Here is a 72,089-nt window from a genome sequence, read left to right as displayed (position 1 = left end):
AATAAGTAAATAAATAAATAAATAAATAAATAAAATCTTTAAAGAAAAGAATTATTAATGATAACAGGGTAATAACTATAAGGAATAAAAAGAATGCTAAAGAATGTCCTAGTGTGGAGAAAAGTACCCAAGGAAAAAATAAACTTGGAAGGGGTCCCCTCTCCCAGAGCTGGGACTCAAACCTGGTTGGAGGAGTGGTTTCAGCCCACTAGATGGTGACCAAGTTGCTGGGTGGCCCTTGGCCGGAGCTGGTCTTTAGACACTGGACAAGTAGGGAACACCCCCCTGGAGGGCAGGAGGGCTGAGCCTGGCCAGGAAATCATGGCCAGGACTGGCAAGCAGGAAACAACCTCTGGGGTATGTGTGGGCGAGGCTGGCAAGCCACTCTAAGGTGCAGGAAAATGAAGGCTGGAGGACGGGACTGTGCAGGGATTTAGGGCATCAGGAAACCCATTTTCCAGCGGAGAATCTTGAAGCCTAACGTCAGGGTGGTTGCAGCTAAGTGGTCGCTGGGCTGCAATGGGGCTAAGGGCTTGCCCTAACGTGCATTAACGGTATATTAGTTTACTAGAGTTGCTGTAACAAAGCACCAAACTGGGTGGCTTAAACTGACAGGAATTTATTTCCTCATAGTTCTGAAGGCTAGAAGTCCAAGGAAAAGGTGTTGTCAGGGTTGATTTCTTCTGAGACATTTCTCCTTGGCTTGTAGATGGTTTCTTCTGATGTCTTCACATGGTCTTCCCTCTGTGTGAGCTCTTCTTCTTATAAGGACACTGGTTATATTGGGTTAGGGCCCATCCTAATGACGTCATTTAAACTTAATCATCCTTCGAAAAGACCCTATTTCCAATACATTCACATTCTAAGGTACTGGGGGTTAGGACATCAACAGAAGAATTTTGGGGGTTCACAATTCAGTTCTTAACACTCAGGAAGGAGCATTATTGGATGTCCCCAGCATATGCTGCTGACGGCCACATGTAGAAGCAAGAAGCAAATAGAAACATGCCTGAACCAGGAAGAGGAGCCCTTCCTCCTGCAGGGTCCCTCCAGCGCCCTCTACTGACAAAGCTTCATATCATGCTCATTACCAAGGAGAAATGCTTACAGGGTCCACCTCCATTATTGCAGAGCCGGTAATGAAGACTGAATTTAGAGCTGAGAGGCAAAAATTAATAATTAGCACACTGGTTATTCATTTCTGGGAGCTTCCTGATATTCTCTTGATAAGTTATCTGCCTAGATTGACTAGTTTGCAAGTAGTCACACTGACACATTTGCTTTAGCTTCCCAATTTTCTTTTAACAGTAGTCGTGCGTATCTTCAAGTTATCGTTTTGAAAGTGAGAGACCAAATTTTTCCCAGTATTTTATAATTTTGATAAGTGTTAATTAAAATTATCTGAATTTATAATGTGGCCTGGTTATGGACTATGGAAAGAAGACCAGAAATCTGCCCTTCCGGTTGCTCCTTATATCTGATTCATCCCTGGTTCAAGGTTGATACTCTTGCTGTTCCTTCTCCTGGAACATTGTTGCTCCAGTTACTTTTTTTTTAAAGATTTTATTTATTTATTTGAGAAAGTGAATGAGAGAGAGAGAAAGAGAGAGCACAAGCAAGGGGAGGGAGAGGCAGACTCCTCACTGAGCAGAGAGCCCAACATGGGGCTCAATCCCAGGACCCTGAGATCATGACCCGAGCCGAAGGCAGACGCTTAACTGACTGAGCCACCCAGGTGCCCCTGTTGCTCCAGTTATTACACAGCTTCCCCCATCACATCATGGAAGCCTCTGTCCAACTGTGATTCAGAATGGTTTCCCCGGCATCTATCAAACATCCTCCCTTCCCCGTAACTCTTTCCCTTTATCAAGCTTTGTTTTTCTTCATAATAACTTACCACTATGTTAGATTATATTATTTTAAATAGTATATTTATTTATTTAGCTATGCACATTTATTTACCTACTCACTTCTTTATTTCTTATTAAAATGCCAGCTTTAGGAAGGTAGGTCTCAGAAAAAGGTAGTTCTTCTGGAACGTAAATCCATACGCAGATTTACAGCAATAGAAGTTTAGCTCCTAACTGAATTAGCACAGCAACAATGTGTTTGCATTTTGGCTCCTCTCACCCCAACTTGATGAAAATGAGTTTCATTCACTTTGTGGGTGGTATAATTAACGTAACCTTAAAATTTACTTTTGTGTGTGTGTATGTGTGTGATGTACAGTTCTGAGTTTTAACAAATGCATACAACTTTATAAAATCACCGAAATCAAGATATAGAACAGTTTCATGACATCCCAAATTCCCTCGTGCTCTTTTGTATTCAACTCTTCTCCTGACCTCCAGTTTCTGGCAACCACTGCTTGGTCTTCTGTCCCCATAGTTTTGCCTTTTCCAGGAATCCTCCAGTACATTGCTTTTGGAACCTGGCTTCCTTCACTTAGCATTTGAGATCCATGCATGTGGCTGCATGTATCATTAGTTTGTTCCTTTTTATTGATGAGTAATATTCCATTTCATATTTATATATGTACACACCCACCCCACACACCAGTTTGCTAACTCTTCACCAATTGAAGAACATTTGGTTTTTTCCAGTTTGGACTGATTATGTATCAAGCTACTGTAAACATTCATGTGCAGGTTTTTGTGTGAACCAAGTTTTATCTTCTCTATTATGTAGGTGTGAGATTGCTGGGTCATATGGTAATGCATTTTGTCTTTCCACCAGCGTTCTCACTACTGCTTTTTATAATGTAGCATGGCTATGGAAATATGATCAGAAATTTGACCTTTTTGTTCTGCTTGATCTGTCCCTATTGTAAGGCTTTACACTGTGGTTCCTTCTTTCTCGAACATATTTACATGTATTACTATAACTTTCATTGACATTGACTTCAGAGGAGGGCCCGTCTACACAGATGAGAAAGACCAGCCAGAAAGGAAAGGAAGAAAACCAGAAACATGAATGGGGAAAGATTACAAAACCATATACCTTTTTCCTACATTCTTCTGCATATCCTGAGACCTCAACAATTTTCAATGAATAATTAATTAGTTTGTGCTAAAAACTTTATTTGTAACGTTTTCAAGTGAATTTAAGATATTTATGGAGTGTTTATCTTTAGTACTAAAATACTGATGATCACAGACATAAACTCACTCTTGATTCTAAAGTGTTAATGTTGGGGCGCCTGCGTGGCTCAGTCGTTAAGTGTCCACCTTTGGCTCAGGTCATGATCCCAGAGTCCTGGATTCAAGCCCGGGTATCGAGCCCCCATGTCGGGCTCCCTCCTCTGCGAGAAGCCTGCTTCTCCCTCCCCCCACCGCTTGTGTTCCCTCTCTCGCTGTGTCTCTATCAAATAAATAAATAAAATCTTTAAAAAAAAATGAAGTGTTAATGTTGTACTTATCTCTCTTGGAGGAAATAACATAAAGGGAAAGCAATTTGTGTTTATGAGGCATTCCCGAAACAGGACCTGACCTTGGATCCCAGTAATTCTCTTCACAGATAGTGTCATATTTCTACTGACTAAGTATAAAGGAAGTAAGGGTCATGATAATTTACTTTTGTTACAATGCTCAATGTAGCCTAAGGAAAAAAATTAATAAATTTAATTTTGGGGGCACCTGGGCAGCTCAGTGGGTTAAGCGTCTGCCTTCGGCTCAGGTCATGATCCCGGAGTCCTGGGATAGAGCCTGGTGTTTGGGCTCCCTGCTCAGTGGGGATCCTGCTTCTCCCTCTTCCCCCCCCCATTTGTGCTCTCTCAAATAAATAAATAAAATCTTAAAAAAATAGCACCTTAAAATCAGCTGTCTCTTAAGTGAGTAGCTCCTCCTAGATGGCTTTGAGAAAACGAGAGTTTGGAGAGGAAAACCGGTGCTGAAAATGCCTGCAAAGGAAGACAACATTTAATGAGCACATACTGTGCTGTTAAAAGCTCTCCATATATGATTCATTCAACAAGTATTTAGGGAGCGCTTACTCTGGGCTAGGCACTCTTCCAGACGTTGGAGATAAAGTATTGATCAAGGCAGAAAACATCTCTGCCCTCATGGAGCTTAGATTCTAGCTGATGAGGACAGACAATGAAGAAGTAAAACTTACTATGGAGGAAGAGAAAGCAGACAAAGAGAAAAAGGCATTTGTCTCTGGACAAATGTGAGAGAGGGAAGACAAGGCTGCGCTGGGGTGGTGCTCTTTGGGCAAAGATAGCAGGAGATGCGGGCAGCCCGGACGGACCCTGGGGGAGGCCTTCCAGGAACTACCGTGAGGCCGGTGAAGGCTGGAGCTGCGTGGCAAGGGAGAGGGTGGTGGGAGAGTCAGCAGGTGACAGGTGGCTGGGGCAGGCGGCGCCAGGGGGCCATGCTTGGGACTTTGGCTTGACACTGACAGAACTGGAAGCCCCTGACAGGTTCTGAGCTGAGGCATGGCAGGTGCTGGCTTATGTCTTAACAGGGTCACCCTGGCTCTTGGGGTGAGAATGGAATGAGAGGGGAAGGGAAGAGCGGGGAGAGCAGTTAGGAAGCAGTAATCCGGGGAGAGAGGGTGGTACTTGGACTAGGGTGGTACAGTGGAGGTAGTAAGAAAAGGTGGGGTTCTGGGGCGCCTGGGTGGCACAGATGGTTAAGCGTCTGCCTTCAGCTCAGGTCATGATCCCGGGGTCCTGGGATCGAGCCCCACATCGGGCTCCTGGCTCAGCTGCTACTACTGTTGTAACCTAAACATTCACTCTCGATGATTCAGTACTTGCTGAATAAACAGTTCACTACATTTTCCTGTGCTTATTTATCCGGGCCTGGCACACGTAAGTGCTCTGTCAGCTGCATAATCACCACCATTATCACCATTATGCAATTTAGTGTTTGGTGCCACCCACAATCCACATACACAAAGTTGCTGCCTCCCCCACACCCCACTATCCACAAGAGCCACTTAATCAAGTGAAATATATTTTAGGTTAATATCACTAATTTCTGAAGAGAAAAAAAACAACAAAGGAAGTGTAGGTAGCACTTGCTATATAATTTTATAAACAGTGGCCAGAAAAAGCCTCTGAGAAGGTAACATTTAGGAAAAGACCTGCTGTGGAGGACTGACATAATTCAAGGACAGCATTCCAGGCAAGGGGAAGTGTACATGCAAAGGCCCTGGGGCAGAAGTCCACCAGCCTGCTGAGCAGCAGTGAGGAAGCCAGTGGGGCTAGAGAGGGGTGTGGGAAAGTAGCTGCAGATGAAGCCACATCACGAAGGGTCTGGCAGGTTGACAGGACTTTTAGTCTTTACTGGGCAACCTGGGAGATCCTGGAGGGTTCTGAGTAGAGGAATAACAGAACCTCACACAGATTTTTAAGGAAATCACTCTGGCTGCTGTGTTGAGAACATTCTGAAGGGGGCAAGGGAAGAAACTGTTAGGACACTTGAACCAACATGCCATTATCCTATATATCACAATCTGAGAAGATAAAAAAAAAAGATATCAACAAAAATTAAAATAGTCCCTGGGACTCTGTTGATCGGTTTGCTTTCAGAGCAATTCAACTCAACCCACAACCTCTGGTCACCATGCCTGTACACAGAGACTGGAGGTGTGAAGTAAATGTCCAGGACTGGTAACAACAGAAGTACGTATGGATACAATAGACAAAAATTTTTATTTACTTATTTAAATTCTCCTAAGACACAAAAAACAGACTGGTTTCCTCAAGTACAGCTTTTGGTAGTGAGTAAAGGTGACAACAAAGAACAATAAACCCCAACTTTCTACAGCAGCTTTTATTTTTCCCTAAAAATAAAGTCCGTTTTCCTACCATCATTCATTTAGATGAGATACAAATCAGGTGTCTTTTAAAGTGCCCAAACTCATACCATTCCCATAACTGCAGATGGGCATCATCCTGAGCAGAAGACTCAAGGTCGCTCAAATCCTAAAGAGTTCCTGGTTTCTGAGACTAGGGAAGGATTTTGCTAGTAAATACTTGAACTAAATCCAGGCAAATATGGTCTACGTCTTCATCTTCTGGTTCTTAATTCATTAACATATTGCAAGACTGCTGCTTCAAATCTAATTATGTTGTAAAAAGACCTGAGAGTGTTTTGCCAAAGTTTGTTTTATTTTTTGTTTTTAAGATTTTATTGCCAAAGTTTGTTTTAAAGATTCCTAGATCAACATCATTTGCTAATTTTCTATTCTACTACCTATACTTTTCTTTGCTTCATCTGTTTTCTTTTCCTTCCACAAATTCCCAAGGACAATCCCTAACAAAACTATTAGTCCTAGTGTTCGGTTGGAGGTAAATTTATCCCAACAATCCTCAGGTCTGTGGATGTCTAGAGTGTAGATCTGTAAGAGAAGATCATAATGCTGCATTAGAACTTAGTATAAACTTTTCGGCATCATAAATAAACACATCAGTACAGAGAAGACAACAGCACTTTGTTACAGGATTTTAAGAATGGGAAGCCCTTAATGTACCCCAAACTGTTTCCCAGGGAAGAAAAATCTACCATATCTCTCATTGGGTATCATCCAAGCCATGTCCTAAAGCCTTCCACTTGAGGGGTGCATGAATGCTCTGAGAGGCAACCCATGCTATTTTTCCTTCTATTTAGAAAGCTCCAAACCAGTTATTATTGACTGTTCTAAAATCTGCCTCCTACAACTCCTACCCTCCAGTTCTAGCTTTATTCCTTGCAGGAGTGTTTCTCAACAGGGGGACAAGTCACCTTTGGGAAGGACAACTCCCTACTGTGCAGGGCTATCTAGTGCATTGAAAGATATTTACCATACCTGGCCCCACTCACTAAATGGCTACGGTGACCCCTCCCCAGTTTATTTATGATAACCAAATATACCCCCATGCATGTGTAATTCTTCCCATCCCCACACAGAGAAGGGGATCTGGCAACCTAGATCTACTGTTAGTGACCTAGAACAAACATATTCCTTTTTCTCCGTAGTAGTCCTGCAAACGTATCAAGAAAGTCCCATGTCCCTGTCTTAGTCATTCCTAGGCTTATTAAGCATTAGCATCCCTCATTTTCCCAACTATTCTTTATTATATGGTCTGCGGACTTAAAATCATCATGATTTCCGGGGCGCCTGGGTGGCTCAGTCATTTAAGCCGCTGCCTTTGGCTCAGGTCATGATCCCAGGGTCCTGGGATCGAGCCCCACATCGGGCTCTCTGCTCCGCAGGAAGCCTGTTCCTCCCTCTCCCACTCCCCCTGCTTGTGTTCCCTCTCTCGCTGTGTCTCTCTCTGTCAAATAAATAAAAATAAAATCTTAAAAAAAAAATCATGATTTCTTTTTTTTCCAAACCTTAGAAGGCTATTCCATCTTAAAATATTGTGACAAGCACTAGAGAGAAGACCACAAATGCCATTTAGAATTATAAGGTGGCCTCCAAATATTTCTTACGGTATTTATAATTTTCCTCGTAATTTCTGCCTTCCTCCACTAATATCCAAGTGCTTTATTAAATATGGATACACATCCATTATCCTGATCAGACAATCAATGGATGGTAACAACCCCCACAGAGCTGAGTTATGAGTAAGAGAGGATGCTACGAAATTCTGAGGAGGAAAATGGTGAAATCTAGAGAATCCTGGAGAATCACCAATTCCTGTCTTTTAGCTTTCCTCGTGAGGAAAACAATGAAGGTGATACGGCATGGGGTTTACCTTATGGACATTGGATTTTAGTTTCCTTCATACTGCTATGCAAGTCTTGCTTACACTGATAAGTAATTTGCAATAGTCTGTATACAACAGATCACCTACATACAGGCTAACATCTTTTTGGATCTGTTTGAAGAAAATAAAAGTAACGCTGATACAAAACTAGAGTCCATGTACAAGCTAGCTATTTCATTAAGATTAGATTTAGTTCATTCATTTTACAAAAGTCACTAATGTAGATTCACAATATAAGCTTGTGGGTGCTGGCTGGATATCTTAAAATGACAGTTTCCCTCTATCTAGGCAGAACTCTGACAAGTTAGCACTTCTTGTCTTATCTGGCCTTGGTTGCTAATGCCAGGGGAACCCAAACTTATGAATGATTAGTTTGCTAACTACCATATCCATCACTGAAGCCCGCATAGTAAAAATATGGTTATGTTGATCAGTTTGTTTTCAGAGCAATTCAACTCAACCCACAACCTTCAGACACTGCTGAAATTTTCCAGACATGAATCAGAAGAAATTCCAGAAACATCAGAGGGAAAAAAAATAAATCTAGGTTTAATTTTAGACTATTTCTCTAAAATAGTACAGCTAGCTTTTTTAGATGACATGTTGGGAGAGGGGAGGGGATGGTTCAAGGTAGAATAAGCCAAGTAGTTGTTTTAAGAAGTACCCTGCTTGGTAAACACAGAGGTTGTTTTGTTTAAATAATTTTTACAAATTTATACCAAGGAAAAAGGAGGGGAAAAAGAAAGAAAAAGGTCCAACCTGGTGTGCCAGATGGGCTCCTACAGCAGCTAGAGCAGTGTAGTAGGGGGCGGTCTGACCGCTGTTCACGCCCACCAGGCTCAGAGCCCCCAGCATCGCCACACTGAAGCCACTGAGCCACCGCTTGGTGTTGTCACGGAAACGTAGCGCCGTGGACTTAAGACCAATCAGAGCATCATCTCTTTTGTCCTAACACCAGAAAGCAGTAAGAAACTGTCCGGTTTTTATTGACATGCTATAAAATTCACCATTTGGATTGTACAACCATCACCACTACGTAATCCCAGAAGAAAGTGTCTTTCAAAGGACATAAGCTGTGGAAGCTGACAGTAACTCAGAGACACAGGCTGACTGGCAATGAATGCGCAGGATGAATCGAAGTTAAGTGTCACTGCTAAGATTATCTTCCAGCTCCATTTCCACATGTCGTTGTATTTCTTATAACCCTATTAATGACTCTTAACAACACACTGACTACATTTGAAGTAAAACTCAAGTCTAATTAGAGTTCTCAAATCTCAACAATTTCCCATACATTTTAGTTTCAATGTTGCTAAAATCACAGATGTAGAAAAATGCTCAACTGCCACCTAACCACATCCATTCACGTTTCATTTCTAGCTCAATTTATTCCATGCCTCTCCCATCAAATCCTTTCTGTATAAAGTAGAGCTAGTTTTTGGTGGTACACTCACATCTAGCTGACTGATCTCCTCCAGCAATTTAATTTCTAAGCATTTCCACATACTGTTGTAAATATGGTCATGTGTTATCAGAGGCTACATGCTGAACTCTGCACCTACCAGCAGGCAGATAGCTATCTGATAGGCTATCTTCTGGGCACCAAATCCAAATAATGAATGTGGGGTTAGTGTATGTTTTTCCTCTCATACTGTAAGCTCAGAGGGGAGTCTGCTTCTCTCCCTCTCCCTTTGCCTCCCCAACCCTGTACTCTTTCTCTCAAATAATCTTTAAAAGACAAAACAACAACAGTAACAAAAGTATTGATATGCCTGGCATATAAATACTGCTTAAGTGCTTGGAAATAAGAATTAATCTCTTTAGTAAACATATATACACATGAAACAAAAATATTTTGTTGGTGCCAAGGAAGCGTGAATGATTTTCTTTTCAGAAAAAAATACTTTCCCTTTAATGTGGTTCATAAAGTTCTTAAATGGCAACAATAACTAAACCAAAGTTAAGAAAAGAAGATATTTTTTTTTACCTGGTGGGCATAGATAGTATCATATATTAGAGTCCACATAATTCCAGAAAAATAAAGAGGCAGGCAAACAGATGGATCACAGGAGCCCTTGACAGCAGACCATCCAAGTAATGCTCCCCAATTAAAAGTCAGCCCTACAAATGGTAAGACAGAGAGGACAAGTCTAAATGCACTTTAGACTCCCAAAAAGAGGAGGGGGCATTAGCACGTAATAAGTGCTTCTATGCATAGGCCCTGTGCACTGTTTTCTACTATGTCTCTTCCTGAAATTCTCTCAGCTCTCCATGGTGGTGACTACCTACATTGCATAAAAAAGGAGATAGGCTCAGAGAGGTGAATGGGAAATTAAAATAACACATGTAACAGAATCATATCACCCTGATAAACAGAAGGTTTCGTGAGAACAACATTTACCCTACCTAGTATGGTGCCTGGCGCAGTCATCGAGTAGTAGAAGCTGGGGTTTCAACTTAGACCTACCTGAATCAAAACCCTGTGTTATTTCCTTTATGACTTGACTTCCCCCATAAGCTACAGAAACAAGAGTATAGGCTGGTACACTTATTTATTCTGTAAGCCCATCTTCTCTGCAGACTATGAACAAACATCTACATGTGAACAGCTCCTAAATCTGCTTGTGCAACCAGATCACTTCCCTACACTTGAGACTAGACACTGGACTGTCTGCTGGACATCTCTACCTGCAAGTCCCTCAGGTACCTCATACTCAGTGGGTCCCACATGTCTCTTCTCAGAAACCCCTTTTCTTCTTTTATTCACTAAAAAAAAATAGCTCAAACAACTAGAATAGTTCTAGGAATATTCTAGCTTATTCTAGGAGTAGGTATTTTTGCAATAGATTCTGATTTCCCTACCTCTCTACCTTTGGCTCTCTCTGCCAAAAAATATTTATGGAATACCCATGATATACCAAGTGCTATGCTAGACACTGGGCCACCCACATGCAAAGAGAGCTTTATCTGTTAGGCATTTACAATTTACAACTGCTGGGACAGACACAGCCCTCAGCATCTTCTCTTTTAGTTACTGCCGGTGAAATGAGTAAGCGCCACACCAGAGCACTGTGGGAGCCGGAGGCAAGACTGGCTCACTTTCTCCTCACAGAGATGGGCCATCTAAGCTTTCACATACTAACCCTGGTTCTGTTGCCTGACTGTGCTCTCTACCCCACTCCCCCAAGTCCTCAGGGCATCCAGGTTGGTGACCTAAAGAGAAGGGCAGGGTCCAATCAGTTAATTTTTTCTTCACGACATACCTTGATTTTTTTTTTTAAAGATTTTATTTATTTTTTGACAGAGAGAGAGACAGCGAGAGAGGGAACACAAGCAGGGGGAGTGGGAGAGGGAGAAGCAGGCTTCCCGCCGAGCAAGGAGCCCGATGCGGGGCTCGATCCCAGGACCCTGGGATCATGACCCGAGCTGAAGGCAGACGCTTAACGACTGAGCCACCCAGGTGCCCCAACATACCTTGATTTTTAAAAGAGCATTTCAGAAAATAATAATGATGAGAATCTTAGTAAGTATGCAAAATTTCTCAACCAATAAAAATGGCTAATTGCCCTCCCTTAAAATATGAAAATCTATTCTTGGTTTAGAAAATTTCATGACTGACTTGACATTTTCTCTCTGCCACATCATACACATACACACATACACACAAAAGTACAAGTCTGAGGGTACTGAAGGAAATACCTGTAGTTATTTCAAGCTCACCTAGGGCTAGTTGAGGCCAGTATGTAATTCTTTTCATTAGCGGGTAGGTGATGACAAGAAGCAGGGATGCTGCTCCCAGAGCTATACTGAAATCAAGAAAAGCCACTGAAGATTAGTATCACCATCTCTTAGAAATCACTAAAGACAACAATAGTAGTAATACTAACTGGAAAATGACTTATCTTCAGTTATCTTTTTTGTTATATAAAATTATTTTCCCAGACTTTAATTAGGGTAAAAGATGATTAGAAAATATTTTAAGTGTTACAAAACAACCGAACAAAACAATAATACATATACTGCTTCCGTGTATTAGGTGCTGTTCTGCTTTACATAGGTTAACTCATTATAACCTTCACCTCAAACCTAAGAGGTAGACAGTTTTATTCCACTTGCATTTTGCAGATGGGAGGAAACTAAAGCACAAAGAGATGAAGTAATTTGTTGACTGTCATCCAGCCAGTCAGTAGCAGGGCCAGGATTCAAACCTAAGGCAGGATGGCTCTAGAGTCCCACTTAATACCCACCATATGCCACTGCCTCTCTGTTTTTTCCAACATTAAGACAGCTAGTAAATGGAGATGTCCCAACAGGATTAGAGTCAGGATCCGCCCCCCCAACCCCGATATGCACATGGGTGTTACTTCCCTAGGAGAGGATAAAGCATCTATAAAAGGATGACAGTGTAAGGTGTTCTTAGGTATCTCACAGCTCACCTAACACCGTCCTTCCAGGAAAAACCTTCTAAACGCATTTTCATGTGATGCTATCAGGCCAAAGTTTGTAATTAAGTCTAGTCTCTATAAAATGACACTTTTTTGTTTTTCCTCATTTATATATTTTATAAGTAGCCATCTGATGCACAGAAGTTTAACTTTGTCTCTATTAGAGATCTAGGAATGAATCCTTCCACTTTTGCCCTCTGTCATCGATTATGAGCGTGACTCTGGGGAAGACCTGGTTAATCTTTTTGCAAAATGAGTATAATCACTTCTATCTAATTTAGAGACACTGTCAGGATAAATAAAATTATACATTAAGGGTATACACACACATCCATGTATGCATCTGGAAAAGCTATCAAAGTGCCATGTGTTTCTTAGGAAACACATAATGGAAGTATAACGGTGGTTCAGAATAAATTAAATGCTGATCTTCTCATTCCTTTGGCTGAAAGCATTCTTGATTTTACGACATGTGGTGATTTCTTTATACTAGCTAACTTACAGATGCTCCATAAGGAGCCAATAAACAATTTTGTGATAAATTATTTCAATTTTATCTATTCCTACTTTCTCCATTTCAAAAGAGAGATTTTATACGTGATTCTGAAAAACACATTTACTATACCTGTAGTAATTCAGACACAGAAGAACACCCAGTGCCAAGGTCAGTTGTCCTCCGAGGAAAATAAAGGATCGAAAAATTGAAATGTCTCCAGCTGCTATTGGGCGATTCACTGTTCTTATAACCTTAATACATAAAAACACATACCTTAGCCTCATGTAATGGTTCAATCATGGATGTAAACATGTAATCAAGAGAATGGCCCAAGGCAGGCACTAAGGCAAAAATATGAATAAAAAGTGAAATCAACATTGGAAACACTGTCAAAAATCAAAACTTCATATTTAAAACAGAGCTTTGAAAGCACTAAAAATTCCCACCACTCATTCCCCTTTCTTTCCATCTCCCATCTCCATCTCCGAACACACAAAATGAAGCAACTTCCTTATCTGGCTAGTTAGCTACCCAGCTTATTAGCAAGTATATGTTTAATTTCTACAGAGAAAAGAGAGACAATAATAATGGTAATTCTCAGGAAAGAGGAAATTGCAGTGAATGTTTTGATTACAGGAAGCACTGCAATCAGCAATCAAATGTAAAGAAAGAAAGAAGACAGATTACCTGGGTTTGAAAACGGGAGTGCTTTTGCCAGGCTATTTAAGGATGGATCTATAGTCTAATATTAATTGTACCCAAATATAAAGGGCAGACTCAATGTAAGAATATGAACAGACAGAGCTATTATGTGGACAAATAAGATAAATTAGTTGTTATTTTCCTGTCTAAAGATCATGAAATGTGATTATTCTAAACTGAAGCATAAAAAAGCATAACCAAAATTTTCAACATTGTTAGAAGAACTCAGGATCTGGGATCCAAGAGCCCAGCACGTGAATACAGTTCCATCACCTAGCAGCTGTGTGAATTTTGGCAAATTACTTAACCTCTCTTGGACTTATGTTACTTACCTGTTAAAAGAAAAACAGAAAGAGAGAGGGAGAAGAAGAGAAAGAGGCAACAAGAACACTACCTCATAGAGTAAATGCAGTGTATAAAGCATACAGGTATGCAACATATGTTAAAACTATTAATATAACATATTTCCATTTTGATTTTGATTTATATCAAGGGTTAGCAAACTATGGCCTATGGGCCAAATCTAGCCTACTGCCTATTTTTATATGGCCTGTGAGCTAATAAGAATAGTTTTTACTTTTTTAGGCAATTGAAAATCAGTTTTAAAAAAAAGGGTATTGTATTATGACACATGAAAATAATATGAAACTCAAGTTTCAGTGTCCATAAATAAAATTCTATTGAAACAGAGATATACCCATTTGTTAATATATTGTATATGGCTGCTTTCATGCTCCAACAGAATCAAATAGTTGCAACAAAGATGGTATGGCCCACAAAGACTAAAATATTTACTATCTGTTCCTATTATAGAAAAAATTTGCTGACCCATTTTATAGCATGCTTCACTGTGCAATAAAACAGTTTGTCAAAAACTATAATGACTCACCTTGGTTAGAGTGCCAGACTTGATCTTTTATTTTTGATTTGGTCCCTATAGTTTTAGTTGGAAATATATTTATGTCCTATATTTGTTTTAGAACATTATGATTATTCCAGCTAGTACGCGAGTGCTTACAATGTGCTACTATTCTAAGAGCTATGTGTGCATCACACCATTGAATCCTCATAACAACCCTGACTTTTAGCCACTCACAAATTCTTGCCATCTGTTTTAGCAGAGGCTTGGTAACTTTCCAAGGTCATGGACAGTGGGCAGCACAATCTATCTAGTACCCCTGACCACACTACTAACCACAGATTACACCATCCCTTCGGTAGTGATAATTACCTGGCTAAATTCAAAAGCTGAAAATAAATAAGTACTCCATCAAAAGACTAAAAATGATATAATATGATGATCAAAACATATTCTATGTGGTTTTTAATGAAACCATTTGCTCATAGCTTATAAAACTAAATCACTGGGGCGCCTGGGTGGCTGTCAGTTAAGCATCTGACTCTGGCTCAGGTCATGATCTCAGGGTCCTGGGATGGAGCCCTGCATCAGGCTCCCTGCTCAGTGGGGAGTCTGCTTGTCCCTCTTCCTCTGCCCCTCCCCCGCTCGTTCTCTCTCTCTCTCTGAAATGTTCTCTCTCTCTCTGAAATAAGTATTTTTTAAAAATAAAATAAAACTAAATCATTAATACCTGTATGTTGAGATTATTTCAATGGTTATGGACCTAATGCTTATCACATGGTTGGTAGATTATACACATCAACAGAACACACTTAACTCATATCCGAATAACAATTTACTTATCATTTAATATATTAGCAATTTACTTATAATCTAACATACTAAGCAAAACCCTGAGCCACAAACATATCCTTAGTGATATACAGTCTTTAAGAAACTGTGAGATATGCATTACAACTTGGCCAAGCTTTTTAACTCATCCTTTAAAATACAAAAACCTGTTCTGTTTCTTTACACTAATAATGAACTATCTGAAAGAGAAATTAAGAAAACAATCTCGGGGCGCCTGGGTGGCTCAGTCGTTAAGCATCTGCCTTTGGCTCAGGTCATGATCCCAGGGTCCTGGGATTGAGCCCCGTATCGGGCCCTTGCTCAGCTGAGAGCCTGCTTTTCCCTCTCCCACTCCCCCTGCTTGTGTTCCCTCTCTAGCTATCTCTCTCTGTGTGTCAAATAAAGAAAATCTTTAAAAAAAAAAAAAAAAAAAATCTCATTTACAACTGCAGTAAAGAATAAAATACCTAGAGGGCGCCTGGGTGGCTCAGTTGGTTAAGCGACTGCCTTCGGCTCAGGTCATGATCCTGGAGTCCCGGGATCGAGTCCCGCATCGGGCTCCCTGCTCAGCGGGGAGTCTGCTTCTCCCTCCAACCCTCCTCCCTCTCGTGCTCTCTGTCTCTCATTCTCTCTCACAAATAAATAAAAAAATAAAATCTTTAAAAAAAAAAAAAAAAGAATAAAATACCTAGAGACAAATTTAACCAAGGGGGTGAAAGACCTGTATATTGAAAACTACAAGACATTAATGAAAGAAATTAAAGACACAAATATATGGAAAGATATTTCATGCTCATGCATTGAAAGAATTCATATTGCTAAAATGTCCATACCTCTCAAAGCAATATATAGATTCAATGCAATCCCATCAAAACTCCAATGGCATTTTTCACAGAAATAGATGTCCCTAAAATTTGTATGGAACCACAGAAGACTGCAAGTAGCCAAAGCAATCTTGAGAAAGAACAAAGCTGGAAGCATCACACTTCCTGATTTCAAACTATACTACAAAGCTACAGTAATTAAAACAGAATGATTTTGGCATAAAAACAGACATATAGATTAATGAAACAGAACAGAGAGCCCAGAAATAAACCCACACATTTACGGTCGACTGATTTATGACAAAGGAGCCAAAACTATAGAACAGTCTCTTCAATAAATGGTGCTGGGAAAACTGGACAGCTATATGAAAAAAGAATAAATCTGGATTCCTATCTTACAGTATACACAAAATTAACTCAAAATGGTTTAAAGACTTGCACATAAGACCTAAAGCCATAAAACTCTTAGAAGAAAACATAGCAATAAGCCCCTTAACACAGGTCTTGGCAATGATTTTTTTGGATCTGACACCAAAAGTAAAAGCGACAAAAGCAAAAATAAAGTGGGACTGCATCAATCTAAAAAGCTTCTGCACAGCAATGGGAACCATCAACAAAATGAAAATCAACCTACTGAATGGGGGAAAATATTTGCAAATCATATATCTAATAAGGGGTTAATATCCAAATATATAAAGAACTCATATAACTAAAAAACAAACAGAAAACAAAACCCAAAAATCTGAATAAAAAATGGGCAAAAGACATGAATAGACGTTTTTCCAAGAAGACATATAGATGGCCAACAGATGCAAGAAAAGATGCTCAAGATCACTAATCATCAGAGAAATGCAAACAAAACCACAATGAGGTATCATCTCACACCTATTAGAACGGCTATTATCAAAAAACAAGAAGTACGTTTTGGTGAGGATGTGGAGAAAAGGGAACTCCTGTGCATTATTAGTGGAACATAAATTGTTGCAACCACTGTGGAAAACAGTACAGTGGTTCCTCAAAAAATTAAAGATAGAACTACTGTACGATCCAGAATTCCACATCTGGGTATCTATCCAAGGAAAATGAATATATTAATTCGAAAAGATGTATGTGCCCCCATGTTCAGTATTATTTACAATAGCCAAGATATGGAAACAATCTAAGTGTCCATTGATGGATGAATGGATAAAAAAAAACAAAAAACAAAACTGTGGTACACACACACATATACACAAAATGGAATAATACTATTCAGCCGTTAAAAAAATCTTCCCGTTTTGCAACAACATGGATCAATCTCAAGGGCATTATGCTCAGTGAAATAAGTCAGATAGAAAGACAAATACTGTATGATCTCTCTTACATATGGAATCTAAAACAAACAAAACAAAACAAAAACTCAAGCTTATAAAAAAAAAGAGAACAGGCTGGTGGTTGCCAGAGGCAGGGGCTGGGGAGGAGCTGCGTGGGAGAAATGGGTGAACTGATTTTTTTTTTCTTCCATTTAAATAAATGGAACAAAAACTAAAAAGAAATTAGATTTTAAAAAGAGAGAGGCACATAACATTTTAAGTCATGTTAGCAAAACCTCCTCAATAGCTATAAAACACTCATTTAAGAGCTTTGTTATATGTGTATATAGAATCTGGACTCTTCTAATCAGAAAAATGTCATAGGGGAGATAAAAGGTATCTAATCAATAACCTTTTACCTAAGGAGAAAAAGAATCACTTAAGGGAAAACTAAAATGGTCAGATTTTGTTAATTAAAAGTTGGTTGGTTTGAATACATTATTATTTTTTTTTAATTAATTTATTTTTTTTTTAATATGTATTAGAGAGAGAGACAGCGAGAGAAGGAACACAAGCGGGGGGAGTGGGAGAGGGAGAAGCAGGCCTCCCACGGAACAGGGAGCCCGAAGTGGGGCTCGATCCCAGGACCCTGGGACCATGACCTGAGCCGAAGGCAGACGCTTAACGACTGAGCCACCCAGGCGCCCCTATTTTTTTAATTAACCTTTTTCTTTTGAGATAATTGTAGATTCACATGCAGTTTTTAAAAAACATCTTTGCATTTTAAAAAATATAAAGATCCCACGTACCCTTTATCCAGTTCCCCCCAAGAGTAACATCTGCAAAACTTTACAGTTCAATAAAATATTACAACCAGGATTTTGACATCAGCTGGTCTAAACATGTTCAAGAATTATTTTGAAGTGATATATACCAGAAGCCTCAATCATATGATTATGCAGAATTATGAACCCCAAATCAAGAAAGTATGCATCTCCCGGCATGAATCGACTTATCCCAACTGGGTCAGTGGGGTAGAGAGATGTGTTCAGCATCAGTTCCTGCCACCTGCCACAATCCTATCTTGCAGCGACACACAAACCACAGCCCTGCGGTTGTTAAGCTTTATACTTTATCTCCCAGCCACGCCTCGTTATCTGCTGTTCCCTCTGCCCAGAGCCACCTTCACTCTCCAGCCCATGCTTTTCTTGCCATTTTATTCTGACACAGTTCATAGGTCACCCCCCTGGAAAGTTCTCTCTGCTCCCTTCGGCTGAGATAGGGGATCTTCAGTAAGTTGCCCTGTGGACACCACTCTCATAACAGTACTGCTGGAGTGTAACTATAAAACCGTGACGTCAGGAATACTGTCTTTCATCCATGAAATCTCTGAAAGCCTATCACTATGTCTCACACACAGCAAGTATTCAATAAATATTTTTTTTAATTAAAAAAGGCATTGTGATACTGTTCTTATAAACTAAAAATCATTACAGGTGTGTCTTGCTAAAGGAAAATTTAGATCAGTATGAAAGGCAAACAAGGATGATTATTATTCACTTTATATACATGTATATAAGATTATTTATTTTATATAATTCACCATGGGTTTCTTTTAAATTGAAAGTTTACTTGATTATTTACTCAAGCATTTAATGAATGATCTCATACTTTTTTATGGGAGAGTCGCTAGGATAAAAGGCAAACAAGATGGATGCTTCCCTTGAGAAAATAACTGTTGAGGAAGAAGTAATTATACACATGCATTAGAATATGCATAGAAAAGGGGCGCCTGGGTGGTTCAGATGGTTAAGCATCTGCCTTCGGCTCGGGTCATGATCCCAGGGTCCTGGGATCAAGCCCCACGTCCGGCTCCTGGCTCAGCGGGGAGCCTGCTTCTTTCTCTGCCTCTCCCCCCGCTCGTGCTCTCTCTCTCTCTCTGTATCCCTGTGTCTTGAGTGAATAAATAAAATCTTTAAAAAAAAAAAAAGAATACACATAGAAAATAATGCAGAGAAACATAATGCATCAAACTGTTAAGTGAAGCTTCTCTGGAGGTTTGGAAGAGGAGATAAGAAAGACTTGCACTTTCCATACTTTCTATTTCTGTACTGTCTGAATTTTTCAGATTAAACAAGTACTATTTTTCTAAGGAGAAAAAAAAAAGAACAAAAATTACATTTTTTAAAGAAACAATTATAGCAAATGCTAATAGGGGCTTCCTTGGCTTATTTTAATTAAGATTTGATTTATAGAAGAATAGTTACAACTCCAGTATATATCTCAAAGGAAAGAGCGACCGTTCTTTTGGATGCGCAAAGGTTCAGGATGAACTTCTCATTTTGCTCCTAACATCCTTCCCTTGGCCTTCTAAGTTCTAATTCATTCTGTAAGAATGAAGTACACGCCCCACCTGCAGGGCTGCTCTCGTGTGGGGAAAGGAAAGGAGGAGCGCTGCACAGTGCAATACCAGCTACTCAACTGAAAAACGGCACTTCTCATGCTGTATCTCAGTGAGTCCACTAAATGATCCTTTGCCACCTGTGGACTTCAAAAGTGATGCCACCATGTCACTCTGCTGAATTGAGAGGAGCCTCCCTATTCCTTTTCAGGAAGAAACTACCTTTTTATCATAGTCCCGGTCCCACATGTCATTAATAGTACAGCCTGCTCCGCGCATCAGAACAGCTCCAGTGCCAAAGAGGGATAACATGTACCAATCTGGAAAACAACCTGGTTCAGCTGCTAGCCCAATGCTCCAAGTACACGGCAGATACAGCAGCCAGGTGCCTAAGCAAAAATACAAAGACAAAAAAGGTACACATTCGAGTTAGTTAACTGTCTTCCTTTGTTCAAACACTATATCCCAAAGAAGTAAAGAACACAAAATCAAAAACACATGACAAAACTGGGAAAATAAATGAACAACTCATATCTTTGGCCCAATACGTAGGGTTCCCAGAAACTGAGAAGAGATCAATAGTCCAACGGAAAAACAGACCAAAAAGATTACAGAAGTTCACACAAAAAGAAATACAAATGACTCTTATTTATATGAAAGATCAACTTTCAGAATAACACATCAAAATTACATTGAGGTAACATTTTTCACATGTCAGACTGAGTCTGACAACACACCCTGGGGAGTCAGATACTCACACATTTCTCATGAGGTTACAAAGCAGTCCACCCCTATAGAGGGCAACCAAACTATTTTTACTGTGCATATGCACCCCCAAACACCAAATACATACACTTGAATATCAGTATATTCATAGGCCATGTCAGGGAGGATACAGTAGAAACTGATACTTGCCTCTGGGGACGGGAACTGGGTGGCTGGGAGACAGGGGAGAAAGACTTAGTTTTCACTCTACACCTTTGCACTTTCTGAATTTTGTATCATATGCATATATTACCTGCTAAAAAAAAGTTAGCAAAACTTTCTTCTATTGTTAGTACAATAAAAGAAAAATGGTCTTGCAGGAAGGAGGTCATTAACCTACTGTTTTTTAAATATTTTGCAGCTCCATGCTCAGGTGGCATTAGTTCTTGGTACTTAGCCCCTAAACTAGATGAAATTAAGCTCAAACCAAATAGATTGTACAGAAAAGAGATTTCACATGTAAACTTTGATATTCTACTTTCAAAAGAAAGTCTTTCAACAAGTGTTTGGATATGGTGCCTATTACGATAAATTCTGATCTTTACTTCCCAATTTAGATACATCAGAGAAAAAGGAGATGTGGCTAAATAAAGATGAGATCTTATACAAAAATGGCCAATTGACAAAGTGCCTATAATCATATTTAAACTTTGTAAGTTTAAGCTTTATTCATTTACAGGTATTTTTAAAGCACATACAGGAACTGAGAATACAACAGTGACTAAGGGAGAGAGGCTTATAAATAAAAAGGAAGAAACACGGTTAAACAATAATAAAATAGATCAATTCAAAAACAGGGCAAATACAGGGTCCTACAAAGGCATAAAACAGTGCCACCCAAGTCACTGGGGGAGGGACCACGGAGGACAGAGCAGAAAAGACAAGGAGAGGCTGAAAACAAGAAAGGGCCAGTTCAGGCTTGAATTCAGATTCAGGTTGTCCTGAACAGACTCCTATTTGATGTGTCCCATAGAAAACTAAAGCAACAACAGCTAACATTTACTGAAATGTTAGCTACTATTCTAAATGCTTTACACACACAGACTCATTTAATCCTCCACCACACCCTTACAGAGTGGGCACCAGTACTGTTCCTATTTTACAGATGAGGAAGCAAACGCCCAGAGAGGTCAAGTGTTTAACTACTTCCTTTTTCCTGGGTCTACCAGTATAGCTCAGAGGGACAGAGTGACCCTGCCCTGACAGGAACAAAAGAACACCACTTCAAAGGCATGATTTTCCTGGTGCAATTAGAACTGAAGGGTCTATTTAAAAAAAGAATTCTAGACAGAAAAGATGTGTAGTCACCTACAGCATTTTTGCGTTAGCAACAAAATTTCCTTCGCCATCAGTCTACATTACAGGTACTATATTCACTTACCTATAGGAATCTGTACGGCACTCCCATAGATGAGGGGGGCTTCCTATAATGAAGGGGAAAGTCAGACATTCGGTTTGATGTCTGCCACTAAGAAATGGAGTGATGCTAGACACTAAAGTATATTAAACTTTAAGGTTCAGTCTTCTTCACATATAAATGAGGGGAAAGACGATCTACCTCAGAACTGCTATTAGCAAAGGATACTGGTGATGATGCAAAAACAGTAAGAGCAAACATGTACCTGTTACTATGTCCCAGGTGCTGTCACTGAACACTTTTGATTCTCATTACAAATCTACGAGATAGGTAGTTTTTATGATACCCACTTAACAAATACAAAAACTGAAGCACAGAGGAAGTAATTTGCCCAAGATCACAAAGGCAAAAAGTGGCAGAGTTCAAATTTAAACTCACGTAGCCTGGCTCTCATCTGTCTAAGGCCAATACTATCACTCAGTATACCTAAATTTCTACATACACTTAAGTTCTTATTGCTCCTTTGCGCTCCTGATTTGCAGCCACAGTTCTTGCCTCTCTTCCCTTTGGTACTTTCATTATTCTCTCTTCCGTGAAGAAGGATGCAGAAGTAACGAGGATGCAAACAGGTTTCAGAAAGAAATGTCTATTGTAGAAAAAGGAAAAATGCTCTGAGAGATGAAATAAATTGAACAAGTTCTGAGAGGAGGTGGTGGGCAGACCAAAAAACCTGTGAAAATGGAACCTAAGATTCTTTTAATTACATATTATCTTCAAGACAACATAATCACCCATAAATGCAGTAAAACAAAAATTACACCACCAATTTAGTGTAAAGAGTGCCACCTGCTGAAGCTTTCTGAAATACCGTAGTCTGTGACACATCTGAAAGAAGTTGTAATCCATTCTGAAAAACAATGAATTCCACTTTGGCTTACAAAAACAAGATCCAACTTCAACAAAGTAAAACAATGAACGTAAAATTGCCCCATGAAAGAATAATTTAAATAAAGAAATACCAAACCTGCAATTCTACTGTCAATTTATTGTCCCTGGCATATAGTAGGGGCTCAAAAAATGTTTGTTGAATGAATTGTAACATAGTACTATTAGTAAATTGTCTAAAAAACCCCGCAATCATCATCTTATTTAGAACTAAGGCAGGCAGGCTGGTATCCTCTTAACATACGTAACTACTAACCCAGTTTTCTTCAATTCCCACTTCTCGAGTACTAATGCCTAACATTTCTTGAGCACTTATTATGGCAGGCACTGTTCTAAGGACTTCACACACATATGTATAAATGAGTTCTCCTGACAACCTTATAAAGTCAGTACTATTAGTATCTTCATTGTATGGATGAGAAATGAAGAGGTCTGGTTCCAGAGCTTTATTCATAACCTCTTGGTAGCTAGCCTCTCATTATGTGGTGGGGTGGTTTAGCCACTAATGTAAAAGCCAGAGGTTTGTGGAAATGGGAATAATGGCAGCTGCTCATCTGCCCTGGATGTTTTTAGGCCTATGCTGTTGCTGCGTGACACAGACACCAAAACAGGATTATAGTTACGCTTCAGATGAGAACTGGGCTTGGAAATGTATGCCTATCAACTTTTATCTGGCCCCAAAATGCAAGGGGTCGTGAAGCCAGGACTGCGCTTTTAATTTGCTTTTATACTTTAATAGCTAATTGTTTTAACACTAGTGCTCTGATCCCAAATAAGTGGTGCATAAACCTAGAATACCATAAGCAAGACCTAATTTGGGGTCTTGGCTGGGCAGAGGTGGAGTGACTGTATCTAGGCATCCAAATGGATTTCCATGCATTGCCACGGCAAATGCCATCACCTAGGTTCCTGGAGTTCAGGCTCCGCCCCTCCCTTCCCACTGTCCATCCTTCTTCGGTCTTATCCAGCCTTGCCTCTCAGTGTTTTCTACACCCACCGGCCATTCCAGATCAGCTCACATCCTTGGCGTTTCACCTCTCCACCCTTGAGTCTTTGCAAAAACATCTCTCCCACCCATCAAGATTTCTTCTCTCTTCTACAAAATCTACCTGTTCTTTGAGATCCAATTTGTTCTTGACACTTTCTAGCAATGGAGATCCATGGTAACTACTCTTTTAACTGTAGCACTTGCCATCTGTACCACTAACATTTGATCTACTTTCCTAGCTCACCCAATAATTTGTCTTTTTCAACTAGACTAGGGGTTCCTTGGAAGCAGGGAGTTTCCAGAGATCTTTCTGTCCCTGAGACTAGGCGATGTGGTAGGAATTCGTCTGATACTACTGCCAGGCTCTACAGTAGGCACTAGATAGAAATGTCCCATATATGGTTCACCCGGTCTGGCTCTGCTTTCCTCAACGTCATTAGTTTTAGTTCTTTGCTTTGGGAGCCTTACAGAATTATGGGAAGGATCTAACAATGAATGTGGAAGTGCTTCAATACTGTAAATAAAGGGACACGAGAACGGAATTTCCGCTCGATGCACTGTTTAAACGAGGACTGTGGAATGAGCCAACTTTTTGCTCGCCGGGAGCACTCCGGATTCAGGGGGATGGAAAGCCGGACGGCCACTTCGGAGTCCGGATGTCCGGGTGTCCGGAGAGTACCGGGCGCCTTCGTTTCCATTACGCCCGCAGCCTCCCCGACCTGCGGCGCCGAGCACTTCGGCCCGTCCGCCCGCACTCACCAATGGGCTTGTCCAACCGCATGAGGCGCAAGTAGGGCTGCAGAGGGCGCGGCGCCGAATTCACCACCGCCGCGGCCGACAGGCTGAGCCGACTCCTGCGCGGTCCCGGCCCCGCAGAAGGCTGCCAGTGCCCCGCGCGGGGCGCGCCACACGCACGCGCCAGGGCCAGGGCGCGGGAGTCCCCCCGCCATGAGTGCGTCAGGACCTGCAAGCCCCGCGCGACGGCCGCGCCGCGAGCGCCCAGCATGGCGCTTGGGAGGGCGTGGCCCCGCACCGGCCTGAGGTCATTCCCTGGCGTCAGGTCGCGGCAGGCTTGCGCAGTGACGTCAGTGAGTGACGGTCCACGTCCACCGGCTCTGAGTGGCGATGTGGTCCGAGTGTTTCTAGTAACGGCGAGGGAGCGTTATCGTGGTCCCTTTAACCTTGGGGGCGGCGTTCCCCGAGATACTTAGCGTTAAGAGGAATTCCTATTATCAGCTTTCCCAATAAATGAACAAGGATAGTGTTGACTCACTTGGAACAGTTATACCAGGAAAAAAAGGAAACCTCGTAAAACCTACCAAAATACTGATTTGCGGGCAGGTGTTCCCTTTTTAAAGCGGAAAGGGCACCAAGCGCCAAATATAAGAATGTAAATTAAAACCGTGCTCAGAGTTAAGGGACATTCATTCATTACACAAGTGAAAACCTTAAATTTGACAGTCAGTTCAGAGGAGTTTGTGTAATCAAGAGGCAGTGAGCTTGTGGGATGGTAAGAGCCTGCAGCTAGAACATCTGGTCGTGCTCTTAATTATAGACAATTCTTGGATAGCGCTGTCCGCCAGGCGCTGTTAACAGGCGCTATGCATGTATTATCCCATTTAACCACTTAGTAACCGTAGGTAAGTCACTCATCTGCATTGTAGTATTCTAGAGAATTGAGTTAGTCTTTAAGCTCTTTTCCTTAAAACCAGAACAGTGAATCTGTGCTATCTTGAGTCTCCAGTGGTGGCGAGGAGGGGGCAGTCCTTAATAATTCTACAAAACTAGCTCACCGCTTGTTCGCTGATTGTAGACGGAGGGATCAAGGCATTGGGAAATTTTGCTATATAATTGCCTTGCCCTTTGGAAAGATGGGTTTCTGTATATCAAAGCATATCAAGGATCTAGATTGTCCCCAAAGTGGAATATATCTATATCATGTGATCCTTAGTTATATTTCTTGGAAGCCTTTCAGTGTATATTTATGTAGAGTTGAGGGGAAAATCCCACCTTTTCCTTTCCTTTTTATTTTTAAAGATTTTATTTATTTATTTCAGAGAAAGAGAGGAAGGGAGAGTGAGCAAGCGGGGGGGGGGGGGGGGGGGGGGAGGAGGGAGAAGCAGACTCCCTGCTGAGCAGAGAGCCTTGGGATCATGACCTGAGCTGAAGGCAGACACTTAACTGACTGAGGCACCCAGGTGCCCCTTCCTTTCCTTTTCATCATTTTTAGAAGATTTAAATTTGGAGTGAGAATGCTGTGCATTGTCCTGTCTCTGATGAAAGGAAGTCCGGGGAGATACAGAGAAAACTGAAACTTTCAGAGCGGACAGCCCTTCCTCTGCAGCTTGGTGCAAAAGTGCTCTTCCCAGACATGATCTGCAATTGTCACCATCAATGAGAGTGCCCTTGTCTGGAGCTAGGCTTCTAGCTTCCTTGGTGGGCTCATTACTTTAGAGCAATCATTAGACCTGTCATCAGAGCAGTTTTTGTGTTTGTTGGAGAAAGAGCCCTAGAGCTGGATTGGGGTGGGGAGTGGGGGGAATTGGGGTGGGGGGGAAGGGATGAAGGTGAAAGTTGAGTTTCTGAGTTAAGTATTTTCTTTGATTACACTCTACCACTGAACGTTACATGAGAGAGCAGTAACTTTCCATTACTACTGCCGTGGCATTTGGAGCTGTAGACATAGTCCTTCAACTATATACAATTTTTCTCTCCTTAAACACTAGTAGAACTTTGCTTTTTTCTGTTTTACAGAATTTAAGTAATTTTCCTTTGTATTATACTAATTTTATATTCTCATTTTGATTGTAAACTCCTTAGAGTTAGATATTTAACAAAATATGTATTGAATTCTTGTTTCATGAAAGCACTGTACTTAGCATAGGGCATGTCAAGGGGGAAAAGTCCTATTGTCAAGGAGCACACAGACTAGAGGGGAAAACAGTGTTCGATACTAGGTGACAATGCTGTGTTCTCTAGACCCAGGGCACTGTGGGAGCACTCTGGGGGAACATCTTGCTGAGCTTGGCGTGGTGAGGCCAAGAAAGTCTTCCAGAAGAAGTGATGTGTGGTCTGAGATCTGAAGCTCAGGTCCAAAGTAACTAAGCCAAGATAGGATAGGAAGAGGAGAGGGATGGAGGCAGGATGTGCTAGTCTAAGAGCACATACAAAGTTCTGCAGAGTAGGGAAATAGATCTTCCCGAATTTCTCGGTGCTCCTATAAAAAGCACTAACCTCCTGGCATACTGAGATGTATATAGTATAACGATAGAGAATGTTTGCCTTCACTTCCCCTAGAAGTATTTTATCTTTTATATACCAAGAAGATCAGATATATCCATTTGTTTAGTGAATTGCTCTGATCCAGAAGGATAATAAAATTTTTTATCTCCCTGAAAGGGACACGTGGTTATAGCCCAAACTAGGCTCCTAGGTTAAGTTCTGTGTTGTTTCCCCAACAATTTCCAGTTCTCCTATTCTCTGAAACCACCTATGTGTCCTACAATTCAATTCAATTCTGTAACTCATTGGACGGAGTTAGTGCAGACCCCATAAGTTAAGTTCCCCAAGACTTAAGCTCAGTCCCCCAAGACTACCTCTACCTCACATGCCAAGTAACAAATGGAGTCTTCAGTCTAACTGCACTTCTGCCGTATGGATTACAGATTTAGGCATTCCTGTGATCCTCCCTCAGATTTGATAATGATCTAGAATGAGTCCCAGAACTCAAGGAAGCACTACATTTATGATTGCAGTTTATCGTAAAAGATACAAGTTAACAGCCAGATGAAGAGGTACATAGGGCGAGGTTCAGAAGGGTCCAACACACAGACGGGACCCTGTGGAGTCAGAGTAAACCATCGCCCTGCCACATCAACATGTTCAACAACCAGGAAGCACTCTGAATCTTGTTGTTCAAGAGTTTTTATCAAGGCTTCATTGTATAGGCACTATTGATTAAATCATTGGCCATTGGTTATTGAACTTCATCTCCAGCCTCCCTGAGTCTCCTGGGGCTCTTTCCTAGGTCTCTAGCTTGCTGGTCTACTCTGCAGATGTTGGACTTGTCAGCCTCCCTACCTATGTGAGCCAATGTCTTAAAATAAATCATATCTATATATTTATATTTATATATAAATTCTCCTATAGAATCTCCTGGTTTTATTTCTCTAGAGAATCCTGCCTGATACAGGAGCATAGTACCTAGTAGATGGTGAATAAATGCATTCACTCCACAAATATTTGTTCAAATGATGAGTCAACCAGAACATTTCACTTGTGGTAATCCTTCCGCCCCACCCCACCCCACCCCAACCCTGCCTCCATGCTTTCACTTTCCATGGTTTCACTTACCCGAGGTCAGTCATCATCCAGAAGCAGATGATCTTCCTTCTGATATATCAACAGGTCAATAGGAACCTAATGCTACATCACAATGCCTACATAATTTACTTCACTTCATCTCATCATGCAGGCATTTTATCATCTCATAAGAAGGGTGAGTACAGTACAATAAGATACTTTGAGAGAGAGAGGGAGACCACATTCACATAATTTTTATTATAGTATATTGTTATAATTGTTCTATTTTATTATTAGTTATTATTCTTAACTCATTATCAGTTATAAACTAAACTTTATCATAGTATGTGTGCATAGAAAAAACATAGCATATTTAGGGCTTGGTACTACCTGTGGTTTTAGGCATCCACTGGGGGTCTCGGCAACTACCTCCTGTGGGTAAGAGAAGGCTAATGTAAGTGTATCCTTCAATAGATTTACATATTTTAAGTACTTCTGTACTCATCATAATATTTGATCCTTAGAACAATTTTTACTTCTCTGCTGTTTCCTCTGATTTGGGGGGTGAGTCCTAAAGAAGGTATTTTAGATTAAAAAAAATCATTTGGGGCACCAGGGTGGCTCAGTCAGTTAAGAATCTGCCTTTGGCTCAGATCATGATCCCAGGGTCCTGGGATAGAGTCCCAGGTTGGGCTTGCTGCTCAGTGGGGAGTTGGCTTCTCCCTCTCCCTCTGCACTTCCCCTCTCTCCTGCTCAAATAAATAAAATCTTAAAAAATAATTAAAAAATAATTTGACTCCACATGGGATGTTAAAGTTGCAAAAGTGGGGCAACCCTGTTGGGACCCCTCTCGCTCTTGAGAGCTTTTTCTGTATCTTCACTTAATAAACTTCTATCTCTTTTACTCACTCTCCGTTGTCCGCGAGATTCATTCTTCAACTTCGTGAGACAAGAACCTAGCTCTCCTGCTTCAAAATGAATGAATACTGCTGTGTTTTAATAAAGTATTATGGCCCATAGGCAATAGTCCGCTGACCTCTGAATAAAGTATATATATTTAAGAATAAGATCATTAGCAGTCTATCTCAATTTGGCAACCAAGTGTATACTATTCAAGGTAAGACTCAAAAATTTCTCTCTGAAGGGCGCCTGGGTGGCTCAGATGGTTAAGCGTCTGCCTTCAGCTCAGGTCATGATCCCAGGGTCCTGGGATCGAGCCCTGCATCTGCATCGGGCTCCCTGCTGATCTCCCTCTCCCGCTCCCCCTGCTTGTGCTCTCTCTCTGTCAAATAAATAAAATCTAAAAAAAAAATTTCTCTCTGAAGATGATGATGGATAGTTGAAAGAAAGCCAGGCAAGGACAAGGGGGCCCCCACCCTAAGAGGAAACCACCCTTAAAAGCATTTTACATCACCTTGAAAGGAGCCCTCCACCCTTTCCCATGTGATAGGTAGATGACAAAAACCCAGTTGGGTGACAGGCTCCAGGAGGTTAATCAGATTAAAACAGTCCACCAACAAGCCCGTAAAAACACCTAGACTTAGAAACTCCAATGGAAACCATCTCAGGTCCCCTCCCTCTTTGGGGGAGCTTTGTACTATAAGCTTCATTATCACTCCATAAACCTCGCTTTGTTGCCCACCATTCTTCCTCAGGTCTACCTCTTCATTCTACCAAGCAGCGTGATCAAGAACCACAGGCACTAAAGAAGAAATCCTGTAACAAAGATACTGATTATCCAAGGGAGAATTACTTATAACTGCTGCTTGTGAGACCCCAAACCATTCTGTCCCCACCTGATCAATCTAAAGTGAAGTTCTACCATGAAAATGTGCTTGTAGAGCCTCTGGAGGACTGTCTTGTGTGAAACCAGATTTTCTTCATACACCTCAACCAAACAAAATGTCACAACAAAGTGAATACAAAAGCAGGGCAGAAACATATTAAGCTCATATAAATGGGGAGCACCTGCTGTGGAAAACATCTCTTTTGACTTCAAAGGAGCATTAAAGCCTCTGTTACTTCACAGTGAAATGATGATTAAAAAAAAGAGAGCGAGCACAACCAGGGGGAGCGGCAGGCAGGGGGAGATGCAGGCTCCCCGCTGAGCAGGGAGCCCAATGCGGGACTCGATCCCAGGACCCTGGGATCATGACCTGGGCCGGGGGGAGATGCTTAACTGACTGAGCCACCCAGGTGAATTCTTTTCACTGCCCGCACCATGCTGCCAAGCTGCCAAGCTGCCAAGCTGCCACGGGATCATCGCCCCCATCTGATAGGGAGAGACACCACATTTAGACACCACAGTGGAGAGGGACAGAAAGAAATCTCGTAGTTGTGAGTTTTCAGCAAGCCTTCCATCATGAATCTTTTTTTTTTTTGGTCCTTACTGTGATATGTCGCTGTTAGACAAAACTGTCACCAGCTAGACCTGCCCAACTGCTTCTACTCATGGACCTTTGTCCCACATTTTTCCTTAAGAGATAAGCTGGAAAGTAGAGCTTAACTCAGGCAAATGGAAAGCGAAATCGCCCCTGGAGGGATCTGACTGCTCAGGCAAGACCTCCACCCAGCCCAGACCAGTTTGAGCTTAACTTCTGACTTGCATCTCTACAGACAGACAAAGAAGTGACCTCTAGAATGACTGATGACCACCTAAGGAGACTCAGCCTCATTTACATAACATACAGTGTATGTGCAAGTATAGTAAGCATGTTTACTTAAGGCGCATGTGCAACCTTATCCCCGCCTCTACAGCCCATGACAAGGCTTCCCTATCTAACCCTAAATAAAAGGAACCCATTCACCCTTGAAAAATAAAATAAAAGTATGAAAGTGTCTTTCAAGCTTAAATAGTAGAATCATTAACTATAATTGCTTCAGGCATTAAAACAATTTAATTTGAAGTTGATGTTCTTTATAGAAATTGTAATTGACAATTAAGTAACTATAAAATGATAGCTGCTGAGAAATCTGAGAATAATAAAAGAAAAATTCTGGGGCGCCTGGGTGGCTCAGTCGGTTAAGCAGCTGCCTTCAGCTCAGGTCATGATCCCAGGGTCCTGGGATGGAGCCCCGCATGGGGCTCCCTGCTCAGCAGGGAGCCTGCTTCTCCCTCTGCCTCTGCTGTTCCCCCTGCTTGTGTGCTCTCTCTCTCTCTGACGAATAAAATTTTTAAAAAGTAATAAAAATAATGAATAAATAAATAAGAGAAAAATCCCATATGCTTTTCAGTCGTACCAGTGGAACTGTGCACTCATTGTATACTGCAGTAAACTCAGCAACAAACCTTAATTTTCTTTCTCTTCCACTCCACTCTCCTTGATCTCTCACCCCTGCTTCCTGAAATCTCTTCCTGAAAACTACCTGTCCCCAAGTCCCTGTTGCAGGCTTTCTTTGGACAATCCCAGCATCTGACACTTAACCATGAGAAGAGATTGAACCCAACACAGTAGTGGTTCTGTATCCTGTTTCTAGACTTTCTAAAAACCTGATTATTGCCTTACTTGGTACAGTGGATCTGAATAGGTAATTCTGTTAACTGTGGCCAGCAGAATAAATTTGTAACTTTGGCATAGAGAAATGATATTTTTGTATGAGATGTAGTTATATAGATTTTATTATCATTTTGGGTTTTTTTGAGATGTTTATTTTTTTAAGATTTTTTTAAGATTTTTTTTAGATTTTAGATATTTTTTTAAGATTTTATTCACTTATCTGAAAGAGAGTGAAAGAAAGAGAGCATGAGCAGGGTAAGGAGCAGAGGGAGTAGCAGACTCCCTGCTGAGCAGGAAATCCCACTGGGGGGGCTCGATCCTGGACTCCGGGATCATGTCCTGAGCTGAAGGGAGCCACTTAACCAACCGATCGCTCCTTAAGATGTTTAAATGTTTAGGGAACTTAAAAAAAAAAAAATTTAGGGAACTTGATTTACTAAGTTTGTGTGTGATTATTAGATGTATAAGAGTTTTTAAGTTGTGTTTAGAAATACATGCTAAATATGCAAATTGCTTTATTAAGTCTGGAGTGCCAAAAAAAGAACAGGACAAACTAGCCTTGTTGTCCTTTGAAAGGTCTGTGGGAATCTAAATAAGTAAGTTGGATTTAACAAAGTAACCTATCCCCGAAAAAAAAAATAACCTAAAAACCAGTTCAAAAACTGGTGGGCTGTCATCAAAAGTGTGAAAACAAAGAACAAATTTGATTTAAATCAAAGGTGTCATAAAAATCTATAGCATTTAATAAGCATTTAATCTTGTAATAATAATAATGACAATAATAGAAAAGGTTTTTTAAAAACGCTGTTAAATTTTTAAGTATCTAAATTTCTCCAGGGTTTTCTAACCCATGTAGGTAAAATTAAGAATGGAGTAAAATTGGAAAAGGACAAGACCAAGTATCTTATCCTTGACAAAAACCCCAAATCTCTGACCCAGACATGGAGCAGGTATGGGAATTATTATTATTGCTATTATGTTTTTCTAAGGCATACACTGCATGAGCTGGTCTACACATCATCAGTAACGTTTTCTAAAAGATCACTAAAGATATTTACAGTTGAAACTAGTTATTCATTCTGTTATTTATTTTTAAACACTCCTGCTTTGATTTTGTATTGTGCTGTCAGATAAGACAGATGGGTATTTACATTAATTTCATTGGCAATTAAAATTCTGGTTAGAAGGATAATTAAAAGATTTACCAATCGTGAGGTGATTCAACAGCCTGATGAGACACATCAGAGTTAAAAAAAAAAAAAAAAAGGAAAGGAAAATGAGTGCCTTTACTAACAGACAAGCCCTGAATACACGAGCTTCACAACAGGACCCGGAATTTCCCGATACCAGGGAGATGAAATGACCCACAGGGCCAAAATAAAAGACAAAATAAATTGGAACCAATATGGTAAGTTGTAGGAAATAAATGTATTTGATGAATTAAATACCAGTGGAAGGGTGTGGGCAAGAGCTTTCTCTAAGGAAATTTAAAACCTTAATATTAACTCAGTTAATATTCATTAATATAGGGGTGCCTGAGTGGCCCAGTCGGTTAAGTGGCCGGCCCTTGATTTCGGCTCAGGTCATGATCTCAGGGTCCTGGGATGGAGCCCTGCATGGGGCTCCATGCTCAGTGGGGAGTTGGCTTCAGGATTCTCTCCTTCTGCCCCTCCAAAATGAATAAATAAATCTTTTAAAAAATATTCATTAATGTATAACTAAGAGCATTCCTTTCTTCATACAACCACGCCCCCAGTTTTTCACATAACCATCTGCCATTAGTAAGAGCTCATTAGTGATAATTTTTAAAAGACTCTTCAAAGGTAATAGACAATACCTTCTCAGGCTGAAATATCATTAACTTTTTCTGTATATTAAAAATCAAAATACCTAAGCTAGTTTCAAATGTGTTCTTTGCTGTCATTAAGGAAACATCTAAGTGCTGCTGTGTGACAGACTATTATATGTGAAGCATGGGGAATACAAAGATGATTTAAGATATTGTACCTCTTTCTTATGAGCCTAGAGTCAAGTTGGAAAGATATATGGAGGGGCGCCTGGGTGGCTCAGTCGGTTAAGCGTCTGCCTTCGGCTCAGGTCATGATCCCGGGGTCCTGGAATCGAGCCCCGCATCGGGCTCCTTGCTCTGCGGGAAGCCTGCTTCTCCCTCTCCCTCTGCTGTTCCCCCTGCTTGTGTTCCCTCTCTCTCTGTCAAATAAATAAATAAAATCTTTTTTAAAAAGATACATGGATACAATTAAAATGCACCATAAGTGCCATAGTAAATGTACAACTGCTAAAGGAACAGAGTAATGGGACTAAAGCTACTTAAAGGATAGGGGAATTGTGGGAACTGGTGCTTGGGAAGGTCTTAATAAATGTGGAAGTTTGCCACCAAGAGAGGAGACTTTTTTTTTTTTTAAAGATTTTACTTATTTATTTATTTGAGAGAGAGAAACAGCATGAGGGGAGAGAGGGTCAGAGGGAGAAGCAGGCTCCCCGCTGAGCCGGGAGCCCGATGTGGGACTCGATCCCAGGACTCCGGGACTATGACCTGAGCTGAAGGCAGTCGCTTAACCAACTGAGCCACCCAGGCGCCCAGGAGATTTAACATCAGTCTGCGTGGAGAACAGGAGCATCACCAAAGGTACAGGGGGCTGTGGGTTCAGACCCCCAACCAGTGTGTGGGTGGCAGAACAGAATACTTTTTTTTAAAGAATTTATTTATTTGACAGAGAGAGAGAGAGCATGACCTGGGGGGAGGAGCAAGGGTAGAGGGTCCCCGCTGAGCAGGGACCCTGATGTGGGGCTCGATCCCAGGACCCTGGGATCATGACCTGAGCCGAAGGCAGACACTTAATGACTGAGCCACCCAGGTGCCCAGGAGAACAGAATTCTTCGCAAGAGTAAGAGTTGAGGCTGAAGAAAGAGGCAGGTGCCAGGTTATGGAGCACCTTATTGTGACTGTAAGAGATGGAGAGCCATTTAAGAATTTTAAGCAAAGTCAGGGAGAACAGTTAAGAGATTATTATAATAATACAATGAGAAATTAGGCTTTAAATTTATTAAGGGGCAGAGGGGGCAGGGAAAAGAAAAACAGACAGGACAGGACTTTGATCATGATTAAACCTACATGATGAAGGAGGAAATTGTGTTTGTACCTGATGATCTCTTTTCTTCAAGGTCAACTCTTCTCCAGTGGGGGAGGTGGCAAGGACAGATAAAGGTAGCAGGTGTTAGTGCTGAAGGAAAATAAGGCTTCTAAATGTAGGGATCTGCAGGCTTAAGGTTTTGTGTTTTTTTTTCAGGCTTAAGTTTTATTAAAAGAATAATCATGCAATATCGAGGTTATAAAAATTACTTTATTTTAAATGTGAAAATATAAAAACTACTTATATATAAAATTTAGGGGTATTGAAGCATCCAAACTCTAGGTTCTGTCTTTAGCTCCTTATAAATGTACCTAAGTTTAATTGAGACAATATTCATAGCAGGCATAAATATAAAGAGAATTATATTTCTAAAAATTAAGATACAGGAGAAAATAATACCTTCTGTCACTGATAAAAACACAAAACTATAGTGGTCAGTGCCATAGACTTCCCAGCACCCTCTCCATTCCAAAAGATTAGGAGGAGACAATTATACGGATCTCACTGGTGTTGGTAGTGACTGGGGAGAGTGGCCATGTGACCCATTCCTGACCAGTAAGACATGAGGAGACTTGAGGAGAGGTTTGCTGAGAGAACCTCTGAGAAAGAGTTCTTCAAGTCTATGAAGGAGAGGCAGAAAAAGTTGCTCATCTTTCTCTAGCTGCTGCCGGGTCTGCATGGATCCATGGAATAACTCCAGACATCATGCCACCAGCTTAGAATGAAGCCAACACTAAATGTGACAGAGCAGGGAGATGCAAAGGACCTGATTCCTTGGTGACATCCTGAGCCCTCCCTACTTGAACTTCTTGTTATGTAGGATTATAAATGTGCTAATGGTTTAAGCCATTTGAATCACAGTTTTCTGCTACTTGCAGCCAAAAGTTTCTCAACGAAAACAAGAACTAAAGGTAGATTAAAAGTAAACATTAACAGGTGGTTATAATGTATTGAATTACATTTTCTCCTCTTGGCAAATCAATTTCATTTACAGTCACTGTAAAATTTCATTTGACGTTTACATAATCCAGTCCCTCTGAATTGTCGTTAATTCTTTTTTTGTACTATCACTTCTAACCGTCTGTTGTCTCTCACAGTATTGTTGACAAAGACAGAACAGAGAGAAGAGAAGCAGCAGTTGAATTTAGCTCTGTTTAGGTGAAAAGAGACTGTCTCTCTCATTTATAGACAATTTGAAGATTGTGGCAGTAAACTGCATAGAAACAGCGTATAGAATAAGGAATCCTGCAATCTTTTAATAACTGTTTTTTAAGATAAAAACAACTAAGCACTTAAAATTAATCATATAGCCTTCACTTACTTGCCTTCTGGCTGTATTGGGAGCACCCACATACCTTTTTCATAACCTTAAATAAAAATAGAACATGCAAAGCACTAAGCGTAGTGTTTGGCACAAGGTATTATTAGCAGTGGTCTACTTAGAACAAAGGACCGTGCTAAATCTTGCACGGAGAGTGTCCCAGGGTCCCTGAAGCTCCCACTAGTTGATTTGTAATGTATCTGTTTGCCTTCCTATAGCTTGGGTTTTGCTTTCCTCTTATCAATAAATGTACTTGAAAAATTCAATCTCAGGGCTAGTGTATGCCTTTCATTTTCAGAGGCAAGCAGTAACTTTAGCATTTTTTATCACAAAAAATCCATATGAGAACGCTGGCAAGCCCAGAGAACTTCCTGGGCGGAGAGCTTTTTCTGTCAAAGCCGGGAGGGTGTGATCATCCACCATCTTCAGAGTTTGACCATTGAGCTGGACGGATCTGCAAAGGGGGAAGATACATCCGAGTTAGCCCAGTCATGTGTGCTCCAACTTCTCTACAAAAGTTGTGATTTTTTTTTTTTTAAGATTTTATTTATTTATTTGACAGAGAGAGACAGTGAGAGAGGGAACACAAGCAGGGGGAGTGGGAGAGGGAGAAGCAGGCTTCCCGACGAGCAGGGAGCCCGACGCGGGGCTGGAGCCCGACACGGGGCTCGATCCCAGGACCCCGGGATCATGACCTGAGCCGAAGGCAGATGCTTAACGACTGAGCCACCCAGGCGCCCCGTGATGTCTTTTTAAGACCAAAAAAATGTGTGACAGCCTATATTATATAACTTGTATTTCACTACTATATCGGGTAAATATTTGACCCAGATGATCTCTAAGCAACACTGGGAGAGCTGATCATTGTGACAGAGACCATATGGCCTGCAAAAGCCTGAAATACTTACTAACTGGCCCATTACAGAAAATGGAACACACATAATCTATACTAGGCACTATGATGGAGGTATAAAAAAGATAAACGTGACATAACTTCTGGATTTGTGGCAATTGTATCTGTTAGTAAATCATTGGAAAAATTTTTTTAAAAGGCAAATAGATGTATAGAATGGAATGTAAATTTCACAAATTTAACATTAAAAATGGCAATGAAATTTCCTGCTTATAACTGTGCCCATAAACCCTCTAACTCCCCATTCCTCAGGGTGATATACATTCATTTGCATATCTTATGTTGTTAAGATATTTTGGAAGAATATATACTGCCAGAGTGAAACAAAAATAATTCTGTTTCATTAAGCCACAGATTCCAAAAAAAAATGTATGTTTTCTTTGTATTCCACTGTTGGAATTCAAATTCAAAACCGAGTCAAAAAATTCGAAAAATATTTTAAGGACAAGTGTTATTTTTGTGCATATTTATTATTATTTAAATCAAATTAATACATGCTCACAGCAATAAATCCAATATAAACAAGGGCTTATAAAGAAAACTTTTAGTCTGCTTTTAGTTCCACTGATAGTTAATTCCATAATTCTAAACGATGCTTATATCTCTATGATCTTTTTCTCAAGTGCTTTTTACATTATGAAGTTTTTAAAATATGAAAAACAGTTTTATTGTTGAAAATTGGTTAATGTCAAGAGTTATATGTATGTCATATACATAATACATGTATTTATGTAGATCACTTACAGGAGTACCTTGCATATAGTAAGCATGGCAAAAGTAATATCTGTCATCATCATTATTCTGATAAATAAATATAACAAAATAATCTGCTAATTCATCCTAACCATTTTTAATATTTTGATGTATATTCCTTCATCTCTTTTCATCTCTTTTATGTATACATGTGCATATTTTCATTTAAACAAGAACGAGCATACCGTACATGGTCTCTTAAAACTTGATTCTTTTAGGGGCGCCTGGGTGGCTCAGGCGTTAAGCGTCTGCCTTCAGCTCAGGTCATGATCCCAGGGTTCTGGGATCGAGCCCCACATCGGGCTCCCTGCTCGACGGGAAGCCTGCTTCTCCCTCTCCCACTTCCCCTGCTTGTGTTCCCTCTCTCGCTGTGTCTCTCTGTTCTATAAATAAATAAATAAAATCTTTAAAAAAAAAAACTTGATTCTTTTTCCCTTAACATATCTTAACATTTGCTTACACACATCTGCATCATTTTAACAGCTATACAGTATTCCATTGTGTGAGCATATTAGCTTAGTAATTGTCTAGTGTTAGACATTTGGTTGTTTCCAGTTTAGAATTATTTTAATTTTCATCTTTAAAGATCTCTCAAACTCTATCCTCACTAAGTGTCCGTCAGCAGAAAAACTGGTTTCCATTTAACCTTGGTTAGCTGCCCAGCTCTGGGCTCTGTACCTACAGACTGAAAAAGATAACCATGATTGTGCTAGGGGCTATCAAGCCCGTCCTGCATTTGCACTCGGTCCACACGCACATGAGTTTTGTTTTAACGCCTATATCACATCCATTTTTAGATGGAATGGGGAAGGCAAGGCCATGACCGTCATCAGGAAACCACCAACAAAAATAGACCTTGAAAATACCTCCAAATGCCAGTAGTAAGAGCTGTTCTGCATGAATTTGAGACCCATTTTTTCAAGGGTACGTAAAAAAGTTTCAGAAATGCTTTTAGGAGAGGCCACAGAGCTTAAAGGGAAATCTCCTCATTGTAAATAAATAGTGCTCTGGGTTCAGATGATGAAATATGGGCAAGATAATACCCAAGACCATCTGGCTACACTGTTCAATCAACTGTAAAAATAGCTAAAGGATGCTGTCAGTACACTGAGAATAAGCTTAAAACGTGGATTATTTCTGCATTGGGCTGGGTAAATCAGGGTAAGGTTTTATTCGAGGGTAGTATCTTGTTTCATATTTTGATGTCAGTAACATGATGACAAGAAATAGAAGATAATGCTTATCAAGTTTCAGATGAAACAGAGCTGAAAGGAATTAGCAAGCAAGAGGAATCCGAATTATGGATGCTGGGCAAAATTTATCTAAAATAAATATAAAATACTGCTTTTAAGTTAAAAATATATTCCCTCAAATATTTCCTAAACGCTTACTACACCGGACCTTCTGTAGACACTATACAAGTTGTTCAACTAAAAAGTGATTTTTTTTTTTTAAAGATGATCATTGTTTAACCCTCTGAGGTCATTAGAATGAATAAGTGTGCAGACTGAACACTCATCAAACTTCTCTGGGATACTTTTGCAACGTTTTATTTTATTTTATGCAACATTTTAAAAGAGAGAAAAGCGTAAGTGATGTATACTCATCAAAGAGAACTTAGGGTAATAAAACATTATCCACAATTTCACCAGTTTTCCATTATTAAGCACAAAATGTGTGACCAGAATGCAATGGGGTCTGATAAATACAGGAAAGAGAAGAATCATTGAAGAAATTGGGCATAGTAAGTCTGGAGAGAACAATCTAATTGTCCTGCAGACATTGGAGTTATTCTGGAGAAAATTAGGTATTTGGCATTGTTCCACATTAAGGGTAGCAAACTCAAGTGGCCACAAGAGCCTGTGCAGTAGGACAGGGTCACAGAGATAAGAGGGTCACAGAAGGACTAAGGAGAACCTGTCTAAAGTAAACAACCCCAATTCAACTCCATCTACTTGGGAAAATAAGCCCAGAGTTCCTAGAATATCTATCTACAAAATTTTTTTTAAAGATTTATTTATTTATTTTAGAAAGAGAGGTGGTGGGGGAGGGATAGAGGGAGAGGGAAAGAGAGAATCCCAAGCAGACTCCCCGCTGAGCGTGGAGCCCGACGCAGGGCTCCATCTCAGGACCCTGGGATCACAACCTGAGCCAAAACCAGGAGTCAGATGCTTAACTGACTGAGCTACCCAGATGCCCCTAGAATGTCTGCTTTTAAAGAAAAGCTAGAAATCCAGATATTTTCATAATTGTCAATTTTTAAAATTTAAAAATTTTAAATGTTGACAACTTAGTAAAAATAAAAATTAGCATGGAGTACATGACCATCTCCCCTACCAGAAAAAAGAGGGAAAAAAAGCCCTCTAAACCCACTTGTGCACAGGCATGAGGCATAGTTTCTGACTTCTGCTGTCGAGGACAGAACTAAAAACAGCAGATGAAAGGCAGAGAGAGGCGTTCCCCTTGCCAGAGAGGACGGCTGCTGGGAGCGGCCACATCCAACCGAGGAGGAATCAGGCAGAGCTGAGTGGCCTAAACTCCCCATCTAAGGATGGACTAAAATATCTCCTAACACTCCTCCAACTCTACAACTATTATTCCGTGACTTCAGAAAAGCTTTTCCCTTGTCAGCATCAGACACAAATATTAGCATCAGACACAAAAATACCCATTTCAAAGTCAGAACCCAAATAAAAAAAAGTATCTGTTAACCAAATATGCATTATTTACATTGGGGGGGGAAAAAGGTTTAAACAGCAGGAAAATAGGTAAGTAAATCATGGTATTTTATAAAACATGCAGCCCATTAAAAATGTCTACACAGGCTGTGTATGGAAGAACATTTGTGGGTGTCCCCTCTTTCCCATTAGAGGCTGTATGGTCACAGATGTAGTAAAATAAAGCATAGGGAAAAAATAAGGAATGGTATCCAATGTTACTGATGTTTGTCTACGGGATATAGGTCTTTGGGGAAAGCAAGCTTTTTTTTTTTTTTTTAAAGATTTTTTATTTTTTATTAGAGAGAGAGAGAGCACAAGCAGGGGAAGCGGCAGGCAGAGGGAGAGGGAGAAGCAGACTCCCCACTGAGCAGGGAGCCCGATGCGGGGCTCGATCCCAGGACCTCGGGATCATGACCCGAGCCGAAGGCAGCGGCTCAACCATCTGAGCCACCCAGGCACCCCTGGGGAAAGCAAGCTTACTGTCCCTTTTCAGGTTCTGATGCTAATTATCACTGAAAACATCACTCATATAGCATTTGCAAAGATGGGAGGAGATGGTGAGAATTTTGTAAACTCTTAATTTTTTATGCTCCAATGTGAGAAAATCATGATGAAAAGAGCTCCTTCCAACACACATTGGACAGAATCTTACAATGTTTGTGTGCCTGACTCTTCAAGGCTCATGGTCATTTTGGGTGTTCTGCTGAATACGGTCTTTTATAAGACATATCCAATGACTGGCTTTTAAAACTAAAATGTGTTACAACCAGCTTCAAATAACCTACCTAAAAGCTACACTTCTGGACGTATTTTTTTTTTCTTACTCTAACCAAATGAAAACACTACTTTAACACTGTGAGAGAATCACACTCAGCTCACAGGGTGTAATATGTACAACAACCCCCATGCCCTTAATATCAATTATACATAGGTATGTTTGCTTCAGTGACTGTGTTACCAAGAATTATAAGTTTCTGTAGAGCAAATAATCTACATGCCTTGAGGGCATCTTGACATATCAAATTGTTTTGAAATGCAAACTATTCCCTACAATAACTGCTGACTTGTGTTCATATCCTTCTGCTTTGGACTCTGGGTGAGTTTTACCTGTATTGATAAATATTCATATATAAACTTCCTGAATATTAGGAATTGTTAGAACTTGTAATAGTTGACTTTTTTTTTTTTTTTTTTGCTCTCTAGCAACACTCTCTTTTCTGATAAATACCAATCAATTTGGCGAAAGTTTGAAATGCAAAAGGAAAATTACTCACTTGGAAAGTAATCCATCAGGCCCTAAAGGTTTTATGAGGTATTTGTCCACTTGTTTGTCAAACAGATGATAGGGCAACCGCAGGCGTTTTGTGACGTTATGGAGGTTTAAGGCGTACAAAGTTAGATCTCCTTCTTTATACCTTGGGCTAAAAGCAAATAGATTAACTCCATAAAAATATTTATCTAATGTAAGCAATTAAAAACTCAATTACAAACATAATCATGGATACTAAGTATTAGTATGTGTAATGATGCTGGGCCTTCTTTTTATCCTCCTTCCGTGATTACAGTAGACAGCTGATGTGGTCCTATTTGAAAAAACCATTGCTCCTCACACTACCATTTTCTGGGTGAGGGCATTCTGAGATTTTTGCTGCTTTGCCAGGCTGAGCTGCTAGGAAGCTGGTCAGCCCAACCCTGTTCAAACATAGGAAGGTTAAATAATAAAAAGCGAATTTTGTGGGTTCCTAGGAATTCAAATTATAAACCATGTAAACAGGAGCTTTTCCTAGCCTTACGAAAAAACTAAAACAAATAAGAAAATTAGATCTATGGACACTTTTCAGAATTTCCATCCAAACCATTCTCCTACTTCCTAGTGGGTGCTCAGTATTTCAAGAGTTCCCACTCACCAGAAATCATGGTTGGCTTTATTTTGACTAGAATTATTATTTTATTATTTTTTTTGAAGATTTTATTTATTTATTTATTAGAGAGTGAGCGAGAGAGAAACAGCATGAGAGGGGAGAGGGTCAGAGGGAGAAGCAGGCTCCCCGCTGAGCCGGGAGCCTGATGTGGGGCTCGATCCCAGGACTCCAGGATCATGACCTGAGCCGAAGGCAGTCGCTTAACCAACTAAGCCACCCAGGCGCCCGATTGACTAGAATTATTATTTTAGTATCATCCTATCAGGAAGAGCATATTACTGATTAAACTTGTTGCCTGGGAAAGGGTGTGTCACACACTTACTGGTTGACGTTCGTACAATGAAGGTACACTCGGAGTTTTCTTCCGTCTGGACCTTTCACACTTGCCATAAACACACGGGTGCCCACCAATTTCTTGAACAGAAGAGATAGCCAGTAATCCTAGTTGTGGTGGTTGGGGAGAGAAGGAACAAAAATAGATCTTTTTTTTTAAGATTTTACTTATTTGTTTGTCAGAGAGAGAGGGGTGGAGAGCACAAGCAGGGGGAGCGGCAGGCAGAGGGAGAAGCAGACTCCCCACTGAGCAGGGAGCCCGATGCGGAGCTCGATCTCAGGACCCTGGGATCATGACCTGAGCCGAAGGCAGACACTCAACGACTGAGCCACCCAGGCGTCCCCAAAAATAGATGTTCACTTATTTCTTTATTTAACAAAAACAGCGAGAGCAAATAGTCAATCCTACAAAGACAGTGACTATTATTCTAGAATATTTAAATGGCCTACATCTTTTGATCCATGTTCCCACCATGAATCTGAGAGCAATTTCTTGTTTGCTGCTTTTTATTATTGGAGGACTATATTTGCAAAATTCAGAGGGCCATGACCACTAGGAGATATATCTCAAGAATGTAATTCATTGCTGACAGAGTTTAAATATCCTTTATTGTCTATCATCCAAGAATTTAAAGCAAAGCTCAAAGCAGAACTTTTAGATATGCACATGTACACACTCACACACACACAAAAGCAAGTCTTACAATAAAACTTCTACCAGTTTAAGAGATTAAAATAATTTCTTTTTTTAAAGATTTTTAAAAGTTTTTAAGTAATCTTTACACTTAACAGGGGGCTCGAACCCACAACCACGAGATCGAGAGTCGCCCGCTCCACCAACTGAGTCAGCCAGGTGCCCCTAAAATAATTTATTTTAGAACCTTATAACCCCCCTTCCTGAATAAAGTAGTGGATTAGGCAACGGTCATTACTAGCTATCAAGGTAAAAAAAAAGAGAGAGAGAGACAGAGAGAGAGAGACAACCAGACATTATATGCCTCTTGTTGGAAGCATGTGACATCTCCTATAAATAATTATTGCAAAACAAAACACAAAACAAAAATCTAAATAAGCTCAAGCTTCTAGGTCTAACTGCCAGTTTACAAGAAACAGAGGAACATGCTAAAGGATAGCACAGGAATGAATTTAGCAAAATCCAGAACATGGGAAACACTATAGAACAAATTACCTGCTTTCTTTAATTAATAAAGTCCACGGGACAAAAAGGGGGTGGGAGGGGAAACTTCAAGATTAATAGATTTAAGAGATATTTCACCCAAATGCAATATATGGATCTTGCTTGTATTCTGATGTGAACAAGCAAACTATTAAAAACATGTGAGACAATAAGGAAAATGTGGAACACCCACTGATGCAACATCTGATGATACGGAGGAATTACTGTCAGTATTTTACAGTATAATAATATTTAGTGTTTGTATAAAGGAGATACATCCTGACTTACTTACTTAGGTGATACAGTGCTACAGCTGAGATCTGCTTCAAAGGAATCCAGTGGGTGGGAGGTGAGGAGTGGGGAGGACTAGAGAGTAAACAGAAGTGGGGATTTATATGCTTTTCTCTCTACTTTGAAATTTTCCATAATAAAAAGTGTTTTTTTTTTCAAAGAGCCCTACTCAGTGTATACCCCAACTCTTCCCTCTTCAGCTGAGGAAATGTAGACCCAACAGGGCAAACACGTTTTGTTTCCCTGTTTACATTCAAATTTTTCACTGGAGAGAAGAGTAGAATCAATTAAGCATTTATAAAGGAGATCTAACTTCAGTGTGGTTTGGTGACTGTTTGAGTGGAAAGCATTCAGGCCTCGGAGCCGGGGTCTGTATGGGATTCTAGAATAACATGGAACAGCTGTGTGATTTCCCTTACCCAACCTTGTCTCCGTTTGAACGTCCTCATCTGAAAAATGGATCAAAGACACTGCCTTGCCAGCTTCCAGGATGGTTATGCAAATCCAGTAAGAAAAGACCTGTAGGGGTGCTTGGGTGACTCATTCAGTTGGGCTTCTGACTCTTGATTTCAGCTCAGGTCATGATCTGAGGGTCGTGAGATCAAGCCCCGCCTCGGCTCCTCGCTCAGCATGGAGCCTGCCTAAGATTCTCTCTCCCCCTCTCTCTCTGCTCTTCCCTCCCCCACCCCCACGTTCGCTCCCTCTCAAATAAATAAATAAAATCTTTAAGAAAATTAAATTAAATTAAATGTAAAAACCCCATACTACGTTCCGAGTGGCCCACATTAAAAACATTATTCTGCTTCTCAATTTCTTCTCTTGGGACACAAAAATATTAAAATGGATGGTCTCTAAGGTTTCTTCCAATTCATCATTCCACGGATTGGCTGCCTACTGAGAGTACTGAATTTCCTGAGAGGATTGACTCTTCATAGGAGCTTGGTACAAGGGGCACTCAGTATACTCCCGTCTCCTCACAGCAATGGGAAAATAACGATCACTTACAGGTAGAGGTTTGAAGTTTTCATCCACTAAGTGGTAGTTTCCGGCTCCGAAGAGCACTTGCCTCATCACCACTTCTATGCCCATTCTGGCCGATAGGCCCAATTTATCCAGCCACCTGGAATACAGTGAGGCCCAACTCTCTTCAGGTTTGGAAAACAAAAAAACTCAATTCTAATTACACACTATTCTGAATGATTCATCTATGTGGGAGGAATTGACAGGAAACCAGAAAAGTGGTATTAATTATAAATAAGCCAATCAAATGAAATGGAGACTATCCTTCCCTTCACATGTTCCCACACTTGAGCATGATAATAAATCATAGAATACTATTAATATGCCATAGGAGTTCCTTTCAGGGTAAGAAAACTTCTACAAAGCAGAGTAGACAAATTCGCACCCTACAGGCACTCACTCTCCATCTTGCTGGATACCTTCCCCACCTCCCCACCCCCAGGCCCATGTGAGGAAGAAAAGTGTGAAGAAGAAAAGGCAGCTTGTAGTCACCAGTAGTAAAATGTGAAGTAAGTAGAATCACACCTCGATTTTCATGGCTATCTCCCTGCACCCCGTCCATCTTTGGCTAATGGCAAGACAAACATCTTTATTCTTAACTCTCCTCCTCATGCCCCCATGAGCAAAAAGGATTTGTTCTTTATTCTGGATTTACAAGAATGAGGGTAGGAGGGGAAAGAGAATTAAGTCCCAGTGTGAGGATACAGAACTATAGATTAAGAGTGTTAACGGAGTTACGGAATATAAGTAAACCAGTTGCTTAAAGCAATCAAGTTTGTGGTGGCTGGATGACGAGGGTGATTTAGTAAGTCTTTAAACTCATTGGTAGCTCCTCTGATGTGACCTCACGCTCTAAACTCCTTGGGAATCTATGAATAGAGCTTTATGTACACTAAGGATCCTTCTCAGACTCAAACCTCTAGATGCACTCATTTACGATCTCTCTCAGAAGAAGGAATCCTTGGCATATTTATGGGCCAAAACTAAGGAACAGCACTTCTAAAGCAATTATTCATACAGTGATTAATTTGGAACACTCATTAAAGATGTCCAACAAACTTTAGTAAAACATGTTCTTGCAAAATCTGGCATGTATTTTGGGTCTCAGCCATAGAAACCGTCTTTGATCAGCTTTTGGGCTGATGAACTGTCTCAATAGAAGCTGTTTAATAAAAGGACAGGAGAATGTTGCAGCCTGATCCCCAAGGCAGTGCTGCTTCACTCACATAAAGCCAGCCGCAAAGGTGTTGGACAGCAAGGGTGCTCCACCCCCATACGCAGAGCTCGTTTCTCCTAACCAAACCTTCTTGTCGGGTCTGGTCTCCTCGACAACCTATGCAACAGGAGAGTCCCCGTTATATTTGCAAACAAGCTGACCAGCTATGGTATTGAAGATTAATGACATTCAAAACCTTGTATTCCCAGACCGATTTGTCCAATATAATTACAAAATATGTCTGTGGTCATTTAGGTCTTGGGCAATTAACTTTTATTGGAATTCTAAGTGTGGAAGGAACTTAAGTCATCCCCTTCCTACGGCCTTGGAGAGTTAATGCTACCAAAAGGCTACTGGAAGTATTTTGAATTTTTAATCGATACACATGAATAAGACCTGATGCTGAGGGGGACTGAAGTGAGTAAGTGCCTGTTATCTAAAGAAAAACACGTAAATGTATAGACATATAGAATTTAGAATTAGCTAGACTGCAAAAATAAAAACTCTGGATTTACAAAAGTCCCTCCTTATCCACGGTTTTGCCTTCTGCAGTACCAGTTACCTGCGGTTAACTGTGGTCTGGAAGCAGATGATCCTCCTTCTGACCTATCTTCATTAGGTCACTAGTAGCCTAATGCCATGTCATTCCCCCCACTTCATCTGGCCACATATGCATTATACCATCTCACATCATCACAAGAAGAGTGAGTGCAGTCCAGTAAGGTATTTTGAGAGAGACACCACATTCACCTAACTTTTATTATAGTACACTGTTATAATTGTTCTATTTTATGCTATCGTTGTTAATCTCTTTCTGTGCCTAATTTATAAATTAAACTTTATCACAGGAATGTATGTATAGGAAAAACTATATATATAGGGTTTGATATTATCTGTGGTTCCAAGCAACCACTGAGGGTCTTGGACCATATCCCCTAGAAAGAAAGGGGACCTCTCTCCATTAGGAAAAAAAAAAAAAAGACTATTACCTGAAAAATTTTTTGCACAGATGAAGTAAAAGTGTCCAGCACATCAGGGTTTAGGAAATCTTCTTTGGTAGCAATTCGTCCATTCAAGTAGTAGCTAAATTATTCAGAAAATATTCAGAAAAAAATAGCGAACTGTGCTTTCTGCTTTTAAGTTAATTGGCTACCTTGCTCTCCTTTCTACCTCTTCCCACCCCTCTGTTATATTAAAAAAAAAAAAAAGGCAGAAGTTCTAGCAAGAAGAGACAAAGATGGAAGAGGATCAGTTATTCTGTCTTCGTTTTTAAAGATTTTATTTATTTATTTGACAGAGAGAGAGAGCCCAAGCAGGGGGAGCGGCAGGCAGAGGCAGAAGCAGGCTCCCTGCTGAGCAGAGAGCCGGCCATGGGACTCACAAGGCCGTGGGACTCAATCCCAGGACCCTGGGATCATGACCTGAGCCGAAGGCAGACACTTAACTAACTGAGCCTCCCAGGCATCCCTCAGTTACTGTGTCTTGAAAAGACATAGTCAGAAGTGCAGGTACTGGGGCACCTGGGTGGCTCAGTCGTTAAGCGTCTGCCTTCGGCTCAGGTCATGATCCCAGGGTCCTGGGATCGAGCCCCACATCAAGCCTCACATCGGGCTCCTTGCTCAGCGGGAAGCCTGCTTCTCCCTCTCCCACTCCCCCTGCTTGTGTTCCCTCTCTCGCTGTCTCTCTCTCTGTCAAAAAATAAATAAAATCTTTAAAAAAAAAAAAGTGCAGGTACTTAGAGGTTACCTGGTCTTTGGCAAGCATATTGATTTTAGCTACTTATCTGCTCCACGATTTAAATGATAGTGTGCCTTGATCTTATAGAAACTACCACATCATTTAAAATAAAGTTTAAGTGTTTGTTTTATTAATATTAAAAGTCTAGTACACTGCTGCTTGAGATACTATTTGTTTCTTATTTGAACAATGTCAATTAGTAGTTGAATGGAAATGATTTTTTTGAAAGCTAAGTAGTAAGGAAAACTAGCATTAGTTTCTTAGTATGAAGAGCAGGAGACATACTTACTGGTGCCATGTAAGTGAATCAATCACTTCACCCCCAGCCTTCAGGAAACTAGAAAAAAAAATCTGTTATGATCTTTACTTAATCCTCATACGCACAATATATGCACGGGAGTTCTATTGCCTAGAAATGGGCTGCTTACTGCCTTAGCATCAGGCAAACACAAACTTCCTAATTCTGATACAAATTATATTGTAGGTTCCATTGGCCCCAGATCCTTGGTATTCTGAACCAGTCAGCATTTGCTCTTTTGGTAAAACATATGCTTAGGTAGCAAATGGTTTAATAACAGGTGGACCATTGGGAATTCTCCACCAGACAGAAGTATTCTTTTTAAGAAAAGTGGTTCTGCTTTTTCTAGTTCCTACCTTCTCAGTATCTTGAGAGTCTTTCCTCGAGGCTGGCCAACATCAGGACCATAGAGATTCGCAGTTTTGAAAGTGGTTTTTCCTAGAAGTTTATGCAACTTGACAAAATCTTCTCCTAACTGCAATCCATCGATGAAAATACCAGCCTTCTTACGGAAACTGTTAGGTTCTGAAAGACAGCAGTTCTGAAGGTAGTCATGCACCTAGAAATTTTGTATTTGAAAGCAAACTTAAAAGCAGCATATAAAAGCAAGAAAATATTTCCCAGTTACAAAAACTTAGAATTCAGAGGCAAGAAAAGGAAAAGCCCTCACTATGAAGAAGTTATTTCAGTTAAACAGAAATGTAAATGGCATAATTAAAGTGTAGGGGGTATTACAATGATTTGAAGTTAATAATGGGGATATTAAACTAATGGATATTTGAGGAATAGTCTATATCCAGTATTTAATAAACTGATTTACTTAAAAAGGACAAAAAGTTTGGGTGGGAGGGGAAGACACTGAAAAACCGATTTCTACAATGCCATTAAAAGCCTTATTGAGACTGTTTATTCACAAATTATCTGTGCAGGTGAGCCTGGAAGTAGCCATGCCGAAGACATGGGAGGGAGGCACAGAAGTGTTCAATCTACTTCCCCAAACACCTTGCCCAGGCTCTCCCTTGCTCCCTTCTCCTTCTTTCTGGAAAGCAGACCTCTCCTTTGCAAAAGGGGGCCCAAGGAGGAGGGAAACAGGATGGCATGGCTCTGTTATCTTACTCCAAAGAGCAGAAGGAGTTGGGGATAGGTACAGTAGAAAAGTAGGGAGGGAGGGATATATAGAGATGGGTAAGAACGGGTTCAGATGATCCATTCATTATTCATGTGGTTGCCATTAAAGTTGTTCAGCATCTAGCCAAGATATGGTTCCCTCTGCCCCCATACTGTGTTCTGTGCTTCACTTGCCAGTCACCCTTAGCAACCTCACCCCCAAATCTGCCTCTAGATATTACTGCAATACATGGCACTATATACATGTATCTTATTTCTTTGCTTCTTTTCTTGTCGGTCTGGCTCCCTTCCTCTAGAATGGAACTCCCAAGAAAGCAGGGACCTTGCTCTGGAGTCAGACTACCTGGGTTCAAATCCCAAGTCCTCCACTTGGTAGCCCAGCATCACACAGCTATTTAACTAACCTCTTTGTGCCTCTTTTGTCTTCCTTAGAAGGAAGGTCATAATTGTATCCGCCCCAGCGTGGTTATAAAGAGAAAATAATACTTATGGAATGCTCAGAACAGTGCCTGGAATGTAGTATGTGCCCATCATATTACTACACCTCATTGCCCATTTTAGTTTCGGTTCCATTGGCTCATGTGTGGAAAAAGCTCTATAAATATGCTTAAATGAATGTGGCTAATCATTAGTACTTTAGTTAGAATTTACAAGTTCTTTGCCAAAAAGTGAAGAAGGAAATCATCAGGAGCTGGCCCTGCGTAGTATTCTACACTAAGAACTTCTTGCTTAAGCGTATCGTGATGGTTGGGGGATGGAGTTGCTGAAATTAACCGACAAGTTGAGAAACAGAGAAAGACATGAAAGGGCAAAAGCAAAAGTGCCTGCTTCCCAGTGTTGCTGAGTCCAGCCCGCCAACCGTAATAGGTTTAAGCAATCCTGAAAATGTCAAGTGAGCCCAGGAGCTGTGGAAGTTTCTGGGTCCAACCAGTTGTCTTCAGCTCAAGTGTAACATAAACTAGGATTCACAATAGGTCCTAGGATATACAAAGGAGTGTTCTGACATAAGCAATTCCAAAAGTTGCACTGTTGAGCACTGGTACAAGTATGCTGAGCCAAAAGTATATTTGCTAATATTAAAAAGAATGTCATAAACAGTTACAACTAATGCCAAAGGGGAATCTCCTTACTAATGAAATGTCTCAGGGGCACTTACCATTGCCTAGTTCCCAAGAAATGTTATAATTCTTGGAAGAGCAATAGTCCAGGAGCAACTGAGCGTTAGAACTGTTCCACTGCAAATCTGCTGATCGTAGTAAGGCATTTAGCCCAAAGATCAAGTCCAGTCCTGAGCAATTTGCAAAAGTATACAGCATATCCACGGAGCTTTCTAAAAGAAAAATGTTGCAATTTAATGGCTAGGTCAGCACCACATAATGAAGGCCTCCAGATTTGTTCTCCAACGGATTACTATTTTCGTTGTTAAACTGAAGGAATTACAGTCCTAATGAGTGACTGTAATTAGACAGGCAAATTAAAACATTAAAACATTAAAAATTAATAGGACTTCATTTACTTCAGCTGTTGATTCAGCTTTCCACGCTGAACCACGTAAAGAACGAGAAGCTTTGGTCTGGCACTCTGGTTTCGTTCAAATGGCCTCAGGGGAATTCATGCCCAGGTCACACTGTCATTAGTCAACAGAAGCCACACTCTTCATAATTGAAACATCTCTGCTCACAAACTCAGTCACAGAATATTTTTGGTAAATTTCATTCTATTTAAAACAATTTTTGGGAAAATTCACGTATAGGGTTTGTTAATTTTAAATAAGTAAAATTTGACATTAAAAAATTGGCCTAGGCTATAGATCTGTGGTTTCCAAACTAGGTGCCAAGACATCCTGGCAAGCCTCAAGAAATTCGCCACCTTGTTGTGAGATTTAGCAAAGGAAAATATAGACAACTAGTTAAGTTTGGACTTCAGATAAATGAGGAATAATTTTTTATTGCATGTCTATGCAACATTTGAGAAATACTTACAGTAAAAAAAAATTAGTTTATCTGAAATTCAAACTCAGCCAAGCAACCCTATTCACACAGGCACTACAGGATCCTTTAGATTTGCAAGGGAAATATCAACTCTGTTGGACGAGACAAGAACTATTACTAGTAAGTTTTTGGACTTAACTTAATAATTGAAACTCTTAGGTATTTACTTGGGGCTAGGTAAGATAAATTTAAAATTAAAACAATTGGGGTGCCTGGGTGGCTCAGTCGTTAAGCGTCTGCCTTTGGCTCAGGTCATGATCCCAGGGTCCTGGTATCGAGTCCCGCATCGGGCTCCCTGCTCGGCGGGAAGCCTGCTTCTCCCTCTCCCGCTCCCCCTGCTTGTGTTCCCTCTCTCGCTGTGTCTCTCTCTGTGTCAAATAAATAAACAAAATCTTTAAAAAAAAAAATTAAAACAATTTAAACAATTACTGAGTCACTTAAGTGCCATAAAGGTCTGGGAACTTTTGAACTCAGCTTCTCTAACCATCAGCTAGTCCAAAATCACTTCTTGAGAGTAGCGACAATGTCAGTGTGAATATCATCTTCAAGTCAGGTATCGAATGCATAATGTCTGTAATTTTCATATATATTTAGAGTGGTTGAATAGAAATTCACTCTTGAACTTTCCTAGTTTAAAAAATTCTAAGTGAGGGCGCCTGGGTGGCTCAGTTGGTTAAGCAGCTGCCTTCGGCTCAGGTCATGATCCTAGAGTCCCAGGATCGAGTCCCGCATCGGGCTCCCTGCTCGGCGGGGAGCCTGCTTCTCCCTCTGACCCTCCCCCCTCTCCTGTGCTCTCTCTCTCTCATTCTCTCTGTCTCAAATAAATAAATAAAATCTTTAAAAAAAAATAAAAAATAAAAAATAAATAAATAAATAAAATAAATGAAGTTCTACCTTAAGAAGCTAAAATCAAGGGGCGCCTGGGTGGCTCAGTTGGTTGGGCGACTGCCTTCGGCTCAGGTCATGATCCTGGAGTCCTGGGATCGAGTCCCGCATCAGGCTCCCTGCTCAGCAGGGAGTCTGCTTCTCCCTCTGACCCTCCCCCCTCTCATGTGCTCTCTCTCGCAAATAAATAAATAAAATCTTTAAAAAAAAATTCTAAGTGAATTACTGGGTGAGCATAGCAGAGAAACCCTCAATTTAATAATGTCGGTAAAGGCTGAGGGGCAGGAACGTCTCTCGGGAGTTGTTTGAGGTGTTTTAGGCATTTGCTGTGTCACGCATGGCTGCAGAGCTGCCGTCTATCATCAGGGAGTTATGGGCAGCAGGGGTGGTAAAGCTCTCTGGAAAAGCCCAGCATTCCACTGGATCCTGAGCCACAGTTTGGGATGGCACAGAGCCTTGGCGATTGTTGAGTTCTCCCCAAACCTCCACCCTCATGTTTCCATGAGGAAGCTGACACCCAAGGAAAGGAGGTGCTTTGGCCAGTATGGCATAGCTACTTGGTGGCAGTGCCGTTGCTAGAGTCTGTTGTTAAAGGGGTGACTCGAATGTCTTAGTCACAGCTCCATGTTAGACATACATATTGGAAAACCACGCTGTAGAAAGTTTCCTGGATCAGAAATCCTAAGACCTGAGCTCCAGGACCCAGTCTCCCACTTATAGACTGTATGAGTGAGGTGACCGCTTTACCTGGCATGAGCCTCAGCTATGGATCCATGATCCTGGAATTTGCACCATCATGTGCCTACTCACAAAACCGAGGTTAAAATGACATACGTGAAAACCCTTTGTAAACCATAAAAAGCCTTTATAGGTATCAGGCACTGCCACCACCTCGTCCCTCAATGGCATTTTCAAAAAAACCTAGAACGCTTGCATTTCAGAGTATTTATTCAACTCATACTTGATTCTTTGTCTGTTTCATTTTTCCAAATGCACTTGGAATTTATATAGCTTAAAATTCTATTATATGCTTCCTACAACATAATAGTAACATCTCCTAGAATAAGGGCTGTATATTACTGAGTTAGAATCTACTCTTAAAAAAAAAAAAAACCCAGTCAGCCTACTCTGTCCTCAAAATAAGAACAATAAGAAAACTCACAGCTAAGGGGCGCCTGGGTGGCTCAGTCGGTTAAGCGTCTGCTTTCGGTTCAGGTCATGATCTCAGGGTCCTGAGATCAAGTCCCGCATCAGGCCCTTGCTCAGTGGGGACCCTACTTCTCCCTCTGCCTGTCACTCCCCCTGCTTGTGCTTGCTCTCTCCCTCTCTCTGACAAATAAATAAAATTAAAAAGAAAACAAAAGAAAGGGGCGCCTGGGGGTCTCAGTCGTTAAGCATCTGCCTTTGGCTCGGGTCATGATCCTGGGGTCCTGGGATCGAGCCCTGCATCCGGCTCCCTGCTCGGCGGGAAGCCTGCTTCTCCCTCTCCCACTCCCCCTGCTGTGTTCCCTCTCTCGCTGTGTCTCTCTCTGTCGAATAAATAAATAAAATCTTTAAAAAAAAAAAAAAGAAAACTCACAGCTAAGTATCCAATTCCCAATCAATACCCTTATTCTACAAGAGGGTGGAAAGATCCCCGGGGCCGGATAATCTAAATGACACACTAGAATCAGCACTGATTCTTTCTCTGGCCTTATGCCATGTCTGTTTACATAAGGGTGTCCATTTCCAGTGTGGGACTGGGTGATGGAGGGGGAGGACTCAGGTGATGAGGAAGAGAGGTGGAGAAGACGGAGAGCAAAGAATTAGCTCATTAAGTAGAACTATTTGCATAAGGAAGTTCTTTTTGCAGTCACACCCGGAATTACACCTGTAACATTGCTTCCTCTACCTGCCTAAACAAGCTTACAGTTTGTAGTCTCATGACAAATGTTTTTGTCATCTTCTACTTAAGTGAAACCCACCATCCAATGGGTCCTGTAATTGGAAAACTTGCCTGTATCTTCTAGGACACCTGTGTTAAGGGTGTGGGCCACTGACTAAGCAATCAGTCGGTGCCATGATAGACACATTAAAGGACTGTCCTTGCCACCATAGACTTTTGCTATCTCTTCCCTTGGCCAATGCCAGCCCAAGTTCCTCAGGCATCACCAACCTCAGCCGTCAGTGCAGAACAATGTGTGGAAACACCTATAGGCTTCTGAGATACTTCCTACTATAATGAGTTGGTGCCCAGACTAAACACAGTGCATTCCTATCTATATGTTTCTAAGACATGCATGTTAAAACAAAGAATTTCAAGCCAGGAGTCAAATGTTTCCAGATGCAAATAAACTATCTGTATTTGTTAAATATTTTAGCCAATAGGGTGGCTGCAGCTACAATGACCTAGTTACATAGTTAGTGAAGGAACTTTCTTCTGGTGGAGGAACTATGAAGGTCCTAGTCCCAGAGGCAGGGAAAGATGGTGGAAACCTACCATCTTGATTCCAGAAAGATTGTGTGAGGTAGGAAACTGGTATAAACTGGTATAATGTTTAACATGAGGCAAAATAAAGTAGAAATCAATAGATTACCTAATACCATGGAGTCTTCTCTCAGCAGACCTATATCATATTGATTTATTATAGGTGAGACCTACTGCTATGGGTCTCTTGTACTCTTGTCATTCCCTTCCTGGGATTGAGATGGCCCTGTGTTGTGTCAAATTCCATTCAACCATAGATCATGTTATTAAAGTGTCAGAGTTGTTCCCCTACCCCCTTTAAAATGCAATAAATAATTTAGAGGACTGCATTATCTATTAACATGTAAACTATTTTCTGATTTCTTATGTGTCACATCTTTTCTGTACCTTAGAAATAAAAAATATAAAAATAAAAATCCATTGGATACATTGACATCCAGATAATATCCAGTAAAATCTTTCAAAGATAAATAATCTACTTCCAGTAATGTTCTCTTAGAAATGCCGAGTGACCCAAATTAACTACAAGATAATTTATTTTTCAAAAATCAAAAGACAGTTGTAGAATATCTGAGCAGGTTATTCCCTTAAATGAGATCTGGGGCAACATCATCCCTTAGTTGGGTCTAAAACATCAACTTTCAGATAAAAATATTTTTCATAGTTAAATGAGGACGGCTTGTTTCAGTTGTTTTAAAGCCCTGCATGACAACATCTTCCCATTTTGAAGACTGGATAACTGTTTCAGTGAATGGAAATAAATTCCTGGTTCATCGAGCTAGTTCTATGTCTGCAAAGCCACAGAGGAAAGAAAAAGAGAGAGCTGCTTGATGGCCAACACTGTCTGGCATGACTCAGGCTTCCACTGCCTAATGGTACACCAACTCATAATTTAGGGGTGGCTTCTGGGAGGAGAGATGGAATGGATGACAAGGTGTGAATGGTTTTCACATCTTGCTCTTTTTTTTCCCCTAAAGATTTATTTTTATTTTTAAGTAATCTGTACACCTAGCATGGGGCTCGAACCCTCAACCCCGAGATCAAGAGTCGTAGGCTCTACTGACTGAACTAGTCAAGTGCCCCCATTATTTACTCTTCATACTTTTGTACTTCACTTTTACACAAGGACTGTATCTGTGTCTTCCTTGACTTCCTAGTTCTTCAGGGCAGTAAAGGTCATTATTAGCTCGTGAATGATTTCTAGATTTCACTTCATGGCTAGTAGGCAAAGTCAGGTGAAGAAATGAGAAAAAAAAAAAAAACAGAAGTTTTAGGTTCCATTAACTCTTAACACAACTGCTATAGGGCTTACATTGTTCAAGCCCAAGTTCAAGCTATCCATGTATTTTGGGGGCTGGGACACCAGCAGGTGCCTTTCATCTCTTACTTGAGTAAGTGCTGTTCTTGAACTTTTTCTGATACTGTTCTCTGAGCAGCAATTGTTCCTGGAAGGGCCATTCCAACTGTAACCTCTTCTCTACATCAGAAGGGATGGATCCAGATTTGCACATATCTGCAAATGGAAGAAATAATTTAGAGGATCTATTTTCACAGTGGTAAGGTTGAAATCCCATACATTTATTTCATTACCTATTTATGTGCCTAAAGCAGTATAATTACATTTCTGGTATGAGATCAGAGAAAGATATATTCTGTTACACACGTCAAATTTGTTGGCTAACCAATCACCACACAAAAAAACACCAAAGGGCAGGTTTCCTAAGAAACACTGGACATACCCTGGACACAGATACACTGGACATGACTTCAGTTTATTTAACAATTCGGAAGGCTCCTCAGAAACTTAAAATTGCTAGAGAACCCCACCGAAGAAAACATAGTTCAATTCTCTTAAGATTCACTTTCAAAATACACAGGAGTTTGTTTCGCTGGACTCTATCTGCTTTGGGTTGATTTCCTCTTGCCATAATGGTGGGACAGGAAATGTTGACTTTTTTTTTTTCCTTCAAATACGATATCCTCAAAGCTTCTGAGACCACAACATGGGCAATTGGAAAAGTCAACCACTATGCTGTCAGGCAGACCGGACTTCTTTATCACAAGGGCAGCAGAGTTGTTGGGCGCTGGCTGCCAGGGTGTGCTGACCCGCCAACAACTTCCTTTCTGGGAAGCTGCACATTCTGGCTTTCTGGCAGCCGGTGCCTCATCCATCCCTGTGCTCAAAAAGGATGTTTGAGAGGCACTTGACACCTCCTATCTCCTACCACATATACACACAGGATGAGAAAAGCTGATGAGCATAGGAGAGTTTCTGGTCTGAACTTAAGAGACCTTTCAAACACACATGACTGATAGGAATGGTCAAGTCTAAGCATAAATGATTCCAATATGTCACTTTAAGAGAATTCTCCTGCTTTTTTTCATTTTTTTCTAATTACTCTTCTATCAATTTTGGCCCAATTACTGATTAACTGTTCTGGACACTTCCTACCTGAAGAAAATAGAAGGAAAATATGTAATATATGAAATAATGAAATATTATTCACTAATATATGCATGATGCATACATTATTATAATTCAACTATATATACACCGTATTTTTCATAATTGTTAGAATAATGATTTAACTTCCATTTGATGTCTGTAAAGTACTTATGAAAGACATAGGGCAAATCCTTGTCACTCCCTAAGGCAGGTTTCTCAGGGGGAGCCAACAGACTTCCAAATATCAGAATCACCTGAGGAGCTTGCTAAACTCGTAATCTAAGGTTGGAACACAGAATCCAAATATTCAAACTCACCCCAGGTGACTACGGGTAATCAATAAAGTTTGACAGTCACTGCCCAATAAATCAAATCTTAAAATCCAGTCTAAGAAGCAGAGCATATCTCCACACCCTCTTGGTATACCTTCTATTCATATTCTATTTTCAGAATAAATGGGTTGCAATCCATTGCTTGTGTCTTCGGCTGGAAATACTCTTTTCAGTTTGACACATTTCTGCCCACACGCTCCCACTAAGCAGCTGTGTCCTTCAGCTACAATCATTGTTCTATTTACAGCACAATTAACTCTCAGTTACGCCCAGCACAATTTTTTGTGTGAGGTCTCACATTCCTGAAAACATCGGGAGGAGGAAACCTGCCCCCTACTTCCTCCTTTGGTGAGAGTGCCTCCATCGGGCAGCCGGGAGCCCTCGGTTTCTTACTGTTAGATGTCAGCCAGAACACTTCTCTGAGAATGCTCAAGACTGACTCAAGTGAATTAAAACATATTGCGAATCTTTAAAAAGTTCACCCTGGTTGACTTGAGACTGCCAGTAACTCCTCTCTTCAAAGGTCGGTTCTTTTTGGGGATCGAAAATGAGAAAGTCCGTCTTGGTGCCACCAAATCGCAGGTATGCCGGAGACAAACCTCTAGCCAAAGTGCGAAGCTTTGGAGAACTGTTAGAAGACAAGCAAGAAATTAAAAGTATGTTTTCCAGGACACTCCAGTCTAACATGTTTACTCTTGAGGTGGACCTATTTCTTAATATGTAGCTGTACGGGGCTTGGAGGGAGAAGTCCTATTGCTATAACGGGGAAGTCTTCTCAGTCGGAATCTTTCTAAGTGCAAGGTTGCACATCTAGGCGCCTGCAGGCAACTTGGAGCTCTGACTCTGGCAAGAACTTATATTTTAATTTGACAAGTAGGATAGTGTTCAGTACTTTCAAAAGACTCATAACCTTTTATGATTGATGGAGGAAAAGAGGTGAAGAGAGTGGGCACTATAGGAAAGATGACTCTGTTTCTTTGAAAAATAGATTGTCTTCAAAAATGTATGTTCTCGGGGCCCCTGGGTGGCTCAGTAGGTTAAGCATCAGACTCTTGATTTTGACTTGGTCATGATCTCGGGGTCTTGGCATGGCCCCACGTCAGGCTCCACACTCATCAGGGAGTCTGCTGCTTGGGATTCTCTCCCTCTGCTCCCCACACTTGTGCTCATGCTCTCTCTAAAATAAATAAATCTTGGGGCGCCTGGGCGGCTCAGTCAGTTAAATGTCTGCCTTTGGCTCAGGTCATGATCCCAGGGTCCTAGGATGGAGCCCTGCATCGTCAGGCTCCTTGCTCAGCAGGAAGTCTGCTTCTCCCTCTCCTCCCTGCTCGTGTTCTCTCTCTCTCAAATAAATAAATAATCTAAAAAAATTATAAAATAAATCTTTTTAAAAATGTAAAAAAAAAAGTTTATGTTCTCAGATAAGTTCATAAATGAGTTAGGATTCTTCCTCTTCTCCCTAACTCTGGCTTTCAAGGAAAACCATCCTTCTAAATTTAAGCCAAATGAATTAGAATTAGATAAGATTATAATTCCTATCATCAACAACTCTAATTTGAGCAATTCTAAATGCATATCTCATCAAGTCAAAAATGCTGCTGGTAGGTGCCTATTATTGCTCAGAATGGCACCAAATGCTCTAGAATGGAATCAGAATGCTTTACAATCCCTTCCCTCAGAAAGATGAAGATGTCATGAATATTTAAATGAACAAAATGAAGATACCAGAAGACACAGGTAACGGGGACACCTGCCATACATTTCTGAAGTCTCATACATGTGATCCTGGCCACACTATTCTCTGAATTCTCTTAAAACACGTAAAACCAATGCCGTATAGTTCTTTGGAATGGTCCAATTAATTAGCTTCCATGTGGGTTCTTTCACATTGGAAAATCATTCCAGGAGGACTAACTGGCAATATGTCTTAACATCTGAGGAATTAGAGACCTGACCTAAAATTTAAAATTTTTAAATTTTTAAATCTAAAATTTCAGGATACTGCTGAACTATATATACTGCTATGTAAAATGTTCTAAAGATGACTTTATTTATGCTTAAGAAAGAGAACTTAAAAGATGGAAATAGACCAAAGGATAAGTCTCCTGCCTTAAAAAACTCCAGCAATTCCTCCTCACCATTCTTTTGTTTGTTTGTAACTTACTGTACTACCTAGGCATTTTTGCCTTCATGATCCTCTTCCTCCATTAAAAATATATATATATATTTAAATTTATATGTCATGATGATATTTCTATAAAGACAAACATGTGAATATTATATATTAAAACATTTTCTTTGACCTAAAAGTTCATTTTCTTTGGATCTTACAAGAAGTTAGAAGATTTTCATGGGCCCCTAAGTGCGGAAACACAGCACAAAGTGAGGCTTCAGAAATGTTATCGGCCTGGGATTCAGCGTTAACTGAAACACCGGGCAGCACCAAAGAACGCCAGGAAGGACGGTCTGTGCTGCGAAATCCTCACAACCACTTGAAACTAAAGGGAGATGCTAACTGGAACTAAGTAAGGATTCAGAAGAAAGCCATTTCCACTTTGCTACAAACCCAAACAAAAATAAGCGGTAGGGAGGGCAAGAGAGCGCTGTTGTTTGATGGGCACAGAGTTTCCTTTTGGGAAGATGAGAAAGTTCCAAGATGGGTGGTGGTGATGGTTGCAGTGTGAGTATACTTAATGCCACCGAACTACACTACACACTTAAAACAGTTAAATGGTAAGTTTTATGTTTGGTGTGTTTTACCACAGTTAAAAGAAGCTGCAGACAGGAGCGCCTGGGTGGCTCAGTCGGTTAAGCTGCTGCCTTCGGCTCAGGTCATGATCCGGGGGTCCTGGGATGGAGCCCCGCATCGGGCTCCCTGCTCAGCGGGAAGCCTGCTTCTCCCTCTCCCTCTGCCTGCCTCTCTGCCTACTTGTTCTCTCTCTCTCTCTGTCAAATAAATGAATAAAATCTTTAAAAAAAAAAAAAAAGAAGCTGCAGACAAGTGTGATTTCAACAATGAAAATAATATACAAGGTGATAACAGGGGTCATTCTATGTACTGAGATGGATGGTAGACTCTCTTCTGTATTTTATAAGTGTTCCATAATGAGCATATGACATTTTAATTTATACAAGGTGGTTTTATTTTTTAAGGATAAGCAAAGAAACCAAAATTTAGGAAGGGAGACATAGCCATCCGTTAATCAATAAATATTCACGGCAGGCCCACTCTGCCAGGCATTATGCTAGTTGCAGGGGATACAATAGGAAACAAGACAGAGAGAGCTGCTGTTCTCATATAATTTACAATCTTGCATATATATATATATTTATACATACATATTTAAGGATTTATTATTTATTTATTTGAGGGAGAGAGAGAGACAGACAGCTTGCACAAGCGGGGAAGGGGCAGAAGGAGAGAGGCCCAAGCAGACTCCCTGCTCAGCACGGGGCCTGGATTGGGGAGGGAGGAGTGTTCGATCCCATGACCCTGAGATCATGACCTGAGCTGAAATCAAGAGTTGGAAACTTAACTGACAGAGCCACCCAGGTGCCCCAAGTGCATACACATGTATTTAAACAGGTATATAGGCAATTCCAAAACAGTGCTATGAGAACACACAATGGGGATCCTAACCCAAACTCTGGGCTGGGGGTAGGGTGTGGTTAGAGGGTTTTGGGGGAAGTAGCTTCACCGTTTGACATTCAAAAGGAATAAATCTTATCCAGGTCAAAGATACTGAGGTGGGATTGAAGGAAGCGTCCTAGGTGTAGGGAAATGTCCTCAAAGGCAGAGGTAGGAGAGAATATGGCACCAATGAAGAGCTAACAGATGTGGTTAGAGCCTACAGACTGGGGGCAGAGAGAGGGTGGACTATAGAGGCTAATGGCCGCACCATGGAGGGACTGGGAGCCACCATGTCCTGGAATCCAACTTTGTATGAGGGCAGTTTAGAGCTATGGAAGGATTTAGAGGAGTGAGAAGGCCTCACCAGACTTCTATTTTAGAAGAGAATCTCAGGCTGCAGTGTAAATAACTGAATACAAGGACCAAGACTGTGGTCACATTAACATAAACAAGAAGTGATAGGCTGAGATAGGGTAACAGCCCTAGGGATGGAGAGAGGTGGGTAAATTCAAGACACCTGTGGAGGTAGAAATCCTGGATTTTGTGTTTAATTGGATATTACAGAAGAGTCAAGGATTACCCCCTGGGAAGCATCTTGGAAGATGGTAATATTTGCTGAGATGAAGAATAGGTGATAGACTGGAGATGGGGATGAGGGCAGGGGGAGAGGCTCAGTTTTGTAGAATTGGAAATGTTAAAGCAACACCAAAAACCATATTTCCATCTGGCCCTTGGCCATGTGTAATGGACAAGCTGAGGGACACATCCAGGTGAGATGCAGAATGGAGAGTCCTCGGTTTAAACGTCAGTGACTGGTAACCCCCAGGCCACGGGTGCAGATACACGGCCCCACAACTAATACAAGGAGCTTCCTCAGAGTCACTTCAGGCTGGCTCTGTCCCCCTGCCTTCGGTCAGGCATTGATTCCAGCCCTTGGCATTTTGACTGTGTTTGATGATAGAGGAAGCTCCTTTAGATTTTTTGTGTAGCTGGTACCAGAGACTGGTGCTCTCTGAGAAACAGAAGGAAAACTAGCACCATGTAGAAGGAGCTCAAGATACCTCAAGATACATATCTGCGCACAGCCTGGGTCAGATGCCTGAGTCCCGAGCCTACCTCCCAGAGATAGTGACTATACTACCTCAGGTCACTCTCAGTCACATTAGCCTGCTTTGACTTTCTTCAAATCCTTCACCATTCTCTGAAATCAGCTTCCGTATTATTGGCTTGGTTTACTGTCCATCTCCCCTCCACGCCATGTAAGCTCTCACCTGTCTGGCTCATCAGAATCTCCTCAGCACCCAGACAAGTGCCGGGCACACAGCTGGTGCTCAATAAATATTGGTTAAGTGAATGAACAAGTGAGTCCACCCTGACGAAAGGGCAAGTGGGGCCAGAGAAAGATTGTTTTCTGAACGCAATTAAAACCCAATGCTATGGCTCCTGCCAAGTAAAGGAAATCACGTGTTTCAAAAGTATCCGTAGTAAAGATCGTTTTATTTGTCTCCTTTGCCAGGGAACACTTTCTTGTTTTGAGAACACAATATTGATGCCCTCTGACAAAAACCAGATTTTAAACAGCTGCAAAACATGTCATAAAAATAAAACTGATCAAAGGTATACTATTTCTATCATATACGGGGGAGGGGAAAAAAAAGGTGGTGGTTGGGGGGATCTACCACCACCACCGTGATATGGAAATAAACCAAAAAGCCCCACGTCAAAGCAGCTGCAGATATTCCACTTCTGGAGCAGTTTGTGAGGGGAAAGCAAAGTCTGCAGGTATTTTTATTTTACCTTCCGTGTAAAAATAAGCTGCTTATCTCTGCCACCAAATCGGAGGTGTACGGGAGCCAGCTTGTACTGGCTCCTATCAGCTGTGAGAGCGAGTTGTTATATTTTGAGAACAAGTTGTTAAACCGTTGGCAGTTTGAAATCAGCCGTGGTGGGAATATTTATACCACAGAAATCAGAAAAGAAAAAAAAAAGAAAAAAACCCCACAAAAAACCAACAGCCCATAAATCACATAGGGCATGAATTCAAGCCATGGAAGCCAGTGAGGCCACTCAGGAGATTATGTGAAAAGAAGGCCCAAGTCAGAAGTCTGAGGAACATCAAACATTAAGACAAGCTAAAGGAAGAGGAGAAGTGTTAAAGAGGTGGGGGAACCTGCAGAAACGGAAGCAACATAGACTTGAAAGGATGAGAAGGTTTCATTGTCAACCTCGCCAAATGCTTCCAAGAGACTCCAGAATCAAAGTACCGCAGACCAGTGCCTTAAACATGGAAATTTACTCTCTTCTGGGTGTGGAGCCTAGAAATCTGAAATCAAGGGGTCCGGCAAGGCCGTGCTCCCTCTGCAGTGACCGGGGAAGGATCCGTTCCAGGTTCCCTCCCAGCTTCTGGTGGTTCCCTGCAGCCCAGGAACCACCGCTGCAACTCCAGTCTCCACACAGCCTTCTCCCTGTGTGCATATCTGTCTCCACATTTCTTCTTTCTGTAAGGACATCAGTCAGAATGGATTAGGGCCCCCTCCATTCCACTACAACTAGTTCTTTTTTTTTTAAAGACTTTATGTATTTATTTGACAGAGAGAGACACCGCGAGAGAGGGAACACAAGCAGGGGGAGTGGGAGAGGGAGAAGCAGGCTTCCCGCGGAGCGGGGAGCCCCATGTGGGGCTCGATCCCAGGATCCTGGGACCATGACCTGAGCCGAAGGCAGACGCTTAACGACTGAGCCACCCAGGTGCCCCTCACTCCAACTAGTCGTTAACTAATTGTATCTGCAATGGCACTACTTCCAAATAAGCTCACACGCTGAGGTATAGGGGTTACAACTTCAGTGTATGAATTGTGGGGGCAATACCCAGGAATTCAACCCATGATGGACACCAAATAAGATACAAACACAAAGGTGTTCATTGGATTTTGTAATAAAAGGTCACTGGTGATGTTGGAGAGATGGATTTTATGACACAACGATAGGGACATCGTGAGGGTGGATCAAGGAAGAAGTGGGCAGTAAGGAAGGCCGCCAAGGGGAGGAGAGAGAGAGGGGAGAGCACGTTTGAGACGGGAAAGACCTGAGGATGTTTCCACGCTATGAGGAAGGACCCAGTCAAAAGGGAGGTTAAAGACAAGGGAGAGAAGAGATGACTGACAGAGCAAAGTCCTTGGGGAGGCCGCAGGAGACAGAGAGGAGAGAGGCACTACAGGCCTGAGGAGAGAGAAAGGAAGAAAGCTAGACGTGGCCATGGTATGTGTGCAGGTTTGGTGGCTAGAAGAAAAGGAAGTTGTCCAGTGCCTTCATTTTCTTTGGGAAAAAGAAACGTGGTCATAGCCTCAGAGTGGTGAGGTGGAGGTAGGATCGGAGCTTTAAGGAAGTGGAAGATGAGAGAGGCAGGGAGATGAAGAGGTAAGGGGTGGCACTAGGGCCAAGTAAGCCTGGAGGCCAAGAATGTATAGTGCAACCCATGTACTGGGCCCTTCCCCTGAGCCCCAAGTGCTCACAGCCCGCTATTCAGGGCAACCACTGAGACGGGAGGTAGAGGCAAATACATAAAAGTGGCTTATTAATACACACTACAATTCATAATTAGGTAATAGTTCTCGTTCCCAGACTTTACGGCCACCTTACAGATTCCGAAGAGGGAAACTACAGCTGGACTGAGCTAGGTTTGGGTTTAGCAGGAAGAACAGCAGGGCAGGAGTTTGGGGGATGTTATCACAAGAACGACTTGTGTGGTAAACCAAGAAGCCCAAGTGAGCCGTGGAAGAAGCAGAGACAGGAAAAGGCTGTTCAGTGGAGGGACCTAACAGATGGCTGTGGCAGATCCACAGAGTGAAAGTTTAAGGGGGTAAGGAGTGTCATCCAAGAACGGGAGACTTTCACTTAAGATTTCAGATGTTAAAAGGTTCTTAGTGATAAAAAGAGTCAAGGCATGGCCATGGTATTAGGTGGCTGGAATGGGGTGAAGCCGTGTGTGCTAGTAAGCTGGCTCCCTAAAAACAAGTGCCCTGTTTTTTCACATTTACCAATGTCCATGGTGCAAACACCCACGGGGGCTGAGTTCAAGATGGCGGTATTGATGTCAGTGAATGCGGGGCTGGGAAGAGATGCACACAGTTCATAAGATGGTACAACCCAGTTCCAATTGAACACCAAGAGAAGAGGATTGTAAAGTGTGGATGTGAAGAAATTGAGAGACAGTTTATTCAAGAGGACCTGAAGTCATCTAGGATGATGGTGGGACATGGGAATGGAGAGAAAACTGTGAGATCAACACCAGTCTTTATTTTTTTATTTTTTAAGATTTTATTTATTTGTCAGAGAGAGAGAGGGAGAGAGGGAGAGCACAAGCAGGGGGCACAGCAGGCAGAGGGAGAAACGGGCTCCTGGCTGAGCAAGGAGCCCAATGCAAGACTAGATCCCAGGATCCACAGACCATGACCTGAGCCGAAGGCAGATGCTTAACCGACTGAGCCATCCAGGTATCCCTAACACCAATCTTTAATCAATAAGGAGAAGTGAGTAAGAGCAAAGCACAGTGCAGGGATGGGGAGCATAGGATGAGGGCCAGACATGGAGACAGTGAACCTCATACTGGAGTCATGACAGTCATCTCTAGCATGTGTTGGGTTCGTGCAAACTCAAGTGTTTTAGACACTTTGCATACATTATTTCACTCAATCCCAAAACAACCCAGTGAGGTAGGTTATTATCCTCTTTTTACAGACAAGGAACCTGAACAAAAGGAGGCTATTGCCCAAGGTAACAAGCCAGCAGGGATTTGAACTACATTCAGAGTGGTGGGAGATCACTTAGAGGCTGTGTTGGCAAATGGGAAAAGGGCTGCAGTATCGTAGAAAGCACAGCTTCTACTCCAAAGGGCTCCCTCAGGGAGGCAGCCATGTGCACTTCTGCACTTGGGTGTTCAGAGAAGAGCCAAGTTTTAGGGAGGGCGGGCCATGCAAAGGGCTCCAGGGAGCACTGTGAAAGATTTGGGAGGGAAGGGAACGAGGAGCACTTAATCAGGGAGACAGTGCTTCTCAGGGGTCAAAGCATGTGAGTCTATGGCTCGTAATTGTTCTCAGTTCTGTTTCTCTGGCTGTGGTTATTCTCTCAGCAATAGGCACGTAGAGGGCCTGAGGTTATTTCCAATATTGGTTTTCAAAACGTGCACTTGACATTGATTAGAAGTGATTTTCTGAATATGAAAAGCAATTTCATCCATGACGATGCAGGGATCTGATTATGGAAAGTCATTATTAATAACTATTTATCGAATTGGCAAAAAGGAACGAATGTTGCTGAAAAAAAATAAGCAAACCCTTAAGAAAAGTAAGCATGGGTTACCTGGGTGGCTCAGTCGGTTAAGCGTCTGCCTTCGGCTCAGGTCATGATCCCGGGGTCCTGGGATGGAGCCCCACATCGGGCTCCTTGCTCAGCGGGGAGCCTGCTTCTCCCTCTGCCTCTGCAGCTCCCCCTGCTTGTGCGCTCTCTCTCTCAAATAAATAAATAAAATCTTAAAAAAAGAAAAGAAAAGAGAAAAGAAAAGAAAGCACAACTGCAGAATTACTGCTGTTGCTGTTTAGTACCAGCTTGTCTGCTCTGGAGTACTTAGGGTCTCCAGCACTGACTCTGCACTCTACTTTTTTTACCTTGTATTAGAGAATCCTGCTTGTGTGTGTGTCTTTTTTTTTTTTTTAAGATTTTATTTATTTATTTGAGAGAGAGCGCGCGTGCCCAAGAGCACGACGAGCGGGGGACACGGGGGTGGGGAGAGGCAGAGGGAGAAGCAGACTCCCCGCTGAGCAGGGAGCCTGACGTGGGGCTCCATCCCAGGACCCTGGGATCATGACCTGAGCCGAAGGCAGACACTTAACCAACTGAGCCACCCAGGCGCCCCTTTGTGTGTGTGTCTTGTTTGAAGTGTGGACCTCACTGCAGAGAAGGTAACCACTAGCCACATGTGGCTAGGACTGGAAATGTGGCTAGACTGAATTGAGATGTGCTATGAGTATAAAATATACACCAGATTTTGAAGACCTGGTTTGAAAAAAATGTAAAATATCTCATTAATATTTTTATATTGATTACATGTTGAAATGATAATACTTCGGATATTTTGTGTTAAATGAAATATATTATTAAAATCAACTTCACCTGTTTCTTTTACTTTCTTTTTTTTTTTAAGAGAGAGCATGAGCAGGGGGTGGGGGCAAGAGGGAGAGGGAAAGAGAGAATCTTAAGCAGGCTCCATGCCCAGTGCGGAGCCAGAGGCAGCTCCATGGCATGACCCTGAGATGATGACCGGAGCCAAAATCAAGAGTCACATGCTCATGGGATGCCTGGGTGGCTCAGTCGTTAAGCGTCTGCCTTCGGCTCAGGTCATGATCACAGGGTCCTGGGATCGAGCCCCGCATCGGGCTCTCTGCTCTGCGGGGAGCCTGCTTCTCCCTCTCCCACTCCCCCTGCTTGTGTTCCCTCTCTCACTGTGTCTCTCTCTGTCAAATAAATAAATAAAACCTTAAAAAAAAAAAAAAGAAGAGTCAGGATGCTTAACTGATTGAACCACCCAGGCGCCCCTCTTTTACCATTTTTTAACATGGCTACTAGGAAATTTTAAATTGCATATGTAGCTGGCACATGAAGCTCACATTATATTCCTACTGAGCAGTGCTGGTCTCGACCCCCCTCCCCCCATCTTTGAGGGTCAGTGCCTCTTCGGAGCTCTGCACATAGTCAGGCATAGGAAATTTTTGATTGGGTTGTTGATTAGTTACCTCTGGGAAGAAGACACACTGAAAAGATGCTTCTTTCCAATTCTAGAATGTTCTATCACTGGCATTTAAGTTCTGTGTACTCTACGTTCTCTAATTACAAATGTGAAAAAAAGAAAAACCACATCTGTTTGCCATCGTGGGAAACCAGAACAATGCCACCTGATTAAATGTGCTAGGCCTCTGTTGAAGCTCTGAGGTCTGGGCCCTGATTCTCCCACTCTCAGGTCAGTCCTTCTTTTCATTACATCAGTCTTCTCAATTTGTTTCTGGGCATTCTTTTTCCTCTATACCCTACCCTACTGCCTTTAAAAGATATAAACTGCTTTTAAGAAACAAAACAGATGAACATAGGGGAAGGGAAGGAAAAATAAAATAAGATGAAAATAGGGAAGCACATCATAAAAGACACTGAACTCTAGGAAACAAACTGAGGGTTGCTGGAGGGGAGGTGCATGGGGGGATGGGGTAACTGGGTGATGGGCAGCAAGGAGGGCACATGGTGTAATGAGCACTGGGTGTTGTATGCAACTGATGAATCACTGAATTCTACCCCTGAAACTAATAATACACTGTATGTTAACTAAATTGAATTTAAATAAAGAATCTATATCTATATACTGCTTACTTTATTTTTGTGCACTCTTGTACCTGCAATTAGTATCTGGGCTCAGACTCTGCAACTTCATGAACAGCTGGTTGACTAGGGGTCATTTACTGAGTCTCCCTAAACCTCACTCTTCATTTTTTAAATGAAAATTTTTTTTATTTTTTTTTAAAGATTTTATTTATTTGTCAGAGAGAGAGAGAGAGAGCACAAGCAGGGGAGTGGCAGACAGAGGGAGAGGCAGGATCCCCGCTGAGCCAGGATCCCGATGCGGGACTCAATCCCAGGATCCCAGGATCATGATCTGAGCCGAAGGCAGACGCTTAACCTACTGAGCCACCCAGGCATCCCTCTTCATTTTTTTTTTTTAAATGGAGATAATAATAGTCCTGCCCTCATAGTCTTGTAGTAAGGACTAAATGGATCAAAACCTGGGAGATGCTAGGAAGAGGACATGACATGCCGAAGGCTCAGATAGCACCAGCTATTTCTGTTACCCTCTCCCTGTTCCTTCAGCTTTCATCTGCTCAGCTCTTGCCATCTTTGCCTTAGCATCTTCACTTTTGAGGAACTGGAAGAGAACAACACCCATCTCACAGGTATTAAGCTTAGTGTTGCCATCTGAGATGGGCAGATCCCTTGGGGCACTGTGCTAACCGTCCTGGGGAGGTGGACTCTCAAAGACCCTAAATCAGAAGCCAGGTCTTAGCAGACAGCGAGAGGAAGCTCCTGCCTATTCGAGCGTCAGTCTTGTAAGTCGCAGCTGGGAATAGCTGGAAGTGCTGCAGAAGCCCCTGGGGAGCAGGCACTGCAGACAGCCTTTGCCAAGGGAGTGGACTGGAGTGGTCAGGAGCCAGCCCAGGAGAGCAGCCCATATGAAGAGGGATACGCTCAGTTCTGTAAACCAAAGAAATACTTTTATCTATTGCACACTATACTCTTTTGGTTTCATTATCCTCCCGCCTTTAACCAAAAGGTGGGGGCCAGGGGGAAGAAAGAGATATGGGAAATGAAGAGACAAAGTATCACCCCTGCTGAATTGCAGACCTGAAGTTCTGTGTGTGTTGGGGGTGGGGAGGATGAGGGTGGTGCTAGTCAACTGGTTAGCTCCACCGCAGGGTGTTCAGGCCTGGATCCCCAAAGTTGTGCTGTAGGTTTTTTCTTTTGGATCTGTTTCTCCAGGAAGAATCCCCAGATGCCTTCCTTGGGGAAGGGCGGGGCACATGGTAGCCTCAGCATCAGAAAAGGCCTGGCGTTCTCACATTTCAGTAAGTGGTTCAGTTAGTGCCTCTGTTTTCAGCAGGGCACCTCACACTGTCTCTTCCCCTCCCATGCCCCCACCCCACCTCCCAAGCTAGGCCCGGGGTCCTCAGATACTGAGCCCACAGTTCAGAGTTTCTCCAGAGTCATCTTTCCGTCTCTCCCAACCACCTGCTGTGTGATATCAGCTTCCTAGCCCCAAGAGGAAGGGCAAAAAGTGGGGCTGGGCTTCCTCTGCACCAGGCAATTCTCCCTCCCCTGCCAAAGGGAAAGATGGAGGCTAGCTATGATCAAAAGAGACACACAGAGAACTGGTGAACGGTTAGTAAATACTCATCATTTTCCAGGAAGAAGCAATGAGCTTAAATTTTGAACACTCTGTGTCAAACCCTTGCTCCCTACTTATTTATTATCTCATGAAATCCTCATAACAGTCCTACAAACTGTTTAGAAGTTCTATGCTACAGGTGAAGGAATGGAGGCTTGGAGTTGCCAAGCCTCCTATAACAACCAAGCCACCCATCTTTGGCGGAGCTGGGAATCAAGCCAGGGTGGTCTGACTGCCAGTCTCTTCACCATTAGGCTACCTGCTTTTCTTTACAGAATACATGACCAAAATTAGCAATGGCAGCTGACAGCATGGGCGTAGGCAGGAGAACATGTAGGTGTCTGGGAATGAGGAGATTCCCAGCTGTTTGGACTGGTTGAGGTGTGGCCATCTCTGGAGGCTCTCATGACCTAGATAAGTGGCCTAGATGACCCGGGACTGTCCCTGCAGCTCCCTGTCCTGGGATCAGCCTGCACTCATGGGGCAACGGCCAGTGAACAAGCACCAGTTTGTCTCTCTCAGGCGAGAAAAAAAATTACGGCTGATTTTGCAGCCTCGTGTTGGAAAAATATCTTTTTATTCAGGCTCTGTAAGTCACTGCAATGGTCTCCTAAGTCTCATTTATTTAATATTTAGATTTTTTAAAAAATAGTCTAATACTGGAAATCTCTACCTTGTGCTTAACTTTGCTGTGAACCTAAAACTGCTCTTTAAAAGTTTATTTTAAAATATATAAAATTATATTTTATACACACACACTTATTTTCCTTTGAGATCTTTTCTAACTTTTTTTTTTTTTAAAGATTTTATTTATTTATTTGACAGAGAGAGAGATAGCGAGAGCAGTAACACAAGCAGGGGGAATGGGAGAGGGAGAAGCAGGCTTCTTGCCGAGCAGGGAGCCCGATGTGGGACTCGATCCCAGGACCCTGGGATCATGACCTGAGCCGAAGGCAGACGCTTAACGACTGAGCCACCCAGGCGCCCCTAACTTTTTTTTTTTTAACCTTCCTAACAGAGTTTAAGAGCGGTAAGCCTGGTCCACGATCTTACTGTTCTATACTGTGCTGCAAATTCAAGGGCTCATAGCCCTCCAGGCGCACTTGCCTGGGTCCCCTCCGCCAGGCATGTTTCTGGGGTCGGTGGGAAATTTCTTTTCCAAATTTCCCCGGAATACCTGGCCCTTAGTTGGCGCTCAGGCCACACTTGCTGAATGAATGAAGGCGGGAAAGAGCGGTTTGGGGGCGGCTGCCTCGGGAGAGGGAGGGAGGGCAAGAGACAGAGACCGAGAGACGGAGGGAGATAAAGGTCCCCCCCGGGCGTGGATGTCAGGAAGGCAGGACACAGGGACAGGCCGGCCGGCGCTTACCCCAGGAAGGTGAGGAACCGCGGGTCGGTGGCCAGGTTGGCGTCGATGGTGAAGGACAGGAACGCGGGACTCACCAGGTGCACCGGACGCTCGGTGGAGAAGCGCAGCTCCACAGCGTCCTCGGCCTGCGCGGGTCCCGCCCGGGCGCCGGGGGAGAAGGGACCGAGCGGCCCCAGGAGCAGCAGCAGCGGCAGCCCCGGCTTCCAGCGCAGCGGCATCTCGGGCTCACCTGGCCGGCCCACCCGCCAGCCGCCTCGCAGCCGGAGCTGAGAACTCGCGTACTTCCTCCCGCCCCGTCACAGCGCCCTTTTCTCCCTCGCTCCTCACCCCTCCCACTGCGCCCTGCATCCCTCCCACTCCTGCCCTGCATCCCTCCCACTGCTCCCTCTTCCCGCCGCCCCGCCTCCCCCGCTCGCTCCCACTTCCTTGCACGCTTTCCCCTCGGGGCCGGTCACGCCCACTTACGGAATCACCCACACCCACCCGGAGGGTGCGGACCTGGCCAGGAGCCAAGTGCCCAGGAGCCCTGGAGAGGGAGCGCCCGCGGACCGGCCCTGGGCATCCCGACCCCAGAGCACAAGGTCCTTGAGCACGGTTCCCA

The 72,089-nt window shown here is 41.8% G+C and overlaps 2 protein-coding genes across 4 annotated transcripts; both read right to left on the bottom strand.

Annotated features, from left to right (window-relative positions):
• Positions 1 to 5,634: 5,634 nt before the first annotated feature.
• COQ2 (coenzyme Q2, polyprenyltransferase) lies at positions 5,635 to 24,631 on the bottom strand. The gene is made up of 7 exons (XM_021702326.1): positions 24,367 to 24,631; positions 19,775 to 19,941; positions 12,773 to 12,894; positions 11,423 to 11,508; positions 9,690 to 9,823; positions 8,462 to 8,650; positions 5,635 to 6,348 (listed from the first exon to the last, which is right to left on the bottom strand). Exons 1-7 carry the CDS (start codon positions 24,611 to 24,613, stop codon positions 6,184 to 6,186), a joined length of 1,110 nt encoding a protein of 369 aa, XP_021558001.1. The 5' UTR covers positions 24,614 to 24,631; the 3' UTR covers positions 5,635 to 6,183.
• Positions 24,632 to 35,479: 10,848 nt separating this feature from the next.
• HPSE (heparanase) lies at positions 35,480 to 71,815 on the bottom strand. Of its 3 annotated transcripts, XM_021702334.1 has the most exons (12): positions 71,489 to 71,815; positions 57,991 to 58,136; positions 56,118 to 56,243; positions 50,544 to 50,717; positions 48,616 to 48,784; positions 48,251 to 48,298; positions 47,214 to 47,307; positions 46,235 to 46,341; positions 44,994 to 45,108; positions 42,510 to 42,628; positions 41,540 to 41,686; positions 35,480 to 36,333 (listed from the first exon to the last, which is right to left on the bottom strand). In XM_021702334.1, the coding sequence occupies exons 1-12, from the start codon at positions 71,704 to 71,706 to the stop codon at positions 36,174 to 36,176; spliced, it is 1,623 nt and encodes a 540-aa protein (XP_021558009.1). In that variant the 5' UTR covers positions 71,707 to 71,815; the 3' UTR covers positions 35,480 to 36,173. The 3 variants fall into 3 exon arrangements, with proteins under 3 accessions (XP_021558009.1, XP_044768619.1, XP_044768620.1); XM_044912684.1 differs by lacking the exon at positions 50,544 to 50,717; XM_044912685.1 differs by lacking the exons at positions 44,994 to 45,108; positions 46,235 to 46,341.
• Positions 71,816 to 72,089: the final 274 nt, after the last annotated feature.

This window comes from Neomonachus schauinslandi, chromosome 2 (assembly GCF_002201575.2).
Source record: "Neomonachus schauinslandi chromosome 2, ASM220157v2, whole genome shotgun sequence".
NCBI classification, from domain to species: domain Eukaryota; kingdom Metazoa; phylum Chordata; class Mammalia; order Carnivora; family Phocidae; genus Neomonachus; species Neomonachus schauinslandi.
This window is presented reverse-complemented; position numbering and strand designations above follow the sequence as displayed.

Coding starts and splice junctions, on each gene's coding strand:
- COQ2 (XM_021702326.1), bottom strand. CDS start 24,613: ATGCTGGGCGCTCGCGGCGCGGCCGTCGCGCGGGGCTTGCAGGTCCTG. Junction 12,895..19,774: donor ACCGGGACTATGATAAAAAG/GTAGTTTCTTCC, acceptor TTATGTATTAAG/GTTATAAGAACAGTGAATCG. Junction 6,349..8,461: donor GAGCCCATCTGGCACACCAG/GTTGGACCTTTT, acceptor CTTCTCTTACAG/ATCTACACTCTAGACATCCA.
- HPSE (XM_021702334.1), bottom strand. CDS start 71,706: ATGCCGCTGCGCTGGAAGCCGGGGCTGCCGCTGCTGCTGCTCCTGGGG. Junction 56,244..57,990: donor GCAGTCTCAAGTCAACCAGG/GTGAACTTTTTA, acceptor TTCCATTTGCAG/ATATGTGCAAATCTGGATCC. Junction 36,334..41,539: donor CCTGATGGATTACTTTCCAA/GTGAGTAATTTT, acceptor CCCCCTTTGCAG/ATCCGTCCAGCTCAATGGTC.